This window comes from Pithys albifrons, chromosome Z, assembly GCF_047495875.1.
Source record: "Pithys albifrons albifrons isolate INPA30051 chromosome Z, PitAlb_v1, whole genome shotgun sequence".
Taxonomy (NCBI): domain Eukaryota; kingdom Metazoa; phylum Chordata; class Aves; order Passeriformes; family Thamnophilidae; genus Pithys; species Pithys albifrons.
Genome location: NC_092497.1, coordinates 56348180 through 56419700, shown reverse-complemented (window position 1 = coordinate 56419700; position 71521 = coordinate 56348180). Strand labels below are relative to the sequence as shown.

Genomic DNA, 71521 nt, shown 5'->3' with positions numbered 1-71521 from the left:
ACAATCAGGCAATGCTTGGGGGAGAGTGTGGGGGAGAGAAGGGGCTTAAGGTAGATCGTGGGGAAGGAAAGTGTCAGTAAAGGCACAGAGTTTTACAGATGCCAGGAATATCTCCTGTGTGTTCAAAGAAAAGAAAAAATTAGGACTGCAGTGATTGAGGTGAGGTAAAAAGGGGAAATCAAAAGGAGCAGTGCACTCTAGCAGGAGAATCTAGAGCAGAAAAAATGATGTTACCATTTCCTTTCAGAGTTGCACTCTCCAATCTGAGTGGGAGCACCATTGCTGGGGGACTTCCAAACCCTGGGTGCTCTGTGCATCCATCCACGCTGTGGGAAACAGTTGTACATTGCCAGGGCATTAAATTAGACTCTCTAATGAGCTCTGAGCTGCTAGGGAGATCCAGTAGCCCCAGCAAACTCCATTTTTTAGGATCTGCAGTGAAATGAACATGGCCGGTTTGGTTTCCTGCTCATCCATAGGGCAAAGCACAGGCCTATGGGTGCCTCAGAGGAATAAATACGAATGAGTTGAACTGAAGGGAATTATCTATGGAGGATACTACAGAGCTGAGGATGCTACTTGACAGCCACAGCACCTCTCTCAGATGAGGTCCCTGAGGGGAGCTAAACCCTTTGCAGATGGCATTTGTAACCATGGCCCTACTGACTGTGCTTGGGAAGGATGTCACACAGAAAATTTGCTCATCAGTGCAGGTCTGAGCACAGCATCCTCCAGAGAAATTCCTCCTGGTGAAAGTCCACAGTGAAAATCACTAGTTGGATTTTTTTTAACACAGCTTAAATGAGCACTCAGTGAGTTTCATGGAATAAATCCATTTCCTGTCATGCTGTTTTCATGCCAAACTTACTCTATCAGCAGGCAGCCTATTTAAAATGGGGTTATGACAAAGCCCTAATTTTATTAGTTGAAAGTGCTTGCCAGTCAGTGGTTGTGCTTTTCACAGTCACATTACAGTGTGTGGCTGATGGATCTGCAATCAGGATACTTTTAATTCCCCCTGGATTACACAATTGTGACTGCAAAGGAAGGAACAGAATCGCAGATGAAGCTGTTGCTGTTCAGGCTCCTGGTGCTGGCTCTGCCTTGTGCTGAGCTGTGAACTTCTAGGAGGTTCAGACCTGCACACTCAGGGTTCATGCTGGGTTTTTTGGGGGGAGAAAACTCTATTTTGATAGAGTTCTGTCATTGTTTAATGCAACTGACTTTTAATGTAACTAAAGAGCAGTCTCTCACTCAATCCTTCCCTTTCCTCCCAAGTTTGCCTAATGTTTGATGAGTTTCATGTTCCCCAAGTTGTGGTTTCTCGAAAATTCCCCAGTTCCTCATGGCCCCGAACCCTGTCCCATGGTTGGTTAGTTTTTGCTGCATTGCAGTAGTTTTTTCTCTATATGGTTAAACTAACCCCCTGTTTTGCATGTTCTGCCCTATGTCTGCCCAAGTTCCATCCCTTTTTCCAGCAAGTTCTCCCCTACCCTATATAAGGAGGAGCCAGCTGAGGGAAGTGTCGTTTAATTCCAAACCATGCACTGTGCTGAACTGTTCTTTTCTGATGTTAGAGCTGCATCACACCTTGTAATTAAGTGAGCATTCCTACACAGAATCAAATATCCTTAAGGCACATACTGGGTTTCCCTATTCTCTCCCACATGAACTCCCCAAGTGAACACACCCAGGCCCTTTAGTAAAAGTAGTCTCATGGGTGAGCTTGTCTTTGCTTTGAGGCAGGAATGAAAAACCCAGGCTGCGTTTTTCAGTGAGCTTTATTGCTCTCTACACTACATAAGGTCTACAAGCAAGCAGGGTTATCAGGGTCACCGTTTCTTGGGCTAATGTAGATCATCTTAGTGGCATTCAGGAGGCAGAGACACTCGGGCTGCAGTGTGATCAGAAGGCTCACCGAAGACAAAGGACCTTATTTTTAGTAACAGCTTCATTTGTATCTATTCATACGTATATAACATGCTAGTACGCTATTGGTCAGTAGTTCACCTAACTAACATACATGGCAAGATGCTACTGGCTACAAGGCATCTCACATTCTACAGGTGCCTCTCCGGTCCATAAGGATGCATTCATCAATCACCTCAGAACTTATGAGATACACACACACACTGTCATCCCCACACAGGGTCAGCTTGATTGGCGATCCTCCAGTACTGATCGACCAGGTGGCTTTTGCTAAATGTGCATCCTCAATGTTGTTTGAGGGTTCCACCACCCTTAACAGTCCTTTATTTTCCAGTTCTCCTGGATGCTGGTGCATGTGACACACCCATTACAACCACGTTCTTTGGTCCAAGTGTCTCTGAGATTGTTTTGGAAATAGTCCACTGTGTGACTCAGTTCTTTTGAAACACCTTGTTGCCAGGCCCAGGGTAGTGTATTTCCAGCCTTTCAGTGGTTGCTTCCATATTGTAAATAAATGGAACTTGCTTTGGTGGGTTAGTGGGACTGTGAGAGAATGTCAGTCTGCCGGGGCTCTCCATATTTGTATTTCAGTCATCCTTCTCCAGACCAGAGAAGCTTTAAACAGCTGACATTCCTAACTGTAGTCCATGCTCAATGCTGACTTTGAAGGAGATGTTAAGTTTTTTGGTCATTTTCATTAAATTTCAGCATAAGAGAAGTAATTTGGGGGGTTTGGTTATTTGTAGTGGTTGCAGCTGTTTAAGTATAAATATAGTTTGTTAAGTGATAACTTAAGTCTTAAGAGATGATAAGCTGGCATCTCCTTTTAAAAGCTGGAACAATGGTGAGAGTCAATCGGTTGACAAGCCAAGATAATTTCAGACCCAATTTATATTCCCCAGGAGAGTCTGTAATTGATTTAAAGTTTTTACCCTTGCTGATATTGTCACATTCTGTGGCGTAAAGGTCTTGTCATATAACAACAAACCTAAATATTTCCAAGGACTGGTGGTCTGTGTCTTCTCGGGAGCCACTTCCAATCTTTGGACCCCAAGGGCTTCCTTTACTGAAATATGAGCTTGAGTTAATTTGTGCAAAATGCTGGCCGAAATAAGGATGTCATCCATATAGTGGTAAATTATAGCATCTGGATGACGCTGGCTCACAGGCCCCATTATTCCCGACACCACAGACTGACAGATCATTGGGCTATTCTTCATTGCTTGTGGGAGGACAGTCCAGTGGTAATGTTTGGAGGGCTCTGAAACATTCAAGGATGGTACTGTGAATGCAAATCTGGGGCATCGCTAGGATGCAGATAGATATTTAAAAAGCAGTCCTTGATGTCAATTACAACTATTGGCCAGTCCTCTGGGAGCATTGGAGGGGGACGGTAGGCCCGTCTGCAATGCCCCCATAGGCTCTATCAAATTATGAAGGAGCCTCCACTTTCCCAAAGCCTTTTGAATAGTCAAAATGGGAAAGTTCCACAGTCTGGCTGTGGGGACCAATCGCTTTCTCTTCAATTGTTTACAAATTAAGATACTTAGTTGCCGCAGTTTCTCTCCCATCAGGGGCCACTGGTTCACCTAGACTGCGGTGTTAGTGGTCCAGGTGAGGGGAGGGGCTTGTGGCACCCCAGTGGCCCCCATTACAAATTTGAAATCTGGAGCGAAAGTCCCCACTGAGAGACAATGTCTCTCCTCCACAAGGTTACTGGGATGTCCAGAATAAAAGGGCGAGATGAGGCAGACCTGCCCTCTGGTCCCTGGATTAGAAGCGCAAAGACACTGGCATGGGATTTGAACTCCTCCAACACCCAGGATATCAATGGACAGAGTGCTGGTGGGCCATGCCCGCGGCCAGTCTTTGGTTGCAACGATAGCAACGTCCACACCAGTGTCGAGAAGTCCATTGAGCTGAATGTCCTGTCCTGTGTTTGGAAAAGAAACCTTACAAAGTAGCATTGGTCTTTCAGTAGTTAAAGTATGAGCCCAGGCCACCTGCACCATGTCATTATTAGACTGATTCCTCATCAAAGGGATCAACTGTGTGACAGCGCCCTCCGTAAGAAGCTGGACTGGTTGAAAAGATGGCTTGATAAAAATGGAGAAATTGTTAGCATTTGAAACAGAAAGCACCATGGGCACCACAACCAATCCCATTTCAGAGGCTTGGGGTGTACCAGTAACAAGAAAAGTTCCCGCGAGGTTATTTTTGCCCTCAGTCGTGACTATTAAAACCATATGATATTCTCCTGTATTTAATGTCTCAGACTGGGCAACTGCCAGCCTCAGCTCACTCCTACTTGAGAGGGTTCCCCCTCCGGTATCATCGGGAGAAGGCGCGCCCCACCAGTCTCCAGAGGAAAGGTGTTTTGTGTCATAGCGCCACCCGCAGCACTCAGACTGGAGTTTCCCGACAGTGACGCCTTCCTAGCCAGGGCGGGTGTCAAAGGCCAACCCTCCCCACTGAATTGGGATCGGCACTCTAACGCCCAATGTTGACCCTTCCGGCACTTAGGGCACCAGCCAGGTGGAATTGGCTTTGGTGTTTGTGCCTTAGGGCAGTTACTCCTAAAATGTCCTGACTCCCCGCAATTTAAGCATTTTATATTCATGGGATTATTAGCCACTGCCAGAAGGGCTTGGGTGACTTCTCTCGCAGCCTCCTTCACAAGCTGTTTATTGGACTTAGCAAGGTGTGACCCGATGTTATTCCCCATTGATTTCTGTGCATCTGCTAATGTGCTCACCAGCTTATCTGCATGAGTAACGTCCTTGCACGCTGTAGCCATCTCCAAGGATGTCAGATCCTTTAGTGCCCTCAGTATCGGCTGGCACTGGGCACTGGCATTGGAGATGGCAAGCTGTCTAAACAAAATACCTTGAATGGCTTTTTCTTTTGTCTTCCGGGCAATCGCTCCTGACCAGTGCTAATCTTCCGAAGGAAGACAGCCACACAGCTCAGGAGTACATGAAGAGAAGCAAGTTTTATTAGAATGCCCGACCTTATATAGGGGTCAACAGAATTTTCCAGACCAAGAGAGGAGAAAGGGAGGAGCAAGGCCATATGCAAATTGAGGGGAAGGCCAAGGAAGGGAACTGGTGTCCGAACACAACCTTGTATGGAAAATGGTGCACTGCATAAAACTGGGGCCAGTTGGGGAAAGAGTGGTGGGAAAATGCCCTAGAGGGCTGTGGGAAGAAGAAGCTTGGGCAGGATGACTAAGGGAAAAATACATAGGGTAGCCATTTTAACATGTATGGGTTCAAACAGGGGAAACATCAATGTAGTTCCTAAGACCATTAAGGTCCTTGTCGAGTTGCTGCAGGGGCTTTTGTTTCAGAGTGTTGGGGTCTCGGATGTCTGCATCCTCATCAACCCACCTTTTGTAATACCTTTGCCACGTAATAAATTCCTGATCGCCTTGGTCTCCTCCAACAATAATGCCTTTGAGACGGCAGTAATCTTCCTTTTCTCTGTTGGAGAGAATCCCTCCCATTTCGATTGAAATGATTAACAGTGGTGGGTACAGGGTAAGGACTGCCCGGTGAGCTACCTACCACACTCCTGCTGGTAGGGTGATGACGAGGCTCCTGGTCCCGAGAAGCGAGGGATGCACGGCGCTAGGCCAGAGATGCCAGGAACCACTGCCAGATCCGCTTCCACCAGGGTCCACCGACGACCGCACAGCTCACGCCGCCAATGGCTGTGAATGTCCATTGATGGGTGATACACCCACATTGCAGCGCCAGTTATCGGTGGATGGTTGAAGCACTCGATATTGGAGCACAGGTCTTTGGCTCCAAGAGGCACTGCGGCTGTAGGCTTACAGTGATATGAGCTCTTTCGGCCACCTCTCAAAGCCAGGGTCTGCTCCTCCCGCACTCAGCCCGGGGCAGCTCCCAAGAAGAACCACACTCGAGGCCAGGTGTCCACAGGAGAAACCGAGTTTATTGGCAAACATGGGACTTATATAAGGTGTGAGGAGAACTTTCCGGAAAAATGGGAGGGAGGATGCAGCTTATTGCTTCAGGGGTATGCAAATGAGGGATCAAAGAATGCACCAATGGGAGAACAAGATATAAACAGAACTATATACAGAAAAGTGGTGCATTGCACCAAATATGAACCAATAGGGACAGGGTTGGTGGGAAAAAGGCCCTGAGGGTTTGTGGGATGAAGAACTTGGATAGGAATACTATAAGGGAAACATAATGGGTAGACATGATGGCTTAAACCATTAAACAGGGGAAGCATCAATATATGGGGTAAACTGGGCAGAATTCTTGTAGATTCTTCTCAATTTGCTATGGTCTGCAACTTCAGGCCCCCTGATTTCAATATTCTCATCAATCCATCGCTTGTAGAATCTTTGCCACTGGATGAAATCTGGGTCTATCCCGACACATACTCTTTTATCTTGTATTTTTTCTCTACGCTGCCTGAGACTTTGCCTGTGTCCATGTCAAAAGTGTCTTGGTTTAGCCTAGTCCACCCTGCCAAGCCCAAACTGCCATCTCTCCTCTTTCCCCCACTCTTCCCAGCAAAGGGAAAAAAACTGAAAAGAAACTGAGAACCCAAAACTCTCTCCCTCTTCCCCCCCCCCCCTTCCCCCCCCCCCCCCTCTCTCTCTCTCAGTGTGGGGCTCCGATGAGGGACTGGCACCTGCATTCCCTCTGCTCCCAAGCCTCGCTTGAAGAAGAAAAAAACCTAACTTCCTATCTCTCTCTTAGTCATCCTCCTTTCTTATGATGGAAAACATGTGTGGAATACTTAACGCAATGCCCACTTCCCTGGTTACAACTGGTTACTAAGGGGGATGGATCAAACCTATCACAAAGTATGCAGCTTTGAAGGGAAGGGAGAGGGGTCTCTGCTTTCCCCTTTGTCCGAGGGGGGCAGAGATAGGATACAGAGACAAGGAGTCCCAGGCAGGAAAGGCAAGAGAGTGTTTATTCAAACAATGCACAGGTATTATAAGATCTCAGGGGGAAGGAGCCAGGTCTGGGCTGGATTGGGTCAAAGCTTAGGAAGGGGCAGGGTCTAGGGTTCATTAACCAATGGATTTGGGACAGGGACAGGGCCAGTTGCACTCCCAGCCCTGTCCCCGCCCCAGCCACGAGGCAGGAGTCCCACCCATGGGGTCTCCCGCTTTGGAGTCACAGGGCCAAGAGGGGAGGGATGCTTGGAAGCCCTCCGACCCAAAGGGCTCCTGAGAGGGGACACTGCTTGACCCAGTTTTTCTTTTTTTTAGATTGCACTTTTAAGTCTCTGAGTTGTTCAAGGTGTTTGTCCAGCACTGTCTTCTATGGGATTCCCTTCAGCATATTCCTATAACAAAGACTTTCAGCACTCTTGGTATTTCATTTTATCCAGTTTTACCACTTGCCCAGCCAAGCACTCCCAACTGTTGGGCTTTTTGATGGAATCATCCTCCTCTTCTCTATCCCCCCCACCTAAAAGAATTATTTTACCACTTGTTCAGTCTAGCACTCACAACTGTTGGGCTGTCTAATGGAATCCTCCTCCTCCTCTTTGCTATTCCCTCCCCCCCAAAAAAAATAATTAGTTTTGCATCACAAAATGCTACCACTTTTGGCATCTCTGTTCTGAGTCTTGCCTTTCTTGGGGTGTGCTGATAGAGCCTTGGCACTTGCTTAAGTGGGAATAAGCTCTATTACACAAAGACCTGACACCTTCCTTTACTTTCCATCTGCATCAGGAGTTGGTTACTTGCTCCCCTCCCATCTTTACTGCACTTTTTCCCTAACTAACTTATCGATCAAAAAATCCTTTTCTTGCAATCTGAGGTGGGGGGGTTGCCAAAGTGGCAGTTGTTATTTCAACATTCCACAACTTGCTCTTTACCTTCACATGAATCCATACACAGATACAAAGATTACTTGCTTGGCATACAAAGCTGTTTCTATCCCTGTTTTTTCCTCACAATCTCTTCTAATTCCCTTGATCATCTTACTAGTTCTGTCCCAGTTGTGCGTGAAATAGCACCTCCTGCAGTCCTCTCCCTTAGGAAAAGCAACCCTGCATCAAACTTAACAGTGTCAGGTGAATAGCAAAAAGAAAAAAAAATGTATTTTCCCCACATTTCTCCAAACACCTTGTGTGTTTCTTCACTGTAATTATTTTCCCTCATGTTTCAGCAGTGAAAATGTCCTCTGATGCTTTTCTCACTGACAACTGCAACCTAGCATTTGCTATCCCCATCTCAAATACTTTCCTTGAAGAAGGATAAATACCCTGTCATTACATTTCCAAGTTATGTCTCTGTTGAATTTTCAATATTGAAATATACAGTGCTTAAGAGAAGGCAGTATCCACTGCAAATATATCCCAGCTTTGGAATTCTGACCTTCCAGATCCTTCTCATTCCAGGGCAGTGTTCCTGGATGCTGTGTCCATTACTTTCACAATTCTGCACTTTGCAGAGTGTTACAAACATACATAGACAGTCTGTGAATGGTTTGGAAGTGCCAGTAGCACTCCTCACCCCCAGTTTGGGGCAGTGGGAGACGCTGCATGGGAGGGACACTGAAGCCAATGCACTCCTACAACAGCACAGCAGTTCTAGAATACATCAGCCAGCTAACAAAAACATGGGACAGAAGTCAGGATGTGTCAGACTATCCCTTAAGATGTAATTGCTACAGTGTTCCAATGTCACTTTCCCAAATTCAGTGTAAAGACATCTCAAACCTTGCAGGAGAATTCAGAAGTAACTTTCTTCTGATCTTAGAGCAGGTAACTGATTAAAAGGGTTGGATTTGTTTCTCTCATTGATGCCAAAGGGGTTTTTGATTTTCGCATTTTGTAGATTTTAGGAACACAGTAACTGTAGCAAATGTAGATATAATGTGCTAATATTCTGGCAGCCTAAGTTCATTGTTTATACATCCTAACCCTTAGCATTTATCAGTAGCTCAAATTCTCTTAGTTGTTTAGTTTCTTTTTCAAGGTACAAGATTGGATGGCTATCAGAAAGGCCTACAGAATGAAACATAAACACAGGTCAGAGTGACCCAGAAGTCAGAACTGGAAGAGCTCCAAGAGACCTTTGTGTGCCCGAGGAAGAGGAGATGGGTGAAGACAGAGGGTCCCGGTGACCCCAGACCTAGTTCCAGGGGGTGGAACAGGGGTCGGACTGGGGCTGGACTGAGAAATGTGTAAGGCAGTGATTGGAAGGATCTTATAAAAGCCTTGAAAACTAGAACTGAGGAGCACATGCATGTCATCATGTATTCCTGTGGGCCATAGGCCTGTGTTATTAAAGGACCTTTACTTTTTATCTTATCCTACACTAATGTGGCTCAGAGTCCTGCTTTGGGGGGGGTCACTCATGGCATCACCATCAAAGAAAGGAAAGGTTGTAAACACTTGTCTCAAAGCCAAAAGAAAAAAACATATTGTCATAGGATCATAAGCCAAAGCACGTTGTCAGGTGTCAAGGACTAAAGCTGCTTCTGGAAGCAGAAGGCACCCAGTCAACACCTGCTGCCATCATGAAGATTGCTTCATCTGTGCAGACCACAGCATCTCACCAAACTATCTCATGTGGAAGCATTTCTTGAATTTTTTGTAGCTGAAAAAGCAAACTCATTCTGGCTCTGTCACACCCCAGTCTGTGTCAGCAGCCAAGCACAGCTCCTCTCTGACCTTCTGGTTTATGGGGGGTGGCACCTCCACAATGCCATGCACTGAGCAGGCAAAACCACTTGCAATCTGTGAACTGTAACCAAGAGACACTATTGTTGTTGTTCTCCAAGTCCACAGAAAACAGCCAAACATTTCTGGATCAGAACAACCAAAGGCACTGTTAGTACCCATGTAGGAATTAGATCTCACACCTTGTTCCTAATCTCATCTCCATCCCCAAATATCCATTGTCTTGCAGCAAAATGCTCATCAGAAACACAAGCACAACAGCTGAAGCAACAGACAACAGTATCAGTACCATATCTAGTTTTCCCCCTGCTGTTCTTACAGTGTTCTTGTGGTGGATTGTTGGACAAAGACTTCAAATGGCTTTACATGGATCATACAGCAGATTTAGAGCTATGGACACAGTCAAACTGCATGATGTGGAAAACAGCACTAAAACCAACGAAGTGGTTTACAAATGACAGTAGGCACCACAGAAAACCTTGCCACACAAAGCAATAAAGAGCCAACATGCCATAACAGTCACTAGGCTTGCCAGTTGGAGAAACATCCAATGAAAATTGCATGGAAAAGAAAAAGCCCATTTTAGAGCTTAGTCCAGTTGTTCATGTTCCATCACAGAAGACAGCATCATGAACTAGTCCCATATTAGCTGAGAATCAAAACTTCCAGGCAGGAAAGCTGGCTATCAAGAGATGTCAGTAGGTGGAGGAAGTTGTAGTACAGAGACCTGGGGCACAACACAAATAATCCATCAAAAGCACAGTGACACAGAACACAGAAATACAAAAGGAAGGACTTAGCCCATTTGCATGCTAAGAATGGAAGAGAGGGAGGGAGCTGAGGCAAACATGTTTATGAAGTAGGCTGAAAAGCAGCACATTTTACCAATCTGAACAGCATCAGGTGGTAGCATGCACAGAACTGAGAGTCAGAGTAGGAAAAGTACTGTCTAGTAAACAATATATGCCTGTGGTTAAGGATCAAAACTGTGAAACCCATTGCTGGTTTTGCTAGTCCTCCTGTCCTGTGTGTGAAATCGTGAGAAAGCTCCAGTTCTCCATCATGAAAGTGGGGATCATAACATTTTCTAGGTACTTGAAGGGCTGCTAAAACTTAATTAAGAACTTCAATTCTGCCTAGAGGGTACTGCAGAAGGATTGCTTAGTTTTAGTTAACTCTTAAATTGTAACCACTGTGGAAATGAGTGAAAATAAAGTTAAGTCAAACTGTGGTGCTTATTTGCCACTCAAAATCCTATGAAAACCACCAGCAGCAGGGAAACTCAAATGCATTCCTAAGTAGAAATGAGAGCTATGTAAAGTAAAGAAACTCATGTTTGAGACATAGCAATGGGAATGGGGAGGAAAGTCACAACACAATGTGTGAAAATTCTTGCCAGGCACAGGAAGAGCAGCACAGCTATGACAGCCCCACGCTACTGTGGAACCATCTTAGTCAGCTACAGGTTTTAAAATGAGAAATAAAAGAGAGAAGCAACACTTGCCAGCAAGTTGCTACCACCAACCAGCTCAGGAATTTGTCCTTCCATTGCCATGCTGGTGTTGTTGAAAGCCAGCAGTACTGACCACGCCACTGGAAGACTTGGTCTTCATCTCTAACTTGACCATTCCAAATCATGAAAACAACACCACACGGGGCCTGTTTCACCACAATATACCAGCAAGTCTTGTTCCCAACATACGCAAAGTACCACGGGTAGGGTACACTGATATAACCCAGCCTGTTTTCAGGTTTCAACAGTTGTTGATCGTACCAAGGAATGACTGAAAGAATTTTGACAATTCAAAGTGAGTGGCCTCATAATTTATAGTCATAACAGACACCAATCATGAAGTATTTTCATCTCCTGTAGCTGCATGCAGTCTGGGACCCAATACACTTACCATTTCTTCTCATTTACAGGAGTTGCACCTGTGGGATGTAGAGTGTCCAAAAAGGTGTCCAAGGCACTGCACAGTAGAGGTATCTCCATGCTCCTCCCCATGGCAGAGGTGTCACCAAGATGTGTTTCAGTGTAATTCATATTCCTGGATTTAGGAGTTAGTATCAATAGAAAGGGATAAACTGCATTGTGGGGTACACAAGCTCCCCTGCTTTGAGAGAGAGTAATATCTGTTGCTAAACTAATCCTTCATGCTGGCATCTGCCCAGCTGCCAAGAGAGAGAGGAGATGACAGCAACTACAGCAGCATTTCTCTGTGCCATGTGCTGTGGGAAACCTGTTTCCCTCAGAGCCTTATTTCTCTGCACAGCTGTAGCTCTGTGAGGTCCCCTTGCACCTTGTCAATGCTGAATCTAGACCCTTGTCTCCTGCCCAGAGAAACAACCAAAATGAAAAGAGGCAAAGTAGATGTGAAAGAAACTTACTTGTACATGTTGGTGGATAAAAGTCAGGCCCCTTCTTCACTTGTCACTTCAGTGCAGGCCTGGTTTCTATTTTGCAATTGAAGGGTTAGGAGCTGGTGCAGATCATCTGGCATCTCATGATGTCCCAGGAAAGGTGAACATTTCCACAGATCTCAGGCACAGAGACAACAGCAGCATCTGTTGCTTCATTGACTGTTCCCAGAGTTGGACTTTTATCCATATTCCCCAGAGCTCAGCAGCCAGAACAAAAACATTTCCTCACAGCTGCTATTACCTTTTTTCCATGCTTCTGTCCCCAGAAAAAGCAGCAGAGCTATTTAGCTGCCATCTCTTCCCCAGGCACACCAACTTGACCCACATGAGGTACATAAAATACATATACAGCATGAACAGAATGAAGAAAAACCTCCTGAGCACATTTCTCACCATAAATCTTCAACACACAAATATCAGCAGCTTCTCCCCAGCAGAGAGCAGGCAAAGCTATGGAGAAAAATCACACCAAGGAAACACATTCCGATGTCAGAGGCCAGGTTTGCTGACACTGTTTAGAGGGAGGGATGCATCTGTGTGTGTGAGGAGATGGTGCTGCTCCAGCATTAGATGTCAGCTTAAACATGCACTGTTCTTCTCAGAAAGGTGCAACAAACCAGGGGATCTTTCCTTTTTACCTTTTCCAGCCCTGCCCCCAAGCCCCTCACGGGCTGACTCTGTCTCTCTGCTGACTCCGTCTCTCTCCGAAGCTGAACTATTGGGGTCACCCTTTATTGGGGTAATGTAGATGAGCTTAGCGGCAGTCAGAGGAGGCAGAGACAACTCAGGCTGCAGTGTGATCAGAAGGCTCACTGAAGAGAAAGGACTTTATTTTTAGTAACAGCTTCACTTTTATCTACTCTCTATGTAACATACCCTTCTCTGGGGACACCCCTTATTGCGGGGGAGAAGCTTCAGTGCCCTCATGAGGTTGAGAGCTATGCTGGAGGTGGTTTGTGCCACCGGTAGGGTCTCCCATGCCAGACAGGTCTCAACTGATGGGTCAGACAAAGTGTGTCCATGGGCAGGATGAGCTCGCTAGCTGTCTGGCAACCACCCTAGGAGAAGGACAACTCCAACCCCAAACCCGGGCAGATGGAGCTCGTTTAGCCCTGTAAGGCCATCCATCTAAGAGAAGGATACTCTAACCAAACCTACGTCCTGAGGTATTCACTGTCACCATCCAAGCTCGCTAGGCCGTGGCAGATGAACCTTAGGAGTAAAGGGTGGGGCCAGTTCTGTGCACGCTGTGCCTCACCTAAAAAATCCATTGCACAGGCTTGAAGGGGGTTCACCCACATTGCAAAGCCCAGTAGCAACAGGCGAGGGTTGAAAACGGCAGGTGACAGGAAGCAGCTGGAAGCCGCAGACCCAGCCCTGCATGCAGGCGGTTCAGGATATGGGTCATTAGAGACTTGACCCCGGAGATGACAGTCTCTTGCGGCAGCATCCTGAATGACCAAGCAGCCTTTTCTAGGGACAGCACTGCTTGCTCCACACAGAGAGGGGCCTAGTAAAGGCGGCCTAAACAAAGCTCATCTCCACACCCGGTTGGATAACTGCGGCCAACCGGCATCTTCCATGCGGTCAAACAAAACCAAAGAGATTTCAAAGGCATACACCTGCCTGCAAAGGTGTGCTCAAACTAACACTCGCATGTTGGAACATCAGAACCATGCTTGATACTGGGGATAGTGGATGTCCTGAGCGTTGTTCTGCTCTAATTGCCCACAAACTGTCACGGCTCAACATTGACATTGCTGCTGTCAGTGAAGTTCGTCTTCATGAGGAAGGCAGCCTTAAAGAACATGGTTCTGGCTACACACTCTACTGGTCAGGCAAACCCAAAACCAAAAGACACCTTTCAGGAGTTGGCTTCATGATTAAAACTCCATTGCCTCCAAACTTGAAAATCTGCCAACAGGTCACTCCGATCGCATTATGTCCTTACGCCTCCCTCTACACAACAAGCAACATGTTGTTCTTTTTAGCGTATATGCCCCAACTCTCCAAGCTGACCCAGCAGAAAAAGACAAATTCTACACAGACCTGCACCACCTCACCCAAACTGCAGATGATAAGATCATAATCCTTGATGACTTCAACGTCAGAGTAGGTAAGAATTCTGAAGCATGGAAAGGAGTCCTGGGCAAGCATGGCGTTGGAAACTGCAACGACAACGGACGCCTCCTGCTAGAGTTTTGCACAGAACGGCAGCTCACCATCACCAACACTATCTTTCAACAGAAAGACAGCCTGAAGACAACCTGGATGCATCCTCGATCCAAGCACTGGCACCTCATTGACTATATCTTAGTACAACAGAGAAATGTCAGTGATGGCCGTCATACTCCAGTGATGCCGAGTGCAGAATGTCAAACAGACCACCGCCTTGTGCGCTGCAAACTTAACCTCCACTTCAAGCCCAAACATAAGAGAGGGGGCATTCCAAGGAGGAGGCTCCAAGTCAGCAATCTTCAAACAGGCACAGTGAGAGACAGCTTCCAGGGAAACCTTCAAACTAGACTTAAAGATAATCCCATAGATCCCTCTCCTGAAGCTGTTTGGCAACATATTAAAAGTTGCATCCTGCAGTCCTCTGAAGAGTCCCTCGGGTTCTCCTCCAAGAAAAACAAAGACTGGTTTGATGAGAGCAATCAAGAGATCCAAGAATTGCTGAAGAAGAAGAGAACTGCTCACCAAGCACACCTTGCTCAGCCATCTTGCCATACAAAAAAAGCCGCCTTTCGTCTTGCATGCAGCAAGCTCCAACAGAAACTTCAAGACATCCAGAACAAATGGTGACTCGACCTAGCAGAAAAGACACAACTATGTGCAGATTTGGGTGACCAAAGAGGATTCTATGAGGCCCTGAAAGCAGTGTACAGACCCACACACCAGGTTCAAAGCCCCCTACTCAGTGCAGATGGTCAACTGCTTCTCACAGATAAAACCTCCATCCTGAACCGATGGTCTGAGCACTTTCAGACTCTCTTCAGTGCCAACCGTCTAGTCCAAGGCTCAGCAATTCAGCACATCACACAACAACCAGTGAAACACAAATTGGATGCAGTCCCTACTATGGGAGAGATACTCAAGGCCATAAAACAGGTGAAAACTGGCAAGGCAGCTGGGGTTGATGGAATTCCACCTGAAATCTGGAAGCATGGAGGTCAAGCACTCCATGCCAAATTCCACGAGCTTGTTGTGCGTTGTTGGGAACAAGGGGAACTACCACCAGATCTCCGTGACGCAGTCATCATCACCCTGTACAAGAAGAAAGGAGAAAAATCAGACTGCTCAAATTACCGAGGTATTACTTTGCTCTCCATTGCTGGTAAAATCCTTGCAAGAATACTTCTGAACAGATTAGTACCCACTATTGCAGAAGATCTTCTACCTGAAAGCCAGTGTGGTTTCAGAGCCAATAGGAGCACCACAGACATGGTGTTTGTTCTCAGACAACTGCAAGAGAAGTGTAGGGAACAGAACAAAGGTCTCTATGTAACCTTCGTTGACCTCACCAAAGTTTTCGACACTGTGAGCAGAAAAGGCCTGTGACAGATCTTGGAACGTTTAGGATGTCCCCCCAAGTTCCTCAAAATGATCATCCTGCTACATGAGGATCAGCGTGGACAAGTCAGACATGGCGATGCACTCTCTGAGCCCTTTCCAATAACCAATGGTGTGAAACAAGGTTGTGTTCTTGCACCAACTCTATTCACAATCTTCTTCAGCATGATGCTCCAAAGAGCCACAGCAGACCTCGATGAAGAAGACGACATCTACATCCGATATCGTACCGATGGAAGCCTATTCAACCTAAGGCGACTGAAGGCCCACATGAAGACCCTGAATCACCTTGTCCGTGAGCTGCTTTTTGCTGATGATGCCGCCCTCGTTGCTCACACAGCAGCAGCTCTGCAGCGCTTCACATCCTGCTTTGCAGAGGCTGCTGAGCTTTTTGGGCTGGAAGTCAGCCTGAAGAAGATGGAAGTTCTTTACCAACCTGCACCTCAAGAAGTCTTCCATCATCCTCACATCACCATAGGCAATTCAGAGCTTAAGTCAGTCCAGCAGTTCACCTATCTGGGAAGTATCATTTCCTCAGACAGTAAGATTGACAAAGAGATAGACAACAGGCTAGCAAAGGCATACAAAGCCTTCGGAAAACTCCATAAAAGAGTCTGGTCCAATAAACACCTGAAGAAAAGTACAAAGATCAGTGTCTACAGAGCCATTGTACTGTCCACTCTTTTATATGGGTCTGAATCCTGGGTCATCTACCGCCACCACCTGCAGCTCCTGAACACTTCCATCAGCGCTGCCTCCGTTCAATCCTAAACATCCACTGGTCTGATTACGTGACCAATGTGTCCATTCTTGAACAGGCAGGGGTCAGCAGTATCGAGGCCATGCTGATGAGAACGCAGCTGCGTTGGGCAGGGCACGTCTCCAGGATGGAGGATCACCGCCTCCCAAAGATTGTGCTCTATGGTGAACTCGCCACCGGCTGTCACAAGAGAGGAGCACCAAAGAAGAGATACAAGGACTCCCTGAAACAACACCTCAGCCTTGGCCATATTGACTGCCACCAATAGTCCACTCTGGCCTCCAGTCGGGATTCATGGAGACACACCATTCACAATGCTGCTGCTTCCTTTGAGAAGGCACAGAGAATCAGTCTTGAGGAGAAAAGACAATGCAGAAAGAACCGTTCCTTGCCAATGTCACCTAGGGAGACGTTCCGCTGTGCCTTTTGTGACCGGACCTGCCTATCCCGTATCGGCCTTTTTAGCCACCAGCACACTTGCAGCAAGCGTGGGTAGTGCCCTTCCCAAATCTTCGTTTGCGAAGCCTAGCCATGATGATGATGATGTAACATGCCAGTACACTATTGGTCAGTAGTTCACCTGACATACGTGGAACGATTCTACTGGTTACAAAGCATCTCACATTCTACAGGTGCCTCTCTGGTCCATAAGGATGCATTCATCAATCACGTCAGACCTTAAGAGATCCACACACCCACTGTCACCCCCACACTGAACAACTGTTTGGAGACACAGGACAGTTCAGGTCTGAGGCCCTGCGTTATTTATGAGTTTGGAAATCGGAGCCCTTGGGTTCACTGCCAGTAAATGGCAATGATTGGAGGGAGGGGGGGTAGACTGGTGTGCAGCTCTTCATTCTCTATTCCCTGTGAAAAGGGAATCACTCCAGCTAACTGGCCCATGGAGATAAGGATTTCAGACAATCTGCATTAGCCTGATAAGCCAGGTTTGCACTTCATAAAGATTGTTTGTTAAGAGCCTCCGTAAAATAAAATACAGTCGGAAGCCTTATCAGCACAACTTGTTTCCACTCACACCCCTCTGCCCAACACCACTGACATTTTTTTTCCCTATAAATTAAGGTCCCTGCTCGTATCCCGGCTCTCTGGGACGGAACACCGACCAGGGACACGAAGCAGTGGGGGAGGGCTGGGGAGAACAAGGAAGAATGGCTTGAAACCTCCCAGCTGCAACTGGTCACTGCTGGAGCCTGGTCCTGAGACACACACAGCATGGGGGCGGGAAGGGGGGGGGGCCGGGCAGCAATGCCCACCTGGTGGGTGGCTTGGGTTTGACCCTTCTGGTGTAAACCAGCAGCTGGGCTGGTACCAGCTCCTGCTACTAACTAAGAATCAGATCAGAAAGGAGGAGTTTTTACTTGTGTCCCTCTACTTCATGTGTTCTTCTCTCCTCACATCAAAAACAAAAGCAAGGTCCCCTAACAGGAGTGACTCCCCAAACCCTGGCAGTCCTCTCTCTTTCCTCTTCTAACTGACCTTAGTCAGGTATTTTGCCATAAAACAGCCTTGGTGAATAATGGAAATCTATTAGAACATCCTCCAGTGCTCACCCTTTCCCTGCCATTTTTCTCTCAGCACCTGGGCTGGTCTGTTTGGGTACTGCTGCCTTTCCAGGTGGGAGATGCCCCTTTCTGCACTGACCCTGGGCATTATTCAGGTATCACACAGTCATTTAGTTCCTCTCCAGCCCACCCTGCATGATGGGTCCCAGGGAAAAACAGCCATACAAAAGTAAACTAACAAGACAAGGTCTTCCATGTTTTGAGAGCCAGCAAAATTACAAAGTCATTTAATGTGTATAACCTGTTGTTTCCTGCTGCCATTGCTGCACACACCTGTAGGTTTGTTGGCAGAAAGACCTTAGCAGGGCAGAAAGCACTTTGGGAGGGTTTGCATTTCTACCTTACTACTCGATAATGTCGTGGAGTAGTGCAACAATTAGTACTACAAGTAAGGGCAACTCTGTCTCACTCACACCTTTTAAGGACCCCAACCCTCTGCACGAGCACCAGTGGCCACGCACAGAAGTTGCATTAGCCCCATTTCAAACAGGTTCCTCCTTTTGAGGCCCACTTGTAGCTGAAATCTGGGCTCGTGTGGCCCCAGTGGCAAAGCCTTTTACCACTTCAGTGCAAGATCCTCTGAAACACCTTGTTTCAAGAAGTGAAATGGAAAATGTGGCAGTCCAGTCACCTCTCTGGCCAAAATCCAAAGTATCCCTCTCCCAGTTCCAGCCAGCTTCATGTCAGCATGCCAGGAGAGATACCAGGAAGGACTGGACAACACTCCGAGACGTTCAGAAATGATAACTGAGAGGGTTTGGAAGATTTGGTGGTCAGAGCAAGAACAGGTAACAATATTTGCTGAGCCCTCCCTTGGCTTGCTCACAGCAGATATTGTGGACCTTCCTTACAGGTCAGAACAACTCCACAGTACTGAGGGAGAGGCGGGTCCGAGGAGGGCTGAGGGGCAGCAGATTAATTGGCTGACTTCATTAGCTGCCTGCAATAAAGTTGCTGTAAAAGACAGGCAATGAAGAGACTATGATGGTCTCAGCACACTGACCTCGAAACACTTTGATCTCTGCAAGAAGGAACAGGTCCTTTTTCTGATCAGGCAATGAATGCATTACAGAGGGAGGCATCATTAACCCAGCGAAGTCGCAGCAGGCAGCCAAGTGCTAAAGGCATCGGCAGTGCAGGGAAGTCATCACAGATGGGGATGGGAAGCCTTTGATGGAGGCGGAACCCAAACTCCTTCATTGGTGGTGTTCCTGTGTTTCCAGGTGTGTTACATGTATTTACTGGGTTCACAGAGCAAAAGAGCACCCAACACCACTGGCATCCTTTGCCCTGTCTGTGCCAGGACTACAGGTCACAGAAATGCTTTTCTTTTAAAGCACAGGGTGGGAGGCCTTATCCTTTCCCTGTAGACGAGTGGAGGAGGATCCTGGGGCTGAGAAGGTGTACGCAAAGAAAAAAATTCCTCCTGAGGTTCAATAAGGTCACTGGCAAGCTCCTGCACCTGGGTCGAACAATCCCAAACTTTACCAAACCCCAGTTCTTTCAACAACCCCAGTTCTTTCAACATTTCCTTAGGTGGTTTCATACACTCCCCAGCCTGTCCACCACCCAAGGTGAGGCCAGGGCTGATCCTACTCTGAAATGCACAGAATGGTTTGGGTTGGAAGAGACCTTTAGAGGGCATTCTAGTTCAGCCCCCAGCAAAGAGCAGGGGCATCTCCAACCAGGCCAGGCTGCTCATAGCCCGTAACACAGTTGCAGGAGTTCCATTTCACTCTTCTGCAGGTGCCAGCAACAATTCCTACGTCCCCCTGGATTTCCCTTGCTCCCAACATCATTCTGTGCACTCAGCATGTTACCAACCACAGCTTTAATTACTTTCTGTGTCATAACCCAGTACAGGTGCACATAACTGCAGTGTCAGACATGCCCTTGCAGCCCAAAACCCAGGTATGCTGTACCCACTAACATGTCAGCTAATTACTCCAATGACAAAAGGAGGCATTCAGAGGTTTTAGAGCCAGAAGAGGAGTGTTATGAACACACAGTCCTTTCTGCAAAGCACCAGGTAGGGCATTTCATCCAGTATTTCCAGGTAGAATATGTGACTACTCTTTCAAGCTGTAGGAAAGATTTATGTGAGGAAAACTGGCCAGACCACAACAGTGTTAGTTTCTCTATTTTAAGGACAAAATTTTCATAGTCCCTTCCTTTTTTTCAAGGGCAAAGCTCTCTTCCATCCCCCTGAATTAGAGCAGTGACCTGGGTTTGGTGTCATCCAGCTCAGAACTCATGTGCTCTGCAGCAGCCTAAATCAGTGCAACACTAATGCATCAAACTGGCCTCAGCAGAGAACTCACCATCCAGTGCTATTAAGCAAGATTATCTGCTGATGGAAATGGGCTGCTGGTGCCACTTTACCAAGCCAGCTGATGTAGATCACTGAACACAAGTGCCAGACAGGCTTTGATGTGCTTGCACGTGGTTTCTCAAGTTCCTGGGTTCTGTTCTGCAACACACAGTATGACAGAAACACATGAAGAGAGAGAAAACAAGCCTAAGATCCTTGTGGGTCCCTTCCAACTCAGAATATTCTGTGAAATGTGTAAACTATGAGGGAGCTGCCCCTGAAATTCTTGAACTGCTGTGTGAACTCAAGAGAATTCCAACAGTGAGTAATAAAGGACAGAACCAACTTCCTGAAAGTCACTGTGACAAGCCAGTCCTTGGAAGGGAGGTATCTGTATTTTTACACAGATGTTACTCATTTAACATCTCATTCATCTGGGGAAAACACACAATTCCAACTGACAGTGCAAAGCAGAGACTGGTTTTCTCTTCAGCTGACAGACTTTAGACTTATGATGAGGGTAGAGAAAAAGCAAAAAGTTATGAAAAACCACTACGGACTCATGGGAAATAGGAACTCCCCCCAGCTGGAGATCAGATTAGCCACAGACAGTCCTTAACTACAGACAGAATTGTCTGATGTGTTCTCAGAGATGCCCAGAGTCAAACATTTTACACATTTCCACAAGTAAAATATTCCAGTTTCTACACAGGTGGATCCATTTGCATTCTTCCCATTTATTTCCTACCAACCACAGAGAGGGAGCACATACACCCCTTCCTTTTTGCAACCATCCTTTATGACTTTGGAAAATGGCCTTCTACAGTCCCTTTCTTCAGGCAGTGCTATTTCTTCAGTCTTTGTTGGCTCTTATTCTGGAGCTTTGAACTGCAAACACCTCACGTGCCTTCTTTTCTGCAGGAAAGTCAAGGAACTCCACCTGTTGTTTAAGGCCACAAGGGGAATTTAGGAAGTGCCCTGCTCTGCAGAGCACTTTGAACATGAAAGTACTTAGTAAGTTAAGAAGGTAACAGAATCAAGAATCCGTTTCAGATGAAGAAATTCAGGACAACCCATCAGGAAACATGCCTAGATCTGGCTGTTCCCATGGGAAGGGTGAGGCTTCAGCCTCCAACTTTAAAACAGCAGCAGTTCCATGATGTTTCCACCACCCCTTGGGACTCAATCTGTGTCCAAGCAGGAGATCTCTGGTCAGGGTACTGCACAATGCGTGACAGGAGACATGCAGAAGGGCACTCTGTGCAACTGAAGGATCCCTTCTCCTGTAGATGGGGATCTGCGTTGTTTCAAGTACCGTGTTGTGTCCAAGTATCTTTATTAAAACATAAAAGCTCAACACAGTCAATAAGCAGCGTAAGAAACAGTTCAGAATTTGTCTCTGTGCATTATGTCACAGTAACTGCAATGAAGTGTGTTAAATCCTGCACAAGATGACAAAACAAAGGATGAAACAGCACCTCGAGTTGCAAATTAGACTCTTCTTCTTTTAATCAGTGTTAAATACACACTTGTATCTTCTGAAGAGGAAATATTTTAACCTCAAGAAACCTTACAGGTATAACGAACCACTCAAGACATCCTCCCTTTTCAGGGACATGCATTTTTTTCCCATTAGTCTTTTAATCTACGAAGTCAAAAATTAGACAGGATTATAATTTTCTGACAGCATCTCTTCTTTCATTGTAAACACATGTTACATCTGAAAACCTTACAGGCTTTTTGCATGTTATCAAACAAGTTCATGACAACAGAGTTATGAACATGAAAACCAAGAGAACACTTGCTTTTTTCACTTGAAGGAAGAAAATACAGACCATTCTACCTGAGAAATCATCCCTTATATGATGTAATGTTTACTTGACCGAGTTAGAAGGATTTTACAGCTCTCTCCTCTTAATTAGGCAGAGTTAGCAAAGTTCCCCTACCATCTGAACAGCGAGCATGACAAATTGCTGAATGATTCACTCTGGGCCCTCCAGTGGCAGAAGAAACTGAAACTGAGGGGATTGGCAGCAAAAAGCAGGCAGCACAGTCCAGGACAATAGGAGGGAAGCCCCAGACTGCAGGTGGAACGATGCAGCACTAAAACTGTACCATGGCTGTGCCACCTCTCCACAACAGGACACGCTCAGAACTCGGCTGGAAACTGGAGATGCACAGAGACAGGTTTGTTGCAAGTCAATGTGAGCTACATCCAGTCCCTTGGCCCTGGTTCACCAGCACTCCTGGCTCGGCACCAAGCACTGTAACTGGAACTCACAAGCAGCTCCAGTGCCCTTGTTGTCTCCTGCACAGCAGGACTGGAACCTGGACACAAACTCCTTGGAAAGGGAGTATCCCCATCCAAATTACTGAAGAGAGCCCACTTCACTGACCAAAAGCACAACTAGAAGCTGGAGAGAGCTGTCAGGCTTCCACTTTCTTCCCATCCAAAGCCTCATGTCACACTGACACTTCCCTTCCAGTTCTCCTGCTGCAAATGTGATGAAGCAGTTGGTATTTGTACACATTTCTGCTGCCCTGAGAGGGAAGAGCTGCAGTTCTCAGAGGCCTCTGTTCTGTGAGCCCAAGCAAAACAGAAAACTATGAACAACCTCCACATCTATCTACTTACAAGAAAGCAGGGACAGCTGCAATTTCCTGAAGCCCAGTCAAAACTTTTGCAGGGGGAACACCGGAACTGGGATGGCAAAACCAGAATTTTACTATTTTATGGGAAACACATCCAAGCAGCACGAACCTTCACATTCTTAAAAAAAAACAGATTGGAAGATGTCCAGTGTGGATAGTTTCCTCTTCCATTCCTTCAGTATTGCACCATTACCTGCTACATGGAAAGCAGCTTGGCCACATGGGTTCTGTGTAACAGAAACATTCCACTCTCAACCTGTTGCCTATTGTAGGGATGGATCAGTCTCAAATGAAGCTCATTTGAGGGACTTGTAATTCCAGTGTTTAGCACTAGAATATTCACAGAATCTCCTTTGAAAAAAGAGGAACTTATCTGAGATTTTTCCATCTTAACCCTCTCTGAAGCTTGAGAAGTGAACAGTCCGAAGGTTTGGATGATCCCAGGAAAGTCCAAGCCACCTGGCCACTGTTTACACATAAACAGACAACTGCCCATGAGGTTACTGCAACATTTCTTCTCTGTTCCCTTTGTGCAGCTTTTCTTTCAGCTTCCCTTCTCTTCAGCTGCCTTTCATCTTCTCCTGTAACCACCTGGAAAACACGCGGTGAAGGTGAAAAAATCCCTGTTTAGCAAAAAGCAGGTAAACATCTCCTTAGGAAACACAGGAGAAGTTCCAAAGGGAGCGGATGTTGCTGCCTTTGGGCACCAGGGAGTCACAACTGGACAGCCCTGAGGGCAGCAGGCACGCTCTGTGGGCAGCCAGGGGTCAGTAGATCTGGATGACATCGTCCCACTCGCTGACAGGCCAGACACCGTTGTCCTGCACGTTGGATGGGGAACTCTTCCAGTCCCACGTCTGCACAGGAACCTTCCACTCTGGGCCGTAGTTGGCTTCAACATACTGGAGGGTTTCACAGGGCACGTGCACCTTGAGCTCTACAAACTCAGTCCAGCACAGGGTGAACTTGGGAAAGAGATACCTGTGTCAAACAAAGGAACATGGTCACTGGCAGGAGACTGACACAAACCTCTCAGCAAGGAAGTCCAAGGAGAGAGCAAGCAGCTGCAGCAAGGAGCCAGGTTACATTTATGCTGTTTAACTTATTTCATAACTTCTTATCTATGAAATATTATTTACATACTGGACAAGGGTGTAACCAACAGTAAGTGATGAAGATTTGCCTCATGTGCTTAGGAAGGACCATTCCTAATTCTTTGGCTGCTCATTCCCAGATCATTCTGCCACCTACAGGAAACCACTTGGTCCTTGTCTCTGCTTTGCCTCTTTCAAATGGGATTGAACAGTTCCCTCTTTAGAGGGTGTGAGGATGAGACGTGCCCACAGCAGGGGAAGTTCACAGGTAAACTGCAGGGTTCAATCAGGATGACATCCTATAGAAGCACAATGTCAGAGCTGATGTGTTAACCAAGTAACTGCCAAAGTCTGTGCACTGTTCCTGCAGAGAGAACTCCCACTTTGGAAGCACTGAAATTCCAAAGGAAAAAATTCCTTTCCACAGGTTAAAATGAAACCATAAGTACTCAGTCCTTTTGAAAAAAGTTAAAATATTTGTGCATTTGCATGAACTAGAACCTCCCCCCTTCATGTTCTCGTAAGCATAATTTTATTTCTCAGCTCTGAGCAAACAGTATCAGAAAACAAGACACCTTTGTTTTATGCCTTAAATGGAAGGAAAGAACAAAGTGATCAAACATGTTCTGGATATATATCCATAGACTACTGATTAAACAAAAAAAGCAGAATAACACCAGCTACAAAGGGAAAAACAAGGTAAACTTCATTTCTGCAATTGTGACCATCACACAGCTATTTAATAGGAAGCCCTTTCACAGCCACTTCACATGAACACGGGCTCAGTCAGCTGGGGTTGCTCAGCTGGAGAAGAGAAGGTTATGGGCAGACCTTACAGCAGCTCCACAGCACCCACAGGGGCTTAAGAGAGAGCCAGAGAGGGACTTGTGACAGGGCCGTGCAGGAGGAGCAGCTTTCAACTGAGAGAAACGGGTTTGGATCAGATCTCAGGATGTAATTGCTGGCTGTGAGGGTGGGCAGGCCCTGGCACAGGTTGCCCAGAGAAGCTGAGGCTGCCCCAGCCCTGGGAGGCTGGGCTGGACAGGGCTTGGAGCAACCTGGGCTGGTGGAGGGGACTCTGCCCATGGCAGGGGATGGGAATGGGATGATCTTTAAGGTCCCTGCCAAGCCAAACTGTTCTGTGATGCTGTTCAGCTGTTCCTAACCCAGGAAATCATTTCTCAGAATTCAGGGGACAGGTACACAAAAAAAAGAAAAAAAAGGCTACCAGCAAACCACTGAAATAATATATCCTCCAGAGAGAGAACTCTGAATAACTCTTCTAAGAACATCATACAGGTAATTTAAATAAACTAATCTGCAAATTAAAAAGTCATTTGGAAATTTCACCTGAACAATTTTTTAACTATTACTAAAAATCTAATGTTTACACTGAGTGGCAAAAAATAAAAATGTGGCTTGCAGTGATGCCTCACACTCCTGGAATCCTTGCTCATCATTTGCTCATTCCAAGTTGCTGGAATAAAGTTCTTACACACAGACACTTCTCACCACTTTTTCTATTTCAGATTTATCAGTCTTTGGACATGGAAGCACTAAAAGGATTATACACTTACACAAAGTCCTCTGGGTTAAAAACCTACAGAATTAACTCATTATAAGGACTAAAGCATAAAGTACAGATCTGATTCCCAGTCTGAGCTTTTGCAGGTCCTTATTCTCTGCTGGAGAATGCAAGTGCCCAGTATGAATTCTGCAAAAAAACAGAAGGTCTCAACTGCTGCAGCTCCAAGGAAAGATCAGGAAGATGCACATCCCAGCTTGTGTCTGCAATGCTGGGTGAGTGTTTGTGCACACAGGAATGCAAACCACACAGACTGGGAGGTTTGGAAACCAGCTCTCCAAGGAAACAGAGACTAAAATTGACTGTGAAAAAATAGTTTAGGGACTAAATGAGAAAACCTTCAGCTCTCCATGCTGTCATATGGCTGGATGTATAGAGAGTATGGCTGTGCAAATATTTAGCTCTCTGAAGAAAACATAATTTACACTTCAGCTTTAGAAACATAAATATCTTAGAAGAAAAACTCCACCCTTCCCTGTGATGATCCAGTAGCAACTAATCTCTCTTCACATCATCAGCTGGTGAGATTCCTTTAAATTGTGACAGTGGATTTCAGATTCATCAGAACCAACAACCACTTTCTGACTGACCTCCTCAATTCACCTTCCTCCAAAATTCTGACAGTGCTGAAGACAAAGCAAAATTGAGGGTCACTCAGATCAAACAGGCCAAATGATCACATCTCACAGGTACAAAAGCTGGATCTTTTTTGTTTTCTCTTTCTGAGAATGCATTTGAAATAATACCTATCTGGAATTACCTGGCTAAGGATTATGAACAGCTCTGTTCTGTCAAGGCTCAGGGCCTTTACAACGATAAACAAGCAGCTTTCTTGCTCCTTTTCTGCCTGCATTAAACTAAGATTAAGAAACACTCAGAATTAGTGTTGGCTTCCTTACAATACTGTGCCTAAGCAAAGTTATTGTCTAATTTTCATTGAACTAGAAAGCCACGTTGGTAACTTTTAAAAAATGACCACCAAAAAAAGGACTAGGATGCAAGAAGAGGAAAGAGTTTTGTGAAAGCTGGAGCTCCCAAAGAGCTGTAATATCCAAGGATACAGGAGCTGGAGTACAGCACAGGTTCCCATTGCCCTCCTGTTCTTGAGCACTGGACCAGCCATATCCACAGGAATGGGGAAAAAACAGCTCTCAGGTGCCCAAGGTCTGATGCCACAGTGGAATTGTGACAAAGCCTGTCAGCTCCACGGTCATGGGAACAGCTGCTGCCATTGAGATCCAACAGAAGCACAAAGAAGTGGAAAGGAGCTTCTTGGTCAGCTCCTCCTCAGAATGCACCCACAAGAAAACTGTAAGATTAATGCTGCATTCTGAGAAAAATCCTTTGCAACAGTGGCCATTTCCTGTGGGGATATTCCAAGAGCTCTTCCTTTAGTCTGTTGTAAGCTGCCTTTGGGAACTGGTCATCCAAATACCTTTCCCAATCTGTATCATTTCAGAACAAAGATGACTAAGACAAGGACTCAGGCACCACCACAGCTGGGTGACAGAATTCACTGAGTTCCTGTTAGATAAATAGAAGCAAATACAGTTCAGGCAAAATAGAAAGATCATGAAATCCTACATAAGCCAACAAGGTTTTCAATTAGTCTGTGACTGTCTCCTGAATGCAGGTGGGAGATGGAAAGAAACAAACTGAATTAACAAACCTACAGTCAGGTTGCTGAGCAGATTAGAATCATAGAATCGTTTGGGTTGGAAAAGACCTCCAAGATCATTGAGTCCAACCCTTGGTCCAACTCTAGTCCATTTACTAGATCATGGCACCCAGCACCACATCCAATCTGTGTTTAAAAATCTCTAGGGATGGTGAATCCACCACCTCTCTGGGCAGCCCATTCCAATGCCTGAGCACTCTCTCTGTAAAGAATTTTTTTCTGATATCCAACTTAAATTTCCCCTGGCAGAGCTTGATCCCGTGCCCCCTTGTCCTATTGCTGAGTGCCTGGGAGAAGAGACCAACCCCCACCTGGCTATAACTTCCCTTCAGGTAGTTATAGACAGTGATGAGGTCACCTCTGAGCCTCCTCTTCTCCAGGCTAAACAACCCCAGCTCCCTCAGCCTCTCCCCATAGGATTTGTGCTCCAGTCCCTTCACCAGCCTTGTTGCTCTTCTCTGGACCCGCTCCAGCACCTCAATATCCTTTCTGAACTCAGGGGCCCAGAACTGAACACAGTACTCAAGGTGTGGCCTCACCAATGCAGAGTACAGGGGATGGATCACTTCCCTGGTCCTGCTGGTCACGCTATTTTTGATACAGTACAGGATCCCACTGGCCTTCTTGGCCACCTGGGCACACTGTTGACTCATGTTGAGCTTCCTGTCAATTAGTACTCCAAGGTCCCTTTCTGCCTGGCTGCTCTCCAGCCACTCTGTGCCCAGCCTGGAGCACTGCAGGGGGTTGTTGTGGCCAAAGTGCAGGACCCGGCACTTGGCCTTGTTGAACTTCATCCCATTGGAATCAGCCCATCTCTCAAGTCTATCCAAATCCCTCTGCAGAGCCCTCCTGCCTTCCAGCAGGTCGACACTCCCTCCCAACTTGGTGTCATCAGCAAATTTGCTGATGATGGACTCAATCCCCTCATCTAAATCATCAATAAAGATGTTAAACAGGACTGGACCCAACACAGACCCCTGGGGAACACCACTGGTGACTTGCCACCAGCTGGATGCAGCTGCGTTCACCAGCACTCTCTGGGCCCGACGCTCCAGCCAGCTCTTAATCCAGGAGAGGGTACACTTGTCCAGGCCATGGGCTACCAGCTTTTTCAGGAGTATATTATGGGAGACAGTATCAAAGGCCTTGCTGAAGTCCAGATAGACCACATCCACAGCCTTCCCCTCATCCACCAGGTGGGTCACATGATCGTAGAAAGAGATCAGGTTGGTCAGACAGGACCTGCCCCTCCTAAACCCATGCTGGCTGGGTCTAATCCCTTGTCCACCCTGAAGGTGCTGTGTGATTGCACTCAGGATGAACTGCTCCATAACTCTGCCAGGCACGGAGGTCAGGCTGACAGGCCTGTAGTTGCCAGGGTCCTGCTTGCAGCCCTTTTTGTGGATTGGGGTGACATTCGCCAACCTCCAATCATCTGGGACCTCCCCAGAGAGCCAGGACTGTTGGAAGATGATGGAGAGTGGTTTGGCAAGCTCTTCTGCCAGCTCCTTCATCACCCTGGGATGGATTCCATCTGGTCCCATAGACTTGTTAGGATCCAGCTGGCTCAGTAGATCGGTCACTATTTCCTCCTGGAATACAGGAGGGGTATTCAGCTCCCTCTCCCTGTCCACCAGCTCCAGAGGCCAGTTGTCTTGAGGGCCACCTGTCTTACTGGTGAAAACTGAGGCAAAGTAGGTGTTAAGTACCTCAGCCTTCTCCTCATCTTCCTTAACTATATTTCCCTCCAAGTTCAACAGAGAATGGAGGTTTTCCTTGCCCCTCCTTTTGTTATTAATCTATTTATAAAAGGACTTTTTGTTATCCCTAACTGAAATAGCCAAATTTACTTCAAATTCCACTTTTCTTTTCCTAATTTTTTTCCTGCATGACCTAGCTCTATCTGTAAATTCTTCGTAAGTAGCCAGCCCTTTTTCCCATAGTCTGTAAACTTTCTTTTTATCCCTCATTTCTTTCAGAATCTCCCTATTTAACCAAGCTGCCCTTCTTCCCCTCCGGCTGGCCTTTCGGCACACTGGGACAGCCTGTTGCTGTGCACTCAAAACTTCCTGCTTGAAACATGTCCATCCCTCCTGGACCCCCTTGCCTTTAAGGGTTGTTTCCCAGGGTATGCTCTGAATCAGTTCTTTGAATAGGCCAAAATCTGCTCTCTGGAAGTCCAAGGTAGAGGTTTTAATGGTAGCTTTCCTTACATCCCTGAGGACTGAAAATTCTATCATTTCATGGTCACTATGCCCCAGGCGGCCTCTAACCACTACATCATCTACCAGCCCCTCTCTGTTTGTTATCAGTAGGTCTAGTAGGGCCTTCCCCCTGGTAGGCTCATTTACCAGTTGATGAAGGAAATTGTCCTCTATACACTCCAAGAACCTCCTTGACTGCCTCTTCTCTGCAGTATGAAGCTCCCAGCAGATATCTGGCAGGTTAAAGTCACTCACAAGAACAAGGGCTGGAGATTTTGAGACATCTGCCAGCTGCTTATAGAATAATTCATCCCCTTCATCATCCTGGTTGGGCGGTCTGTAACAGACACCCACAAGGGTGTCAGCCTTGTTGGCCTTGCCCCTGCAAAATTAGTTGTGTTTTAGAGACTTCTTTCTCATCCTGGAGTTCATGGAACTCAGAGCTTGCCACAGTCAGGTAAGATCTGCCTCACACAGGACATGCCAGCACTGCTTTGGATTTCATAAGCCTGGCACCTCTCCAGGAAAGCACAGCACTGTTCTCTTTCTACTTTGCACACAAAATGCCAACATTAAACACTAACTTGTTCAGTTTCTTTCCTATTAGTGGTACAAATCCAGTTCTTACTTGAATTTCTTCCCCGACTTGGCTTGAGTTCCTCCATTCCACATGTGGTCATCCTCTTCATAGAAGAAAAAAATATCAAGTTTCACATCACCTTCTCCCTGGAAAGAGAGTTCCAAACTGTCTTCCACCTGCAAGACAAAGGGACACACTGCACATACACATGAAAACAGAAGGCAACTTACAGGTCAGAGAACAGAACCATTTTCATCAGACACACGGGGGACTTGTATCCTGACTGAAGAAAACACCAATTCTGCAATCTTTTTGTTTTAATGCATTAGAAGCTGAAGAAATTTTTTGCTCCTCAGTGGAACCACCTTCTCTTTCCTCCCTTTAGCCCCAAAAGCTTCAACACCATCTCTCTGCCTTCTGCCACAAGGAAAATAATCTCAGTGAATAACTGTGTGATTTGTAGGTGTCTTCATCTCAGACACTCCCTCTGTGATAAAACACCCACAGGCAGTGTTGGGATCTCTCTCTTGAACTGGGGCTGAGCCTTCATGTTCCTCTCCTGTTAATTAATCCTTAATTTCCTTCTCTCCCAGCCTGCAGTTTGCACTCTGCAAAGAGCTCAGCAGAGACCCACAGAAGTTGATAATGAACAAGCCCAGAGCCCTCCTCAAGCCACCCTTCCCTCTCTGCTGGTTTTACATCCAGGCCTACAGAGAATCTCAGAATTCCTGCCAATCCTCCCAGAGGAGATGAGGCCCTCACAGTCCCAAGGACTCAATTCTACCTCAACACCACTGACACAGATCAGACACCTTTAAAGCTTATTAAACACTCCTGAGGTGAAATTCAGACTCCCCAGACAAGACCAAAGCCATCAAGAAGGGTATTTGCCCACACACAGTTCAAGAAAACACTCAAAAATCAACAACTCTGTGATCAGGTGAAATCCAACTGAGTAAATGTCTGATGAGGAGACTTCAGATACTCACTTCTGTATAACTGATCTGCAACAGGACTCAAACTCACAAACCCACAGAAAGGGACATGAAGTAAAGCATTCACTGTCTGTACCTTGCCAAATTTGTGCTTCAGTGGCAACCCTGCTTTCTGAAAGGCTGGAATGATTTCTGCTTTGTAGTCCCTTATAAAGATTCCCAAATCCACATCTTTGCTGTAAGGAATGACACTGCACTGTCTATACCAGCCTGAGGGGGGAGGGAAATAAAACAGAAAAAAATAAGAAGTTAATTCAGGAACATAAATTCAGGAGGAAAAAAGCAACACAAAAATGAACTGCCATGAGGTCATCAGGCAGAAGTCTTTGATTGAGGCCATAAACAAACTTCTGCCTTTCTCTAGTTTGAAATGAACCACAAAGCAAACAAGTATTACCGCAATTACATCAGCCCTTTCCCCCCAGAAAGCCAAGAGTGAGGGAGAAAGCACTAACTCTTTCAAAGACAAAATATCTTCAGTTTTCTAATGTAAATGTCTTTATAGAAAAAAAGAAATTCTCTCTTTGGGCCCAAATCTAAACAGCAATGAAGAGCTACAGGGCCACAGCTGTGCCTGATTTTCAACTCTTGTTTTATATCAGCATCCAAGATGTTAATCATCTTTCAATCACCACTGCAAAACAGAAAGACAAGAACTGGGACACCCTTTGGCTGTTTCACCAAGGGAGCTTTTAGTAACTCTCCATTCACAAAATTATATTTCCCAGGATTAAACAAATACAAGTCCAATGTGCACACCCAAGTTTTCACAAACTCTTTCAATAACAAAAGAATCCTCACCAGGAATAAGATTCTCAGCAGAAGTGAAAACTTGCATTACCTACTCCAATAGGCTGGATTTGTATTAAAAGATTGGGGTTTAAAAATAAATAACATGAACTATGGTTTAAAAGTCAGTGATAAGCATTAAATGTCATGGTAAGAACAATCAGGGGAGTCTACAAGGATGTGTGTCCAGCACCGTGTTTTCCAAGCAGCATTTCAGGAAATACCAAGCCACACCAATTAGGGACCTGTTGATTACTTTCTAGCAGTGATGAACACAACACAGGTAATTGCTGACATTAAATGCTCCATGGAAGTTTTCCCAGCATCTCCAGGGCTTGGGTTTCCAAACCAAGCATTCTGACAGGAGCAAAAAGGTGGATTCCAACAGAGCCAATGTCACTTATTCCCTTCCAACCCAGCACATTTGGCCTCTGCTGACATCACAAGTAATGGAGGGTGAAATGTTTAACATTTCAGATTAAAAATGCAACACAGCACAACTGTTTTACCAAGGCAGGTTCCACTGCTCAGCCAGAACTTCACTCCTAAGCTATTCAGTGTCAGGGCAGCCAGGTGCAGCAAGGACTTTGCTTTTTTCCTGAATTCCACTGCGCCAAGAGAGGCATCATCAGGATACAGCTGGAAGGCAAAGGCAGAGTTATTGTCAGAGAGCAAACTTGGCCCTTCATTTTTTTCAAATTTAAAGCATTTCCTTAACTAGAATCTGCACTAATATCTGTTTTTATACACCCAGCCCATGCACTGGAATGGCAAGTTAAAATTTAACCTCTGGAACATCCATCCTCAGCATTCCCAAACCACCAGAATGCAAACTCACAACAGGGCAGGATAAGAAAATATGCACCAGACACTGATTGTCAGCACTTCGCAGCAATAGGGACTGTTAAAGTCGATGTCCTGAGCCCAGGGGGAACTCGGGGACAGAATACGTCCCTTTCAGCCCATCAAGGCTTTTCCAGCCTCCAGCGCTTCATGATTAGTTTATCTGGCGCCACCAAGAGTTACAACTGGATATTGAGTGTTGGAGAAAAACCTGCCACGGAACAGAAACAGCCTGAACACAAAGCCCTGCACACCTTCCAGCCACAGCTGGGGGAAGATCTGCTGTCAAGGCAAAGCCCAAACCAGCAGGGCAGGCTGGGCAAACGTCACCGAGTCTAACAAAGGAACAACACACCACTCAGCTTCATGACTGGTGTCTCTAAGAGCTGAAATGAACACTTTTCCAAACTGCTCATCTCAGTATTAAAGCGCCAGCAAAGTTCAATAAACATTCAGAGGCACATTTGCTCTGCCTGGGGGTGATTTCTGCCTGGAGGCTTTAGAGCTGAGGGGAACAGACTGGACTGTCTTTCACATGTGAAGGGACAACACAGAGTTGGGTAAAGTGACCCTCCTGTACACACATGGGCAGCTACAGCCTCTGAGGCTGAACAAGAACAGCATTCCCTTTCCTGAGGACACACATGACTGAAGGAAGGAGCCTCTGGTGTCCTTTTTCCCCCCTTTCATGAACTCAGAGATGGCTCAGATTCGGTGCCCTGATTCTGACTCCACAGTCTTAACTGAGGTAACTCTTGATCACTTTGTAACTCACATCCCTTTCAAGTTACAAGGACAAAATGCCACCCAGACTGAAGCAGAAACTTTTCTACTGCCTGCAGCACATGGTTCAAAAATATACAATGAAACTCCTCAAAACTGTGAGCGTTGCCATGAGGGAAGTTTTCAGCCACAAAGATACAGGAGATCTCAGACTGACTTACATGAGATCTATTTAACAGTAACGATGTGTGAGAACTATGGACATGTTGGTTCCCTCAGGATCTTCAGGTAAAGTTTTGGTTTTGTTACCACTTAAACTCTGTGGAATGAGAATCAGGGTCTGTATTTCAGCTTCATGTCTGCAAACAGTCCCATTTAGGGAAACAGTGAGCTGTTCCTGGGTTTGGGTCAGTCAGTGAGAACACACATCACATCTCAGAGACACAACCTGCTTCCCACTAACCTGAAAGAAAGCCCGAGCTTCTCTGTACCTGCACTCAAGGAATCTGGAGTGTGACATCTCCTCTAGAAAACTGGATGGATCTTTGGGAATTTGAACTTGTAAGTCATCAATGGAAACATGCAGAAGTTCTGGCCTGCAGGAAAGAAAAATAACATATTACCCCATTCAATTCCTTTACAAACCACAAGGCAATTCTTCCTGTAACTCAGGTTAAAATCTTAATGCACAGACAGGCAGTGATTCCTTTGTCCAAACACAGCCAGACCCAACTATGGTAAAAAAAGAAAATATCAAGAGCTTCAAAAAATCCCACATACATTTCAAAATTTTGTTTCAAAACCATTTCTATGCTTACAAGCCCATAGTTAGTCAGATCACTCACTGATTCCTTTACTGACTCACACCTTGCACTGAATTTGTTCAGAGATGTTGTTCAGTACATGTGAAAATTCAGGCTATTTGGTTATTGTCCAAATGTGCCATGCACTTAGGAATGATTTTTCCCTGTCCTTAGAGGCTTTTTGCTTTTAAATATCAGAAGAGAATTCCCTCAGCACATTAAGAGCCTGCAGTAGTTGGCACATGTCTTCATAGTGGGCTCAGAACTGGATTGATGTCCACACCTTATCTTACCTCCTCTTTTTGGATCTGAAGCACACCTGGGCTAACTTTCACCACCTGGCCTTAGGAAAGAGTAGGTTTATATACACAGGAGAAAGAAGGTTTTTGGAGGGGCCATTGTGGCTCTTTCCCTCCTCTGTTCTGCACTCACTTTTCATACGCTCCAGGGTAGCGCCCAAAGTGGAGCCTCCGGAAAGGCACAAACTTCCTGTCCATGTGTGGCTGGAGCCTCAGGGGGCCATGCCAGAGGAAATTCCCACTCCTCTCATAGAAGACCACCAGGTGAATGGCATGGGATGCCAGCTTGAAGATGTAGTGCAAGGGAATCTCCATCCCAGACAGGTCATCCATCCCAGCCAAGCGGGGGTCCTTGTTTAAAATCTTCAGCCACTGGAACCCCATTTTCTCAGCAGTTCTGAAAAGGCCCACCTGAAAAATGAGAGAGGCAGGAGGTGGGGCAGGATAAAGATTAGAGAAACCAGCATTGAATGATAAATTATTAACTGACTGTATCCCTCATTGTAATTTTTTTAATCAGACTTAAACACAAATGAATCAAGAACTTCTAAGACCTTGAAGACCAATCACAGAATCATAGAATGGATTGGGTTGGAAAGACCTCCGAGATCATCAAGTCCAACCCTTGGTCCAACTCCAGTCCCTTTACCAGATCATGGCACTCAGTGCCACGGCCAAGCTCAGGTAAAACCTCCAGGGATGGGGAATCCACCCCCTCTCTGGGCAGCCCATTCCAATGCCTGAGCACTCTCTCTGGAAAGAATTTTTTTCTGATATCCAAGAGCCACAAGCAATTCCAACCACCTCATTTCCTTAAGTTTTGTCCTGCAAACTATTCAGTAAAAGAACAAATAAAGGTTGTGAGCTGTGCTTGGACTACGTTTGCTCCTTGCCATAGCACTTTTCTCTGCATTCTCAAACTGTTCTCTAAAATTATTCTTCTGCCAAACGTGCTGTTCTTACATCCTTGAGTAACATCACCCTTTTACAGCTGTGGGTAAAACAATTGCCTGATCAAGTCCAGAGTGACATCACCCTTAAGTTCTTCAGCAAAATAGTCACAGACCATTTCAATGTCTCCTGCTTAATTTAAAAAAAAAGAAAAAAGCTGTTTGTGACTGATCTCTTGTGTCTGTGCAAATGAATTGGGTAAATATTTCCAATTACACTTAATTGATGAGGTAATCCAGCATTCAGCTTTGTCCTTCATCACATGCTACACCTCTATTTTTAACATATTCATTAAAAACCCCTAACACCAAAGAGAAACAGAGGCACCAATGTATTGAGTGAAAGGGTATCAGGTACAAGGATGTACTAAAAGAAACATAAACCAGCAGAGTATGATAATCTTTCCACTCTTGTCCCATCAATACCTGCAAATCCTCCTTGATAAATCCCCAAACTCCAGATTTAGAACAGCTGCACCCACATTACAGGCTTAATGTTCTCCTTCTTCCTGTCTAACAGACCCTCCTTCCTTCTCCTTTGGCAGGGACTCTTATTGCAGGTATTTGGGAATATCCTAAAACCCTCCAGCCCTCTCTAAATGACTCCTAAAGTATCCAGGCTGGCACCTGGGGAACTCCTGCTGGAAAACAAGGTTTCCTCTGCCTGAAATATGACAACAAAATGAATCCAGAGGCCTCACTAGAAAGAGGAAAGCATCATGAAACGGCATCACAGCACAGCTGAACACTGCAATACACAAATGGGTGCTGAAGGCAGACACTCACTTCATGTTTCCATGTTTTGTCCAGCAGTGCAAACGTGGTGAAGTCTCTTGGAGCACAGAAGTACCTGCACTGTGGGCTGGGGCCACCAGGAGAGCTCCTGATCTGCTCCATGTCCTTGTCAACCAGCCCCAGAATCAAAGGGTCGATCAAATACACTGGAATGTTGTGGCTGGATATCAAGCCCAGGAACTTCCTGACCACGTGCTGTTTGCCAGAGGAGAGAAACACCATTGTTAAACACACAAAGGTAAATATTATATATATATAACACTAAACCCCTTTGACAGAAAGAAAAAAGCCCAGCTCACTGCAAGTAGGAAATGTTATCTCCCAGAGCATCTGAGTGCACACTCCACTGCCACACCTGTGGAAATGAAAGCTTTCTCTTCCAGAAGAGCTGGCTGCTCTCGGGCTTTTCAGGTCTCTAAAAACCCTCCAGCCTCAGCTGGCACTTTCTACAACTCTGAGTGCTGGAGTTGAGAAAGGACTCCAGGCTGAACTCCACATTCTTTCCCACTCTTGATCTAGAGAGGGAAAGCACTTGAATAAACCAGGGATACAGAAGGAGATGTGATGTGTGTGTGGGTGCTGAGGGACCTGGCTGGTGTCATTTCAATGTTTCTCTGCAACACCTTTAATGGCTTTGGGGGTCAGAAGCTGTTCTGAGAAAAGGTGGATCTTGGCCATCTGCAAAAAGGAGGAACTGGGGAACTCTTTGCCACAAACTCAGCCCTCAGGAAGCTCCTGAAGCAAAAGCCCCTGCCCAAGTCCCATCCCAGCACAGGCAGGACAAGGATGGGAGCGGGAAAGCCAGACAAAGGCAAACTGCAGCACCCACAGAGCCAGACCCCCAACACTGTTCACACCTTGACTTTACCAAGGCCTTGGACTCACTCCCAGACAGGGCCTCAGGCACAGGGACTGCCTGACATGGAGAGGACTGAGGGAGGGGGCAGGATGCAAGTGCTGAGAGGCTGGAAGCTGCAGCAAGAAGGCTGTGCCTGACCAGAGGGTTTATTAGCTTGATGCAGTGGAGAGTTTTAGTCAAGCACATTGAAATGTCCCTGGCACACAGAAGCCAAGGGCAGCAGCCACAGTCATCCTGCTGTCTGAAATGCAGCTGGGTATTCAACTGTAGCATTTAAATTTAAGGGCTTCAAACCTCTGGCTTGGGAGAGATGTGAGGACAGGACAGGACGTGGGTCAGCAGCACAGTTTGGGCAGCAGCACTGCCCATGTGGTACAGGCAGGAGTGAGGCCACTCTGAGTGATTTCAGCTGCACAGAGAGAAAAGGGCCAGTGCTGTGCCCACAGGACTTCTCTAACTAGAGCTGGCAGATCTGACCAAGGAACAGGAAGCAAATCTGTGCCAAAGTGCCACTGTCCCTCCCTCACCCCATCACTTCTCTGAGAAAACACACAGGCTGTCAGGTTAAACTGAATCATGGCACAAAGGGATGGCCTTGATGTCAAGCCCTCAAGAGAAAACACTGAAACAGTATTTTGGACACATCACTGCAGGGGCTCTGGAGAAGGCCTACAGTGCAGTGGGGCCCTGGCAGAGCCTGGAACATTCTGCTTTTATCACTGATGACCTGGAAAGGGCACGTTAAACCTTGAATCATAGAATGGATTGGGTTGGAAAAGACCTTCAAGATCATCAAGTCCAACCCTTGGTCCAACTCCAGTCCCTTTACCAGATCATGGCACTCAGTGCCATGGCCCATCTCAGTTGAAAAACCTCTCTGGGCAGCCCATTCCAATGCCTGAGCACTCTCTCTGCAAAGAAGTTTTTTCTGATATCCAGCTTCAATTTCCCCTGGCAGAGCTTGATCCCGTGCCCCCTTGTCCTATTGCTGAGTGCCTGGGAGAAGAGACCAACCCCCACCTGGCCAGAACTTCCCTTCAGGCAGTTCCAGACAGTGCTGAGGTCACCTCTCAGCCTCCTCTTCTTCAGGCTAAACATCCCCCGCTCCCTCAGCCTCTCCCCACAGCACTTATGCTCCAGTCCCTTCACCAGCCTCGTTGCTCTTCTCTGCCCCTGCTCCAGCCCCTCAGTCTCTCTCCTGAGGACAACTCTGCCCACTCCCTGGACCTGCCCGTGGCACCCACACCTGGCAGGCAGTGCCAAGGGGTGTCACCTCCCAGAAAAGGGTGACATTCCTGGCACAAGCAGGAGCATCCCCCAGAGCAGCTGGGCTGGAGAACTGCCAGGAACAGCTCAGAACCAGAGCCCCTTCCTTCTGGCTCAGCACAAACAGGGCCTTTAAAGGGCTACTTTGCCAACCAGCACCGTGATCCTGTTGCACTGGGCAGGGGCAGCTCCCGGCACATCCCTCCCTTGAACCAGCTGGGCTGTTTCTCCCCTGGGAGATCAGTTACCAAAAGCCTCTCCAGAAGTGTTTCCAAACAAATCCCAACCACAAACACGGTCACTGAGCTTCCCACTCCCCCAGGGCAGGGGATGTTTGGGGGGCACTCAATCCTGCAAACCTCGGGCAGGACACAACAAAAAAAAATCCATTTCACACATCTAATGGTACTCCTGGTGCTGGTCGTGAGGACTGGAATGATTTACATTATTGGGAAATTGGGCCCTGAGTTTGCAGTTCTGTGTGAGTTCCTGACGAGACCTGGGGCAGAACTGTATGAACCAGTGACTGTACATACCCAGTTGGTGCTGCCTCGGCCTGATTGGCTCCCTCTGACTCTGGAAAAAGCTGCTCCATTCTAAAAAAAAAATCCAAAAAACAAACAACAAAACCTCAAACAAACAAAAAAAAACCACCAGAAAAGAAGAAACAAACAAAAAAAAAACAAAAACCCCCCAAAACCCCAAACAAAAAAATGAACCAAAAAACAACCAACCAACCAAAAAAAACCCAAAAAAATCACCCAAAAAAACCAACAAAGAAAGAGAGAAAGAAGAGAAAAAAAAGTTTCAGTTGAATCCTTGCTTAGAATTTCTTACCAGGACATTCAGTGACATTTATCCAGCCAGCACTTGGTAGTTATGGCTGTGGTTTTGCCTCTGGTCACTCAACTACAGCACTGAGTGTGGAATCATAACAAACTGCCTCGGCTCAGTGTATTCAGAAGGACAACACGAGCCTCAGGGACCTCCAGACATGCCAGGACTGTGTGATGAGGCCTCAGGTTGCCAAGTCAATGTGCCAAGGAAGATGACAAACACTGCCAGGCAAATACCACGGGAGGAAAGACAGCAGGACTTTGCCTCATCTTTCCAGGTGTCATCCCAGACAATTCAGGTTTAAAGATAAAAGCCAAGGCAGCTCACGGCTCAGCTTTTACTCTTTCCCAAAGTATGAAGAATTTTCCATTCACAGCCTTGACATTTAACCATCAGAAAGGGCAAGAAAAAAGTCAGAGGCTGCAGCACCACCTGGCACTGAAACTGCATTTATTAAAGAAGAGAAAAACAAACAAACAAAGTCAGGCAATTTGATACCTACACAATTCTGGGGCAATAAAAGGAGTTCCTTCGTCGCAGCTGCAAACTATGAAGCCATCAGAGTATTTAATCTGCAGTGCCATTTCCCTCTGTTACAGAAACTCCCTCGCCTGAGCATTTCAGGGGTAAAGAGCAGGGACAGAAAGGGCTCCAGGGATAAAAGCAGGATTTAATCTGTGACATGAGGAGAGTTCCGAACACTGAGCCACGAAGCACTGAGACAAGGGCAATTAAAGTTGTGTTTGCTCTGCAGGACAGCAGCGCTGGCAAAGCTGCAGCCGCAGGTGCCGCGTCCCTTCGGCAGGGCCCGCTCCGGGTTCAGCTTCAGTAAAAGCCCCTGAATTAGAGCTGAGAGTTCAAAGCCGCCTGTCCCCCCTGGAGCATCATCCCGGCTGGAGCCGCTGGGATGCCTCTGGATGGCACAGGGACTTGGATACTGAAAACCGACCCCTGACCGCCCCCGTGCCACGGGCTCCACATCCACCCGCAGGAACCTCCAGGGAATTCCTGGGCGGGATCAACGCCCGGGGAGGAGCGCAGGGAAGAACAGACACACCCACCCGCCGGGGCAGCGCTGCCCTCACCTTCTGCGACAGGTAGAACTTGTAGTAGCAGAGCTGGAAGAGCAGGAACACCAGGCTGGCCAGCGACAGCAGCGCCAGCACCGCGTTCCTGTTGATTTTCTGCATCAGCGCCCTGCCCGGGACGCGCCCGCCCGGCCGCCCGCACCGCGCCGCGGCTTCAGCCGAAAAGCGCGCCCGCTCCTGCCCCCGCAAAGCGCCGCGGCACGTCGTAAAGCCTCCCTCGCCCCCGTCGTAAAGCGGCCCCCCCGACACCCCCCCCTCCAAAATCCCCCCAAACACGCCACGGGCGAAACAAACCAGAAAGAAGAGACAGCGGAGGCCCGTGGGGTCCAGGCTTTGTGTATTATTAGTACAAACCATCGCGTGACACGCGCACGGCCCCCCTGGCTGCGAACGGCGCCCTCCGCCCACCCAGGGATGGAACGGGACGGGACGGGGGAACAGCGGGATGGGGGGCGGGGGGGGGGTAACGAACACCGGGATTGGGGGGTGAGGGAAAACCGGGATTTGGAGGGAGGGGGAAGGAACACCGGGAACGGGGGGGGAAGGAACACCGGGAACGGGGGGGGAAGGAACACCGGGAACGGGGGGGGAAGGAACACCGGGAACGGGGGGGGGGGGAAAGGAACACCGGGATCTGGGGAGCCCCCCGGGCTCTGCCCCCTGGGAACACCCGCCCGGCTGCCCCTGCCACGGGACACCCACAAAGCGATGCTGGGGCAGCACAACCCCAGCACAGCTCCCAGCGCTGCCTCCAACCACAGCACTGACACATCCCCGTGTTCCTCCAGGTTATCCCCCCGTTCTGAACGCCAAAGCCACGGAGGAGGCAGCATTTGTACACCGGCCTCTGCTTTTTTTGTTGGTTTTTCCACGGAGAGTGGCTGAGAAATGAGCCTGCCACCCCTGGCATTTGTTGAATATTTGGTATTTGCAGAAGCACCTACTATATCCCCTGGATGGTTTTTTTGTTGTTTTAAGTCATCCTGACACTGACATCCCTTGTTGCAGTTCATGCAGCTTTTCCCTTAAAGTTTTCCACGGGAAGAAACAGGAGCTCGAGGGGAAACCTTTTAGTTCCTCACAGGTCTTTGTGAGGTTATTTTAGCTTTGAAGGGTTACCAGCAATTAGTATTAAAACAAACTAAAACCTGAACATCTCCTTTTGGTCACAGAGCAGAAAATTCCTGTTCAGCCCCCACAGTGGCAGCTCCAGAGCAGAGACTGGGGAGTGTTCAGTACAACGAGGTGGCTTCACCTACAGACCTTCCAAAGGTCTAATCCACTGCCAAAGAACAACCCCTGGAATCTCTGAAGGGACTCACACAGGAAAAGGGAACCCCACGGGCTCCAGGCATCCCTTCCCCAGCTGCAGGCACAGAACTTGTGCCAACTGCAACAAAAACATCCCTGGGAGCAGCAGCATTGGCATCATCGCTCCTCTTTCCATGCTGATGGTGCTGGAGAGACACCAGTTCAGGGAAAAAAACAAATAGTCTAAAAAAAATCTAAAGTGCTTAAGGCAATTCTTCATATCCCCATTGACTAAAAAAACCAAAACAAAACTGGACTAGATGTTAGCAGCAAAAATTTGACATCTGTGCAAACTATTATAGAACAAATCCATCCTTTGAAAGGGTAAAAAGTCACAGGTTAAGTTCATCTAGGACATCAGTTAAACCAAACTTGCAGGTCACAAGTCACAGTATAAAACACTCCAAGCTTTTCTCTAACTAAATGTTAAAGAAAAAAATACATTTTTACATTTGTGCAGATCAAATCTGCTTTGCAGGTTGCACCACATCTTGCAAAAAGAAACGTTCATGATTTGAATGCTCTTACAGAGGGCTGGAGATTAGTCCTGGTTTGTTCTTACTACACATTAACTTTTTGCAAACATCCCATTTCTTTCCAGAAAGGGCAATTTCAAGAGGAGCTGCAGCTGAACCCCCAAGATGAAGCCATGGCTGGGCAGGGGGAGGAGGTGCCTGTTCTGTGTCTGTGTGTCCCAGTCCTGGACCAGAACAGGCCCCAAACTGAACTCACAGCAGCTGAGCCCCTAAAACTCCAAGCCAGGTGCCACTGCAGCAAAAAGGAAAGAAAAAGATTACACAGAGACTCTTGGGATAGCAACATCTGCAGGGAATGTGTGAGACAGAGTCAGACAGTGTGAACTCAGAACCACGTCACTTTGGAGTGTCTTTGTCCCAAACCCCAAACCACTGAACTGGCAGAAGAAGGTACAGTTAAACTGGGAATTAGTTTGTACTTTCCTCTGCAAAAAGAGATTATTTGTTCACAATGCAAAAGAATTAGAGATGCTCAAGTTCCAGAGGCAAAATCAATAATTAAGGGCTCAGCCATTCCATCAACTTTGTGATTTCTGAAGAAAGAGAAAACTTGCCAGAGCTGGTACTCACATTTCCTTGTTAATTTTAACTTCCCACTGAACATCACAGCCGGTTTATTAGAAGTTGTCTCAAGGAATTTCTCCTCCTCTTGAGAAATTGTGATGGATAGAATGGAACCATTGCTGAGAACAGGATTTAACATGATTAGGTGCTCATGTTTTTATGGGCTAAAGGATAAACTGAAGAAAAAAGGACACTGGCCCAGCAGCAAAGGAGCCAATTCATTATGGGCTGTATTAGCATGAATTTACAACAGTTTTCAGGTGACAGCAGGAAACAATCTGCAGTTGGGACACAGCTGGTTCAAGTTGCACCTGAAAACTATTTCTGGCTCCTGAACTTGATTAGAGGGAAGAAAACAGATTTAAAGAGTCTGGAACACACCAGGAATTCTCACTGAGAAGCTGGAATTTTCCATGAAGAATATAATGTGATTTTTAATTTATTATTTTTTTAGCTGTCCAGTTCCTGTGAATGCTTTGACTTCTTACTAAGCTTCCAACCAGGGTGATGGACACCCTGGCTCAACCCTGGCTTTCAAACGCCAGGAGAGGACCCAAAATTGAGGCTTTTGAGAGAACAGGACCACCCTGTACCTTTAAAAAAGCAGTTCTGGATCATCTGGGTCTGAACCTCTCCCCAAAACCCTTCCTGTGTCACTTACTGGGTATCGTAAGTTGTGTTACTGAGGACATAAGAATGCTTTTAAATACCTACACATTGTTACATCTGCTGTAATTTGGGATAAACAGGAGCCAGTCTCAATATACATGATTTGAAATGAGCTACTCATGAAAAATAGGAAAGTTATGTATCAGGAAAAACAATAATCACAGCCTGCTCCTGCTGTTTCTTCAGATCAGGTCTGCAGGTTCTTTTAACATTCTTCTGAAGTTCTGCTGCTGTGATATTTTGCCAGGCTAGGCCAGCAAATCAACATTATTTCAAAGTGTGTGTCTGACATCACAAGTTCTAATGGGAAGCTTAGCAATAATAAAATATATAGCTTAGTAATTTGTATTAGGAGAGCTAATAAAATGGTATTTGCTATATTCTTCATAGCAAAGTAACATTTGTAACAAAACTAATATTTGAGTCCATAATAAAACACTTAAATACAGCATTAGAAAAGTGCCCAGTTACAGCTCTTGGTTTCTTTTGCTTTAAACAGGGAGCAGTTCAGTTCCCTGACATTTCTCTGGATTCCCAGGAGGTTCCAAACACTTTAGCCCCAAACCTTTGCACTGTCAGGCCCCAAACAGCAGCAAACCCAGCTCAATCCAAAGCTCACGAGCTCCTGTGAGCAGGAGCTGCACAGAACAAAAATCACATTCAGCGACAGAGTGTTTGACAGACATTACTGGGCAACATTGTTTAGGCTGCTCGTTGAGCCACTCAATCCATTCTCACTTCTCTGAAGGGTTTTCACTGCACTTGGCACCTGCAATCCAGTGCTCACTGTGAGCCCTCCACACCAGATCTGAGGGGAAAGAGAAAAATCTGCATTATGAGACACACACATCTTTCCCCTCCCATCCCACAAGTCCCACAGTGGCCCCAACACAAAAGTCATCCTGCAGCTCCACATCTCTCTGGCTGCTGGCACAGCACTCTGTAACACATTCTAATCACTGACAAGCTCATTTTTGAGTCCACAAAGTCTAAGATGCTTCACATTCTATGCTTTATGACTGTAAGTTTATAACCAAGGCTAAAATCTTATATTTAAGATGCTCCTAATAGGAAACTTCTTTGAAGGCCACTGTGCCAGCAGGAAGTACTTCCCATGACAGGGAAGAGCAACACCTTCACTGTGCTCCAGGGCCTCAAAGCAGTGCTTATTTCTGCCCTGGCAGTGTAAACACAGTGCCAAAAGCATGTTTTGTTTCTAAAATAGGTTTTATTTATGATACCTATATATTTTATAATCTATTATTTATTATATTACTAATATGTCATTTCTATGATACACCTCTATGTATTTATAACATTTCATATTATGGTATTTATTAACTAATATAGTTATTAAACCAATGTTTTATTTATTTTATATCTATTATTTTGTGTTCCTCAGGAACTGACTTCATGAGTCAGCCTTAGAGGGAAGGCTGAGACAGTTGAACAGCTCTGGAGCCATCCCTGACCCCGTGGGTGTGCAAAGTTCTGCTGGAGTGTCACTGCAAGCACCACGGGAATTCAAAAAAGTTTAACATTTAAAAAAAAATTACTGGTCAGCAAAACCAATGCTTCCAGTTTCCTCCTTCAACAGACAACTAAGTCTTCAGTAAACTAAATTCCATGCTAGAAGCTGAACAGAATTGAATAGATACTGACCATGAAGCCTGGTAGTAATGGCTGGGTAAACTTTGTTCTGAAGGTGTGTAACAGCGCCTTGGAGTTTGCATTGTAAAAGGAGAGCTGGCCTGAGAGAGAGAGAAAACAAGCTGACATACAGTTTAAACATGAGCACTTACACAAGTTTAGATGCTACTGCTGTCTAACATTTACAAAAAACGATTCTTTCCCAGGGAAAGGTCTCCAGAACACACCATGGACAGTCCACAAGCCTGAGAAATTCACAACCAGTAGCTCTGCCACACAGATGAACTCAGGGCGTTTGGCATTACAAGAACTAGTACACAAACAGCTCTGGGTCTGTTTTCATAAAAGACTCTCATGCTGGGAGTAATGTACTACTTCAGCCTTTCACTGCCCCAATTCCACACAGGTAGTCACTTAAGTTTTCACCTAAATCCTTCCAGATTGTGATTTACCTCCATCAAAGTCGCAGTATACTCCTATCCTGTCTGGAACAGGGATATCAAGAGTCTTTGCTTTATTATTATGTTTGGCTGAAAATGTGGTTTGCAGCCAGTTGTTGACATGGATGCACCAGCTTGAATTAGTCTTTCCCAGTTGGTCAAATTTCCCTGGGTTTCTGTAGGTGACTCCCACGCTGTAGGATTTGCAGTCCTTCTGGGCTCTCACTTCCCAGTAATGCTGTCCACTTTCAACAGCAGTGTCTCCTACCAAAAGAAACACATTTAGTTGCTATAACTGAGTGTACCTTACACTGCTGCCTTCCCTAGAGGACCAAGTGATGCCTCCTCTGTTTTACTTTAAGGGATAAAAAAAAGGAACTCAAAGAGTAAAAAAATTAATTGTGCAGTAGAATATATATCTATATAAAACAGATTCTATTTCCATTGAACAGCAGTGAATGTCACTAAGAGCTTTGTAATAAAGAGCTTCAACAGACTCGAAGATGCTGCAGCACAGAATTCTGATGTTGTACAGGCAAACCCCGCAGGACAGTGTTAATTACATAGCCTCCAATAGTCACAAAATTTCCCTCCAATTCTTGCCTCACCTGCCCTTTCCACAGCATCACCCCCCCAGCAGAGCAAACAAGGTCCCCTTACCCAGCACTGTGTAGGACTCCCCAGCAAAGCGGTCCCTGCTGCCCCTGGCTGAGGCTCGGGGGCTGTTGGTGCCTCTCTTCGGAGATGCTGCATTGCTTCTGAAAGGAGATGAACCGCTCAAGGTTTGGACACAGTGACAGAAAGCTGCATTTAAGCGTTCCCAAGTCAGTCAGACTTTGAGAAGACAGCTATTGAGAAGACACATTAGTTCAGCCACTTAGTAGCTCTTAACAGCTCGCATGCACAAGGACCGAGGGAAGAGGTGACAGACACAAAAACAAACCACAAGATGTTGTAAGGAACAAGTTCAAAGGCAGCTGAGAACAGAAACAGGAGCAGGGGTAGGGGGAAAAGCAGATGTGTGGCACATGGTTTGAATGAAAGGCACTTCACACTGAAAAATACACTAATGAGCAATCAGTTGTATAAAAGAGTAATTTTAACCTAATGAGGCTTTCAAACTTTTCTTTTTAACCTGGTTAGGCCCTCAAAAATAATTCCCAGCAATTTAATAATTAAACCAAGTGAAGGCTACGGGCAGTATTCCCCAGGAGCCAGAGAATCACATCTGATTACTATTTTAAAGGCAGTCAGTAGCAAAGAATTTTAACTTCTCAGAAACAGCTATGCAGTTTAATGGCATTGATGAAAATCCCCGAAATAAGTACAAAATTGGTCTCTGAAATACACTTGAGAAGTCATTTGCATTTCTCATCCTCTGCAGTCTATCAGACATTCACCTTAGAAGAGTTACCACACACCAAATAGTTTTCTGTCCAACTTCTCCTTCCGCTACAATTCGGTAAAGCTCTTTTCTACTCTAATGTCCACTAATGCAGTGGAGTTCAGCTTGGTTCCTTTTTACTTCATTCAACACGAAGTTCTCTGGATTTATTCTCAAATACCACTTCAGAAAGGGTTAGAAAATGCCCCTTTTCCCTGATACCATCATTAAAATAAGGTCACATGGGAATCAAAACATGAGTGATCCTGAGGTGCCATACATAAGAATGCTAAACTCTAGTTCATCACTGATTTTCATTCCAGTTACAGAATTCTACAAGAAGTCACTGATGAAGATTGTTCATCACCATATAGCACATAAATTTGACAACACTGATAACAAGACAGCTCTGCTTCCAAACTGCACACAAAAGAATTACATGAAGGGGGTAAGTGTCTGTAGTGCAGGGGCACCACATCAAGTGCTTTTCAATGTTGTAGACATGGAGGATGCTGCAGTTTACTTACCAAATAAAAAGTTAACAAGTGATAGCATGAAAAAAAAGCAAAAAGCAAAGGCAAGAATTAAAGCATCATTTCAGGGGGAACCATCCCTCTTTGCAGATTGCATCCTGCTCCATGTGCATCAGACATCATCCACTCACACGTCCAACAAATGCTGCTGAAAGTTTTTTATTAGATCCAGTATAAATGAGTTATGCAGAAAGCAATGTGGCCATTTAGAGAATCACCATGAGAAAAAAATGCAGGTGCTTTGCTGGTAATTTCTCAAGGTTAGGAAAGCATTAAAAGGTTCTCAACATCACTTCTTTTTCACAAGTCTGTAAATGGCCATTGCGTGTGCTTTGTCCTCTCAAAATCTAATAGCCTTTAAGAGTTGAGAAAATTACATTAAATATTTGACATAAAAGCTTCAAAAAAACCAGTTTTTCAGGCTTTTTTTTTTTAATTTTTCCTCACAGTGCTTAATTTCCCTTCCAGCAGGAAAAGGCAGGAAATTTTACAGCAGAAAGTCAGTTTGGTGCCCTTTTTCCAGTACAGCAGAGTCTTCATCACCCAGTCACTGACACATTTCTCCCACTATTCAGTGGCCTGATACTCTGTCTCGTGGTTAGGATTGCTGCCTACAGGACTGCAGTCAGTCCCTGTCTCCTCATCCACTTCAGCACAGAAGGTGTATTCCAAGCAACGTGTATTCTCTTCTGGAGAAGAAAGGTCAAGGGAGGGACATCTGAAATCATCCAGAGCCTTTTTTCTAGTCTAGTAAGTCACAGGTAATTAAGCACTTGGTTGCCATTGTGTTTTCCCACTCCCTACAAACTGCAAATTTTTTGTTTAGAACAATTACAGTACAATTTTTTCCCCATCTACTATGGAGCCAGCTCCAAATTTCCCCTGCAGATGGTCTCAACAGGCAACAGAAGCCTCCTACAAGAATAGAGCTCATCTAAATCTCCTGCTAGAAAAGGGTGGTTGAGATTTAAAGTTCAACATGGGACCTTCTACCAAAGCAGCAGCAAGAATTAGGGAAGCTCTTTACTCTCAACTAGAGAGAGGCCAAGGTACAAGATTCCCAGACTTGGGCAAGTAGGAACATCTCCAAGACATTTTTAGAACTTAGTTTAGCAGAAGTTGATGGATTTGTGGAGTGGAACTACTGACACTGCACAACTTCAAGAGATTGTTTTGCCTGCACAAACTTTTCCCTCCTGCTGATCTCAAGCCAAAGAGAGATCAATACAAGGGAGTAAAACCTACAAGAAATTGGGATCCTGGGCATGTCTTTGGTCCCCACAACTCTTAAACCAGCAAAAAAGAAAAAGAGAGCAAACATGGGAGAGTAATTTCTCAAAAAGGACTATTAGAAAACTAATGAAAAAGAGTTTGCACTTAAAACCACAACTCCAGGAATAGGAGAAAATTTTACCTAAAATCTTTCACATCTCAAAAAAGACACTCTCTCATTTGAACAACTGATTCTGCAATTAGAATTGCCATGAAGCCTTTGACACATCAGGTTAAATTTCACCCTTTTTCAGGATGTAAAAGCACTTACTTCTTACTCTGCTGTCCAGTGACAGCTACAGAACAAGTTCAGATGCAAAGAGGTTTTCAGAGTCAAAAATAGGAACCAAAATACTTTAAAGTTCTCAGAAAGAAGATCTGTACCACATTTTAAAAATGTAATGAGACATCCTGTGCCAGCAGGTTAAGTAAGCATCAGTATGTCTGTCAATAACAGTGATCTTTGTATCAACATTAAAATACAAAATGCTCTTCCAACCATTGCAAATCAGGTTTCCTACACACAAGGATGCATCCTGCCAGAAAGACTCTCTTCCAGTCACTGAAAAATGTTTAATAATCTCTATGAATCCAAATTAAACTTCAAAATAATTTCTAAAAGCATATGTGCACTGTTACTGATAAAGGCTATTAGATTTGTTTCTCATGGCATCAAGCAAAGGAAAGTAGCAGAAATTCCCAACAAAACTAGGTGCTACGTCCTAGGAATAAGAGGGATATTATCACCTTCTATTGCTCTTCAGCAGAGGGTTCTGGCCACTGTCGACAGAAACAAATAGGCATTAAGGAACTGTTCTATTACTACAGTGAACTATCCCCATTTTTTAAAAGCCAATTAAGGGACTGGGGCCCAGAAAGACAACTGGGTTTGCTCAACCTGAGGAAGACAAGAGCAAATTGCTGTCATTAGTGATGTAACAGGAACAGAGAGATCAAGCCAGGCCTTCCTCAGAGGGGTGCACACTGAGAGGCACCCCTGGAAATTCCAGTCAGGGATCAGGATATTCCTTCCCTCCCATGACCGTGGCCTGGAATGGAGGGCCAGCAAGTTAACACATTCTTCATCCACACCTCCTTCATCCTTGGATATATTCAAGGCTCAGCCAGAGCAGACTGACCTAATAATGTCCTTCCAACAGTATTTATTCAGTGATCCAGAACAGCACACAACTAACAACCTACCAAGAACTCTGCTGAAGTTACTTAACTTTTCTTAGGTGAAAACAGTATGTTTAGGGCTGCCACTTCCACAGGAGTTATGTTTCATTCTCCAGTATCTTTTCCTATCTGTTTTGATTCCTGGTACCTTTCCCTCACCAATGAGGGTTTGAGTTAACATCAAATACTTCAGGGTGGACATGACCTGGAGGAATCTGCAATCCACAAACTTGTCATCCTATTTGCTGTCCAGCTGAGGAGGAGAAGCAACAGAGCAGGTGGGTGGGCACCTGGTAGCTGGCCAAGGTCAATCGACCACACCTACAAGTTATTTTAGAACCTTGAATGATATACTAGCAAGTGTGTTTTTAAAATAAATAAATATTATTGAACTATTATGACAATTCTAGCCTCCACATCTGTGTGACAGGAGAAGGAAAATAAAATTAACATTTCTTCTGGTGACCAATTTCTGAATGAAAATTTCTCTCATGTCCCACTCTCCTCAAGTGCTTTAATTGCCAGATGAAGTATCCCAGACATTTGCAAAAGAGAGTTCTCACCTGTTCTTGTTTTCCTTCCCTTTTATTTTCTCTTGGCCTTTGCCTCCAGTAGGATCCCATTCAACATAGGTGTCTTCAACTTTCAAGTTCAGATGAGATGAAGTGCTGTCCAAACTGAACACAAATGCTGGTCCAGACAAAACAGAAAACAGTGAAATGGTGTAATTCTCCCTCCCAACTGTGGCTATTCACAGAAAATGACAGAAACATTAGCAAAACTGCAGCAGAGCTTTATTAGATGGAATAGAAAAATCAGCTTTTCAGTCTGACACTTGTAATCAAGGCAAGGAGCCCTTTAAAGCCCATCAACCTACTCTCAGTACCTGGGCTACAAAGGAAGTATTCCCATGTTTGAAATGGTTCAGAGTCAGCAAGTAAATTCAGCTAGTGCTTGCTGCTGCTTACAGCCCACTCTAGATTCTTACTACCATGAATTACTTGGAAAGGAAGGCTTATTTTCCACACTCTGCAGCACTGATTCTCCAACAGGGTGCTTACGATTCCTATGGATTTCAAAGTTGGGGAATACTCAGCACATCCAGGCAGCCAGTGCTGAACTGTGAAGTCAGCTCCAGACACAAGAACAGCAGAGGATTCATGGAGCAGGAAGAGACTCAGGATTTGTTGAAGCCAAGCCCCTTATGCAAGAAAACAAACCTAATTCAACAGGCTAAATTACCTAAAGATATTTACAGACTGTTCTGTAAGTCTCCTAATACCATGGGATATTACAGTCTGATTCTGAAAGAAAGGATACTTGGGATTTTTAAGAGTTTAGAGTTCAACAGTACACAGATATAAAGAACAGTCAGGTAATATGGATGAGGCAATTGATTTTCTGTGGGTGGATTAATAAATAAAGTGAATTACATGTTCACTGAGAAATAATGAAAATAATATGGGAAGTGTGGTAACTGCCCAAACAATCAAAATCAGAATTATTTTTCTGGTACTGGAGTGAGGAATGTAAGTGACCATTAAATACATACTATGTCTCACAATGATTGTTGCTTAAGAGCATTAAAATAATTTTAGGAGAGTTCCCAGAATGGCCATCAGCTCATATTGCATAGAGCTTTGTTCATTGTTCTTCCATATGCAAAAGAATTTAAATACAAATTTTTATAGTTGATACCACTCATTATGGCCTTTACACCACAGACCTGGCTACAACTCAAGCTTTGGGATCATCACTGTCTCCACCTTCATAGTAAGCACTTGTGTTCTGTCACAAAACATCCATTCTAAGAATTTTTTCTGCTAGTTTCTTTAGGAAGCCATCCTTAGCAGTCCTCAGATCAACAGATTTCTGACACAATGACTACAAACCTTTAGCAATATCAAGTTGCTTATTTTTTAAATATTGACAGTGATTAGAATCTACAGCTAAGAAAATAATTAAAAAATCCCAAACCAAAATACTTTCCAGCACCTTCTAGTTGCAGGAAGCTGCATCTGTCACTAATAACCAGATAACTACACCTCCTGCTTAGATGCCCCAAGAGTCCTTCAGCCACAACATCCATCTTTCCCTTGCTGTGTGCTGGCATGATGTAGCAGCACATGGTCCTGTCCATCCACAGTTCAAAGCAACCCATGCCAAGCTGTGCTGGAGAAAATCATTATCCCATTTTCCAGAGTCTGAATGCTCTAAGGACAGCTTTGTGCCAACAAGTTTCTTAATCCTCCACAGAAATGGTTGTTTTCCTTTCCACTTAGGATGTGTTTCAGCAGTGCTTGTGCAGAAGCAGATTCAACATGCAGGTTCATAAAGAAGGCAGAAGAGTTTAAGTACAGGGTTTTCACTCCAGATAATGTTAACTTTTCAATTTTACCTTTGGTTTCCAGAGTCACAGGATCGGAGTATTCCCCTGCCACAGCTTTGTTGCAAGCTTGTACTCTAAGGTTCACAAATTTTGTATCAAACTTCAGACCTAAAAAGTGAACATTTAGAAACATTAAATTATATTGATTACTGACAATTTTGACAGGATTAAGACCTATTACATGCAGCTGACTTGCATTTACCCCAATCTGCAAAAACCTCCACACTTAAATATCAGCTTGAACTTTAATTAACACATGATTTTTTACAGAGCCTCAAAGTCAAAATAAAGGATGGAGCTATTACTGTACAAAGATAATGGAAACTTCAATACATGTAGAAAAAGGGGCATTTTGCAGAACTTCCAAGCATAAAGAGTTCTACTGATATTCTTGGGTTGGAAGTTTGAAACACCTTTACCTGATAACGTGTATTGAGTAGCTTTAATGTAGTCGATCAGTTCCCAATGCTGTTCCCCTTTTAGTCGAGGGAGCCCACCAAAGTTGGTTTTCCGGTACTCCAGCACAAAATGATCAATTCTGCTGTCTTCTTCAGGCATCCTCCACGACACTGTTATGCAGTTATCAGCAACCAGACACGCTGCTACATCTATCTCTGGAGCTTTAGGGACTGCAGAAACACAAACACACAGACCAGCTGAAAGAGGAGAATGGACTGAAAGTGACTTTATTCTCCTTGGATTTACAGAATTCAGAAGTTATCCCTGGCCTAGTAACACTCCTTTTTTTAGAGGATCTTTTTCATTAGCAAAGCATGATCAAAGACAAGGCTTATTACCCACTTTTTCCACCTAACATGCTTTTTACAAAATGAGAAGTACCCATTAGCTCGAGAGGGAGTATTTGCATCAAGTCTTCCAGATGTTTGCTTTATTTTTAAGTTGGGCTCATTCCCTTATGGAAGCAGCAAGAAGGAATTCCTGTGTAGAGTGGGCATACAGCTGTGAACCTACATTTAAAATAAACACCACGGAGGGAGAACATTAAGAAACAAACTTCTGTTTCTGAGTCTTTGGAAGGTAAGCACAGCTGCAGCCCCCACACAGCATCACTTATATTTGCTATAAATCACTGCTTAGCACTACAGACAGGGTAGTATTTCCCACTAACCACTCCACAGTTACAGAGTTTTCCTTCCTTTTCACCCTTTGTCTTGAAAGAAGAGGAAACAATTCCAAAGATCTACTAAAGACTGAAATTTTGTTTATATACAACACAAGTCTATTTCCAGGGAATCAAGGGGGACTCAAGTCTGTGGACAACCATTTGCAAGAGAAGGTATTTATATACTATTTCTAGTGTCTAAAGCACATTCAAGGGAGACTTTTGCTGGAGGAGTGCCAAAGAGTTTCTGTTTGCATTTTTGGAGAAAAAATCTGCCAAAATCTTTTCCTTTGTTTCAGCACTGACAAAAGCCTGAAATAGACATAAAAGTGGCCTGCAAGTCAATGTATCAAGCAGGAACATCCAAAAAGTGTAATACTGATGCAGCTGTGGAACTGACAGACCTGCAGATTTCTCTTTTTTATCAAAAATCATCTCCTTTCAATCCACTGGAGCCCTTAATTGTGCTGTTCTGCAGAGGTCCCAGTGACCAAGACCTAATTCCATGTTTGCCTTTATGCAGTTTTCTGCATAACTCTTTCTTGAATAGATTGGCAGCCATGGTTCCCCTTCACAATGACTGATGACAATCAGCTTTACATTATTTACGGCTGAGACATTTAGAGATGTAATTTTACCACCTAGATACAAAAAACACCTCCTAGAGCTATAGCAGGTCCACTAGAAGCAGAAAGCCTAATTTGCTTTGGGAACACTCCCTTCACACCTTCTCTTCATGATCTATTCGGTATTTTAACCCAGCACTACCAAAGACACCCTTTTACCCTCACATCCCTGCAGCTCAAGCCAAGCAGCAATTGCACTGAGACTGCTGTGACAGCTTTACAAATGCTTCAGAACTAAGCAGCACAGAGGAGACTTAAAGCAAAAAATACTCAAGGCTGCACTGGTTCTGGCTGGGACAGTCACATTTCTTCCCAGAGGCTTGTGCAGGGCTATGCTTTGGCTTTGTGATGAAAACAGTTTTGATAACACAGGGTTTTAGTTATTTAGAGCTGCATCAAGTTCTCTTCTGCTTCTCACATCGCCCTGTCAGTGAGGGAGCTGAGGGAACACAGCCAGGAGAGCTGACCCCAGCTGACCCAAGGGATATTCCTGACCAAATGATCCATACCCAGCACATAAAATAGGGGGGAGAAGGGGGGAAGGTGGGAGGGATGTTCAGAGGGATGGCATCTTGTCCTCCTGAGTCCCCATGACTGGGATAAATTCACCAGCACAGAGAACTTTTGCTTTACCTTTTCATCTGTGTTTATCTCAACCCACAACTTTTCTGCCTTTCACCCTTCTCATTCTCTTCCCCAGCCCACCACAGGGAGAGTGAGCAGCAGCTGTGGGGTGCTGGGCCTGTCTGCTGGGGTTAAACTACAACACAGGCTCAGGTGTTAATGACATGCACTTGACATCAAATTTCAAAGTCATCCAGCAATAATTTCAAATTCATTCAAGAAATTCCCTTAACAGGAAAAAGCAAAATTTAGGACAAGTAATTCAGTGGCTTCAAGTTCAGCCACTTACCCCAATTATTTTTGTCTTAAGATATCAGATAAAGAGTCTAACAGGTGACCAAGCCTTCAGCACAATTGTGGTACACAGTGTTCAAATTACCACACCACCAAACCCATTTTCACCCTCCTGCACTAGGACATTATTATCTCCTGATGTGTGAGGGCCTGGCAATGCTCAGTGCAAATTTGTCTGCAACATTTTGATGTCTGAGTAATTTGAAAAGCTTGGCACTACAGCAGAAAAAACAAGATTAATACTGAGACAGTCAATTTTCCTGTTTAAAAAAAAATGAAAAGTCCAAACAATTTTAATTCCTATGTATTTGACAAGGAAAATGCATGTCTAAGAAGGGTCATACCTCTACGTAGACACAGCCTTTGTTCACACTTGCTGCTAGACAGGTGCACTGCCATCAGCTTACCTGCCCTGCTCCCTTAGCTGTGAAATGCACGGCAATGACTGACATCCAGAGTCTAAGGCTAGGAGGGGAATTTCTGCCTGGAAACTGGGAACTGTCTAAGGCTAGGAGGGGAATTTCTGCCTGGAAACTGGGAACTGTCTAAGGCTAGGAGGGGAATTTCTGCCTGGAAACTGGGAACTGTCTAAGGCTAGGAGGGGAATTTCTGCCTGGAAACTGGGAACTGACCTCCAGGAATAACACTGGGCAGTTCCCACACCTGCTGCCACACACTGCATCTGCAACATGCCAGGCAGAAATGCAAACTGATGCTGCCAAGGCCTTAACAGCTTTGGATTAGTAACCTAGAGATGGAACAATCTGCATCCCTGCCAGCAGGATTCCTGTCAATATATTCTTGGGAACAGTCAAGGGCAAAGTGTTCTAAATAGCAAAGCAATATGAAGAAAAAGAAATTCAAGATATATACTGGCCTAATGCACCTAAGGCAAACAGGAATAGATGTATCAATATAAATTCTGTATTACAGTAACACCACTGCATTACTAGACTCTCTCTCTCCTACATGTCAGACCATTTCACCACTCTTTTAAGTGACATATTAGTCTGCATTTCCATCCCTAACAGTACTGCAGAGGAGCAGCACTTTGGAGTGCCACTCAGCATCAAAAGAAACTTCAGGTAAATGCACAAAGTACAGAGAACTGACAACACAGAAAAAACATGGTCTGGAAGACTCATTCTCCCTTCTGAAACGCTGTCTTATCTAAAAATTAACACAATAAAACCAGAAAACTCTCTTATCCTCAAGCCATTCCATTTAACATTCAATGAGTAAGAACGAGTTGAGGTGCTGTGACAATGAGGCTGCAAGAGGGGTGGGTTTCTTCTGTCTGGTTGTTTTTAACATAGCAAGTTGCTCATGGAATAACAAATTAAACCCACTGCACGCAGTTTTTACCTGGCAAAAACTTCACAGCCTGGAGCATGCGCTTTTCCAGAGCAAAGTCCACCATCAAATGAGCCATACTGTCACTGACTTTGGGTTTCAGGGAGAGGCGGAACGCTGAAGCCACTGTGACACTGAAGTCAAGAAAGCAGCATTAGCAAAATGCATTTCACGTTGTTTAAGCCATTTTCCAAAACAGCAATCAGATAAATCTATTATCATTAACCTCAAACTACTGATCAAAGAGCAGAACATTCCTCTAACAGAAAACTTTACCATTTAGCACACTCAAAAATAAAAGTTTTGATAATGTGACTGTCTCACAATAATAGTGCAAGCTATCAGTTGTTCCATATTATTTGGCAAATAAATACTGGAGATAACTAGAGAAGAGGTTAAAACTGTTTGCTACTGAAAAAACTTGGATAAGAGGCAAAACAAAATTCGTAGCACTTGACATAAAATCAGTAAGTCTGAAAAATGGAAAGCATTTCAGACCCAGGATCATGTTTTAGGCATTTCTAAACAGCAGTGAACAAGCTGACTACGCTGACTGCATATCTATGCCTGATTTTATCAGGAGATGGAAGAAATGTTTAAGCTGCAGACTGGAACATTCAAGTGTAAAACCTGTTTTACAAGACACAACCTTCTGAACCTCAAAAGAGGCAAGTTGAGGGTCCTGCACCCAGGAAGAAATAACCCCAGCCACTAACACAGACTGGGGATTTGCTGCTGGAAAGCAGCTCTGAGGAGAAGGGCACGAGGGTCCTGGCAGACAACAAGTTGTCCCTGAGCCAGCAGTGAGCCCTGGGGACCAAGCAGGTCAGTGGCATCTTGGGATGAATTAGGTAAAGCATTGCCAGCAGGTCAGGGAGGTGATCCTGCCCCTCTGCTCAGTCCTGGTGAGGCACATCTGGAGTGCTGTGGCCAGTTCTGGGTTCCTCAAGGCAGATGTGGAGCTCTACCAGGTCCAGAGGAGCAGGTCCAGAGGAGACTGTGGAGATGCTGAAGGGACTGGAGCATCTCTGACCAGGAAAGGCTGAGGGAGCTGGGACTGTTCAGCCTCAAGAAGAGACAGAGGGGACCCCATCTATGTCTGTCAGTGTCTGCAGGGAGAGGGCAGAGGATGGACCAGGCTTTGCTCCAGGAGGCCCAGCAATGGGACAAGAGGAATGGGCAGGAACTGATGCCCAGGAACTTCACCTGGACATGAGGAAGAACTTTTCCTGCACAGGTGAAGCAGCACCGAACAGGTTGCCCAGAAAGGCTGTGGATTCTTCCTCACTGGAGATACTCAAGGACCATCTGGACACAATCCTGTGCCACGTCCTCTGGGATGACCCTGCCAGAGCAGGGAGTGGGACCACATGACCACTGTGGGCCCTTCCAACCAGACCCATCCTGTAATTCTGTGAAGCACAGCTCCCATTTCCACGTCTGAAATCTGAGCTCGGTACTTGTTCTGAATGCTCCCAAGACATTCCTGTCCTCCAACGACACTACCAGAAATAAGGACAAGTCTCTAGAATAGTTCTCTGACTCTGAAGACATGAGGCCACACAGGAGAATTTGAGTAACACTGATTCAGACAGCACACAGGTCCCAACTGCTTTAAAAAACCCCAAGATACTTAACTACAAAGTATTATACATAGCACAAAAGTCAGCTGTAAACACCTGAATCTATTTGACACCCACAGATGCATGGCACCTTTGGAGTACCTAGTGCATATCAGTTCCTGTGAGGCACCACATACTTCACTGGCATGTAAGACAGATTGTGTGCTAATCACAGATACACCCAATAATGGTGAAAACCAAAACAATCTGGTAGTGAGGAACAGGGAGGAAATACCAAGTTTAATATGAAAGACATATTCATGTCAGGAGTGACAAGTATTACAATTTTGGGATACAAGACTGAACTATGTACCACAAAAGACAAGCCAATTGATTTCCCATGGCAGGGTTCACGTTCTGAGATTCTGCATGGGCTGCACAGCAAATTCCACTGTTCAGCCAGATGGGTAGAGTAAATCTCTCCTTAAGGAGGAGTAATCCTCTGATTAGCAGTAGGAGAACACCAGGGAGCAGTCAGCTCCAGACAGCCCTTTAACTTCTGTTCACACACGAGCCTTAGAGAACCACAAAGGATTAGGTGATACAGCATTTCAAGAAAGCAGAAGAGGATGTTTATTACAGATAAAAAGTATCAAGATTCCCATCACTGCCACTATCCACTATCTCTCTCATTTGTTAAGGACCATAAGTCATTACCCTTGGAAAAGTAAAGATTAATTTCTCTAGCAATTACTCATTATCCACAGAACCTCAGAGAATTTAGTCCATAAGACCAAGACCCTTCCTGGAAAAACCTGTAAATTGAAAGCCAACCCATTTGGTCCATAAGAGCAATATATGCTGAAAACACCCTGTAAGGTGCCTTCCAAAATATTATGCACATCACAGTAAGTTTTCTGAACCAGAAGGTCAGACTTTTGCAATATAGTGAACATTTTTCCAAGTGAAGGAAAAATGGCCCTAACATTTATTTGGAAACAGTCAAGTTTTGCTTTTGAAACAATTGTTTGAAGACACAATTCAAAGAAAAGCTACCAGAAACAATAATTTCACTATCTGACATTAGATAGAGTGATGCCACCAGAAACATTTTAACAGCTACAGGACTTTTTGCATTCAGAAGGAAAATGAGAGAACAAAAGTCTTTAAGCACTTTAAAATACATAGAAATAACAAGATATTCTCACAACTTAAAGGGGCAGAGTCAGCTTGAAACATCATTAAATTTCAGCCAACCAGTATTAAGAATAATCTTATTAATAATTGATATATATATTTAAAGATATAGTAATAATAGCAGCAGCTGATGCAGAGCTCTACTTCCCTGCATTAAAAGCATCTCTTTATTTAGAGATATGAAAAGCCAGGAAAAACCCTACATGAACATGTTGCAGCCCTGATTCAGGTGGGTCTGGAGGACCACCTCACAAGTTTCATTTTCACCTTAAAAGGACATGTTTCCAGCCTCAACCAATTGGAGTCAGACCACCGCACCTAGGGCAGGGTCACATGAGGTCACATATATACCTGTGTTTTTGAATAAACTTGGGATTTGCTTGAACATCATATTGGTGTGCGCAGTCCACTAGGCCCTGGTTTGCAACATGAACACCACAGAAGTTTTGAGTTCTCTCTCAAAAGTTGTCAGAACTAACACTTAGGAAAGAGTCAATGAATTTGACTTAAGCTGACTATGACCCTTTCAAAATAAATGCATTTTCAAGGATAAAGATTAATTCAAAGACAGAAAAGTGATAGATTTGGTACTGTACCTATCTTTGATCTGTCTGGCAGCCTTGATGCATGTCAGGGAGAAGAGAGAGAAAGCAGTTAGTATTTCCATGCAAGTACCAATGGCAGTAACATGCAAGAAGGCTGAGAACCATCTCTGCTGCAGTGCCCAGGCTTTAAGATCAAAGTGAGTCCAACATTTCCATCGCAATAAATTGTCCCATTAAGCACGTTAATAGCATGGGTTAGCATGGCAACAGCACATCACCTGGGACAAAACACTGATTCCAAGAGCCACACCAAACCAACACCAAATTACTTGACTTCCTGGGTGTCACTTTGTCTTTTTTAACCAAACTGATGCAGAGAAACCATCACATTTTAAAAGAGCTACAGGACCAAGTCAGCAACATGGTATTTTCTGTGAAGCTGTGAAGTGCTTATCAGTGGCATGTGACCACACATGGCTTGTTTGGCTACATGTAGGATGCATGCTCTGGTAAACAAGAAAAAAAACAGGACTTGCTGTAACTTTTACTCTGAAAGTTATCTTACTTTTCCAACAACACTTCCTAAAACACTCTCTCCATATGTCACTACTCAAAAAATCACAGGACAAAGTTCCTCCCAGCACTTAAATGATACTCCTGAAGCAGATGCAGAAGTGGTGATGACATTGCAAAGATAAACACTAACTGGCATTGGGAAAGACCAAAATCCCTTTCCTTCACCAAGAAGAGCTACAAACCTAAAGCCAAGTGTTTGTTACTGCTGAAGTAGTGATGGCTTAGTTATGTCTGCTATCCATGCTTGGAGTTAATGTCGCTACTCGATCCAGTTGCCATTCAGCTGAACTACTTTCCCCTCCAAGGAGGAGACAAGAAACCTCAGGGAGCTTCCCAGTTTGAAGTCAAAAGTGGAGACCTTCCAAATTTTTCACTAATTACAAGTCATACTCAAAAAATTAATTAAAAAATCCTGTTGTCCCTGCAACAAAACCAATGGTATATGCCCAAAGTGCAAAGCAGAAAAAACCCCACAAATGTTTAAAATAATTTAGCTAAAGAGGTAGTTTTGTTTCACCTCAAAACAAATTTATTGTAGGAGATGTGGGCTATATGACAGCTGTGGATAAAACAGAGCTACCTCACAACACCATGAGAGTATCCAAAGACAATCTGTGCCAACAAAAAGGGTCAGGGCTGGAGCTCTTCCTTCAGGAACACTTGGTATTCCTACTAGCAGAGTAACAGAATTACCTGCCTAATAGACAAGACAACGTTACCTTCAATGCCATATCCAAATGCAAAAGTGCTAGTTAGTGCAATACCAGTAATCATATCCTAGACATTAAGAGTTTACTGAGTTGGATTTAAGACTCAGACTCCAAATCTGAAGACATTTCCCCCCCTGCAAACACTTAAATAGCTTTCCTTAGTCTATTTGACTGGAAAAGAGCATTAGAGATACCTGAAATGAAATAACCTACAATAAAGTCAAACCCACACTCTGCACAGAGCTAACTCCATTTTTTCACACATCAATATGATAAGACAGGACAACTCCAGCTGAAGTCCTGAGAAAAATGCCCAACTTGGGAACTGTTGCTCCTCAAGGGAAGTAAATCCAAGCTGACACCCAGCAAGCAGGACAGCACACACACATGCCAAAAGGTAAAACTGACACAGTAAGACAGCCTGCCTGCTCACTCTTTTAGAAAGATTTGTGTCCTTGTTCCCCTTACAATGCAGAAAGAAAAAAAGTAATTTGGCCTTGGATTGGTGTGGCTGATTCCACTGCTGCCAGTAGGATTATTGTAGCAAGCACTAGAGTATTAAGTATGTGCAATATATGTGGAACTGTTTCATTAACTTAAAAGCACATTCTTCCTGTTAGACACATCACCTGATTTACAAATCTGCTGTGGTAAAGAACAAATTATCTGTGTTGGTATCACAATGCAAGGCCCAAATCTGGGCTCTTCTCTACACACGCACTGGAAGGTTTTGGAGAATACGCAGGAATTCAGTTTCAAACTGAACTCAGTTCTGAACTGAATCCATTTTGTAAGACCTTTCAGGACAGTACAGAGATCAGGGCTACAAATTAAAGATCCACAGCTTGTAGCAGGTTCTGCAAAACACATCCTGTCACCCACAGACAGAATCCAGAGACTGTCTGCAAGTGCCGTGGAACAGCACTGGGAATGGACAGGTCACTTGCCATGGCTTTGAGTGCCCACCATCACACATTTTCCATGTCTTTACTCGGCTCTAGAGAGATTTATTTCAACTTCACTGTTGGGGCTCATCGGTGCAAGTTTGCTTAACAATGACAGGTGTCCTGGAGAAGGCATTGCTTTCCTTCCCCTCTCACTCTGAGTAAGAAAAAACTCCTTATTAGAAATTGCATAAAAATTCAAGACTATACTGCTTGACTTGGCCTCTTCAACAGAACAATAACTGTATTTTGTGCCTCTCTATCCTTACTGTCAGTACACCTGGTAAGTTTGCAGTGTCCTGGAGGGTAATGCAAAGGGTATTTCAGATGGAGACAGACACCAACATCTGCCTCACGCCCATCTGCTCAAGGTTTTCTACCTCCAGGAGTTTCGCTGGGTTCTTTATGTCCAGTGACTGCACAGCAAGTTCCAGAAGCTCTTCAGAACTCTCCAGGGCGTGACTACACTGGCTAAGCTGATCCTGAAGCAAAAGCAGAAAGAATAATTTCATGTATTCACATTAAAAAGGAAGTGGTTTATCAAGTACCAGTCCTAGAAACTACAAGGCTTTGTTATGAATTTGTAACAACTTATTACCTTATATAATACAGGTGATTACCTCTGGCACAGCAACTAGAATTTCACTGTGCTTGACAAGTGCACAGTGATACCTGCCACATCCTGCAACTCCAGTGGGGAAAAAGCTGGACAGGTGGTGAAGTCTCATTTAAAACCCAGATTTAACTTCAAGGCCTGTTTCTCCCAAAAATCAGGACTCCCGAAGCAAAGAAATTAACACTTTATTTTCTTGTGCACTGAAATGTCTATTTACAGAACTGCACTTCAGCTATGAATGGCAGTGTTTAATGTGGCAGGAGCCTTCAAAAAGGCAGTGACTTTATCCCCAGCCAGCTCCAGAACTGTCACAGGACAATCCTGGGAATCAGTGTTGCTGTCTGACAAATGAGAACAGCAGAGGAACAGGAAGAGAGGAAGTTTGAAAGCGCTTCTACTCAGCTGCAGAAGTTTGCAAATGTAGTTACACAGCTACCTGCAGAGCTTGAATTTTACGAGCCTCTTCTTGCTGGATAGTGTTGGCCATACTCCCCTTCATCTCATGCAACACAGAATACAGACCATCAAATTCTTCATCCAGCTCACTGATTGCATTAGAAGAGTTTACCTGAGAAGAGAATCAAAAATGCTGTTTACACCAGAAACAATGCAAACCAGCCTTTTAGACTGAAATTCACATTACCACTTCAGAACTTGGGACTGCTCCTCAACTTAGCCACGGGGAACAGCACTAGGAATGATGGACACATCCCAAGCATACTCTGCATGGGGACACTGGATGCTCAAATTCTATGATACTTCTGTGGCACTTCAATTCTAGGATACTTAAACTTGCAGAGAACCAGCATATCTGGCAGCTTTGTTCCACACCAAAAAAAGCCTTCAGTCCTTTCCCACAAGTGGATTCCTAGATTTCTGGAAGGAGGTAGTCATCCAGTTCCATGTAAAGTGATTTAATTTCATACTAAAAACTGCACTCAAGACACCAGTTTAAAGATCTGATGGACAATTTCCATTTCTGCAGTTAACTTGTCCCAGCTTTAGCATCAAACAACTTATGGCTGACTGACAGACTAAAAGAACCTACACCTCATCCTCGTGTAGATGCTTTACCAACTGGGCCTAACTTTCAGCTTAAGCCCAACAATTTGCAACTACTGACAAGATGAAGAGAAATAACTCTCTCACAAGTACCAGGATGGTCTAGACTTCCAACATGAAGGTGTGCTTGGAACTTGATTCTCACAGCCCATTCCTTAGACCCCACCCCGTTTGGGACTAACAGAACTGTCCTCACCTCTCAGCAACAAGCCATGACCCTTAATACAATATATACCTGAACATTTGATATTGTATGGTTCAGCATGTCAATGAAGTTGTGAATTTCATCATTTTTGTTCACCAGAGTACTGACAATCCTCTGCAGAGTCTCCTAGAAATACAAAAACAAGTGAGAGAAGTTGTAAAAGTGCCTTGTAATTTTTTAAATCATCATCATTCCAACAGACACAAAACCTCATCATAAACATCCCAGTTATGGCCAATTCAACTCACATTCTGATGGGATCAGGAAATGCATTTTGTTAGAAAAAAGAAAGTATTATCAAACGTCTAAGAAGCATTCCACAAAACAGAAGATCTCCAGGTGTTGAGGGGAAATCAAGAACCTGGTTTATGATACTCCACTGTGTCACATGTTTTGCTCTACACAAGAACACCTACTGGCCTCACCTTCTGGCACACACAGTTTCTCCAGATGACAAAGCCAGTGCTTGTGCAACACAAGAGAGAACCACCAAAGAAATTTAAAGGTGGCAAAAGGTAACCCAGAATTCAAACCTGCATGTCCTAGTGTCAAAAGAAGCTAAAGAAGTGTTAAATAAACAAGCTGACAGTTTATTGTATACACAGAATAAATCTGTAACAGCGATCTGTAAACTTGTTCTACAAGTGGCAAAATATTTGTGTGAATAGTTTCTCTATTCCAATTAAAAGTGATCTCAAAGAATAAAGCTTTCTGAGAGCTGAGAAAGGGAATCAAGGTCATTTCAGTGATGTACTAATCCAGATGTTCAAAAAGCAGCAGATTCAGTTCACAAAACACATACCAAGTGTGCAAAACATACACATCAAAATGTATTTTAAATTAACTAAGACTGCCAAGTCTAATTTTGTTGAGTAGCCAGTCACATATTCTAAGACTTTGACAAAAACACATCCTTGTGTGGTACTTAAATCAAGCTGCTCAATGAAAGCTCAAAGCATATCACTGTAGTTAAGGAAAAACAAAGGACAAGGTGAGGAAGTGACTAAGAATTTTCTGTAATTTTACTTCAGAATGGTTGGTAAGAAGTTTCAGAAGAAAATCTAACTCTAAAATGCCAGATTTGCCTCTTTAAAAACTAGTAACTCCTGTGTAAATTATAATTAATAATTATTACTCAGCTGGACTCAGAGGTTCAATTGCTCAGTTGACAACATTCAGGAAATCATGGCATGAAGAAATAATAAGCACACTTTAAAAACAGCCAGACCACCAGAGGGATGTTGCACAAGTCCCTTCCACAAGCAATTCCTTAATAACCATGTACTATTTAGGTCACATTTGTCTGCTGGAAAGCAAGAAAAATCTTATATCCATTTATAATATCCACAGTGAACCTCAATATCCAGTGTAAGGAACTTCTCCACTAGCCCTAAGCCATGCTCCTTCCTCTTTCTTCTGACCCCTTCCCAGCAGTTTCCAACAAACCTGCAATGAGGTATTTATTGGTTTGCTCACAGAGTTGAACAAGCAGAGCAAAAGTGAATTTTTTGTGCTTTTAGCACAGGTGTCAATGGTGTTATGTGCACAGGTAACAGACCCGCTGACACTGATGCAGTCAGGACTCTGAGAGCAGAAACAAGACCCTGGTTTCTCCCAGAAACAAGAGTACAGCAAGTCTTGATCACTTCATTACTGAGCCTTTTTGTTGTCTGGTGAAAACTGAGCACGTCTAAAGACAGTTCTGTGCACATTAGAACAGGAGATGAATTGCCATTGTCCAACCAGCTGCTTCTGCATTCCCCACTGACCAGAGACAATTGTTGTCACAGGCCAGAGAGCCTGGAGATAAGCCTTAGATCCCATGAGCAGAACTGCCCATTTGGATGAACACGGAAACTCACAATCCTCTTTCAGCAAGGCTCTTAGGGCTTACTCAGTTGCAACACATGGGGGAAGAAGTCTTCTTGTACATAGTGCTGACCATTGGCGTTGGGTTTCACAGCCACATCACGATTAAAGGAGAAGATCTGTGTGTGAAGATCACTGAAAAAGCCTTCAGACAGGCAAACACACAGCAACAGCTGGAAAATGGGTGTTAAAGTTTTCCACTATGCCTAAAGTTAAAGTCAACTGACCAAGCACAGTGATCAGAATGTTCTTTTTTAAGCAAGCCACCCATTTCTCTGGAAAGAAATTCAACCAGGTTTGGTCATATTTGACTGAGTTTAAATGCCTACTAAAAATACCCACGAGCAGCAGACCGGATTTTTCCAACACACCAATGCACAAACCACCAGAACAGAAAGGCAGCTTTTAGGCATCACTAGCTTACAGTATTTTCTAATCACTGATATGCAATACACAGACTTTCTTCCAAATGTACCAAGACACATGCCAAATTAAAAACACACTGCACTCTTGCCATTTCTTCCTTTAAGGGCCACTTCCGAAAATTCTCTACAATTTCATGCAACAAAAAGGGTTCTGGAAGAATTACCAATGGAAGTAGCAACTGAGGCCCACACTCTAAGTTACTTCATAGAAGTATTTCAACAACACCAAGCTCAGTAAAGCTTCTTGGTATTTCTGCACTGAAAGAAAGTTAACTCTATTGCATGCAGCATTTAACAGAATTGTATTACAAGTGATGTTCTTTTAGCTTCCCCTCTGACCTCTCTCTGAGTTCACTTTCAAATGAATTATCCAAACATTATGACATGTTTATTACACAAGTCATTTTTGCTGCTGTCAGTGAGCTTCATACTCTTCTTCCCTTCTATGTCCTAATCTTACTCTCTGAATCTAATACACTTTGCAGGAAAAAAAGAAAATGCATGATATTGGTAAACCAACAGTGTGATGCACAAAGGATGAAGAAGAAAGAAGGATGTGATAAAGAATGGAAAGCCCTAAAACATGTGGTAGTTTGCAGTCTTGCCAGATGGATAAAAACAAACTCTCCTTTGAATAGCGAGTAACTACCATGACACAGCACCTCCTAAAGCACAGGCACTTCATAAAAGAGTAAACTTTGATACATTAAACAATTGCAGCAGTTCTGTTTAAGAAGAAAGCTACCAACTTGCTCAAGCTCATACTGAAGGCTTATGACCTGACTGCACACTCAGCAGTGTCTGAAGCAGTCGGGACTCAGACAAAATTGTGAGGTATTTTAGCCTTCACGTCCAGATCATATTTCAAAGAGGACATGCTTACATAGCCCCCATTCATTTAATCTTCTGCTCTTGTCAACACCTTGAAGCTGCCAGAGTTTGAAGAACTTCATGCAGTACAGGTGACAGGAGCAAATTTAACCAGTGTTAGAGAAAGTGCTGTAGAACATGAGATTCACTGCATTTTACTACTGTATTCAGAACCTCCGAGCAGCACTGAAATTCAAACGTGACCCCATTCAGAAACATCCACCCAGAGCACCCACGGCAGCTGCAGCCCTCATTTATTCCTCCTCCAAAGAGACTGAGCTCACAAACATCAAGCAGGAGAAGACCCAAATTCACACAGTTCCTCCCCAAAACACACTTTATGGCCACTCCACATCTCACCTTCCAAAGCCCCTGTTCAGAGGTCACAGTTGCTAAGCATAAACAAGCACGTTTTAAGCAGAATGAGTTACACAGAGGTACAAGACTGTGGGATTCAGCAGGATGCTTGCTTAGTTTGACTTGCTTAGGATGAGCAGCTGGATTGGCTGAAGCCCTGGGCCACAAGCTGTGCACTCACACCAAGATCTGTTCTCAGCTGGAAAAGGGTTAATTTCCTCAGTAATTCCCCTTGATCAGCTGGTACAGGGCTGGGTTTTGGCTTCAGGATGTGAAGAATACTGGTGACACCCTGATGTTTTGGTTGTTGTTAAGTAACACTGACCCCAAGTCTGGGGCTCTTTTAGTTTCCCAAGCTCTGCCAGCGAGCAGGTGCACTGGAAACACAACCCAGAAGACAAGGAGGCTACAGCTGTCACCAGAAACTGCAACTCAGCAAGGTGAGAACAGTGAACAATGAACAGCTTGTGTGGACGCTGAGGAAGAACCCAAAGAGGTGTCAGAGCACCCCAGATGAAAAATCACCCCTGGACCAAGACCATGTGAGGGGCAGATGCAAAGTCAACAGGGTAGAACTGCTCGAGCTGACCTGCTGCTGTACCACTCCACTAAATTATTTATTTTGATGAATCTGACACTATTGAGGTTCACCTGGGGCTGAGCTTGAAGAAACTGCGACTCCTGGAACGGGGTGAGAATGCTCAGGCAGCAACTTCTTTAACACACACATGAGCACAAACACTTCACTGAAGTATCAAACACCCCCAACCTGTAAATTTCAAGCCATCCTGGCACCAAGTTACTCCCACTCATAAGCCATTTTCCAAGCTGAGGAAAGCACAGTCCTCTCAGAAGCAGCAACAGAAGCCCTTTTGCACCGACACACCGAGAGCCAAAAGGTTGAGTCACAACTTTTTGCAGGGAGTATCATTTTCAGAAAGCCCCAACCCTTGGCCAAGCACATCTCAGTGACCTCTCCGAGGAGTGGGGGCGATGGCAAGGCTGGCAAAGAGGGAATTGTAAGGCAGCAGCCACAGCGGAGAGAAACCCTACAAAACGCTTTTAGGCATTAATTCCCTCCAGATTACATCAGTGGCAAACAGATGGGCTTATGTACGCACCGTAATCCCTTAGGACAGGGACACACAGGGTGAAAGGGCGCCGCAGCGCTGCCGCACTTCGCTACAGGACCGCGGGAATTCTTGGGGTGGGAAAGGACCTCTGGGATCATCCAGTCCAACCCTCTGCCAAGGCAGGGTCACCTCGAGCGGGTGACACAGGAACGCGTTCAGGTGGGGTCGGGATGTCTCCAGAGTCAGGGAGACATTCCTTGCTTCCCGCAACACCGGCGGGGAGCGAGCGGAGCCGGGACGCGCCTCTGGATGCGCATCCCCCGAACTCCCCCAGCATCCCGGGCGGGGGCACCTCGTCCCCCGCGCCGCTGCCCTCCCGCACCGCCCCCTCCCCAGGCAGCCAGGCCGAACTCCGGGAAACACCCAACACTCCCTGGAAAAACCCCGCCCGGGCCGGCGCGGCCACTCACGCGTTCCTCGTCCATGGTGCCGGGAGCGGCGCGGCAGGGAAAGGGACGCGGGGTGCGGGATGCGGGGACGGGGGATGCGGGATGCGGAGATGGGGGATGCGGGAAGCGGGGATGCGCTCCCGGTCCCGCCGCTCCCCCCACTCCGGGATGAGCGGCCCCGCGGCCCCGCCCCGCCCGCACGGAGCGTGCGCGCGCCTGCGCGACCTCCGCCGCTCCCGGGGCCGCGGGTTCCAGTCCCCACTCGGACCGGACCCGGATGGGATGGCAGGAGAGGGGAGTGGGATTGGGAGGTGTTTCCCGTGCTGGTCCCTTCGCCCCTGGGCTGTGTCAGGCGTGCCAGGCGCCTGCTTAGTCTCATTAATGCACCTCCAAGGTGGGTGCCAAGAGGATGCTGCCAGACTCTCCAAGGACCAGTGGCCAGAAACTGAAACACAAAAGTTCCTCTCAACATGAGGAAAAACTCGTTTCCATAGAGCAGGGCAGAGCACTGGAACAGCTGCCCAAAGGAGTCGTGGAGTCTCCCTCTTCTGCAGACATTCCAAACCCATCTGGACATGTCCCTGTGTCACCTGCTCCAGGTGACTCTGGTTGCACTGGATGATCTCCAGAGGTCCCTTCCAACCCTAACAGTTCATGATTCTGTGCCACCATGCCCCAGGGCAACAGGAGAGAGCAGGGAGGGGACAGGGACACACACCCCAAAACCCCCTCCAGGGTGACTCCAGGGGAACACCCAGCTACACATTCCAGGGGATTGCCCTCGCCAGGGGCGATGCCACACAGCTGGGAGACTGTACCTCTGTCCTTGGAATAGTGCAACATCTGCAGTCTCAGATGTTACACCCCATCCCTCCTCAAGGTCCCTCCCAAGCCATTCCATGATTCACAGAATCAATCAGGTTGGAAAAGACATCTGAGATCGTCAAGTCCAACTGGTGACCCAACACCACTCCATCAACCAGACCATGGCACTGAGCCCAGTCTTTCCTTAAACATCTCCAGGAATGGTGACTCCACCACCTCCCTGGGCAGCCCATTCCACTGTCTAATCAGCCCATCTGTGAAAAAATTCCTCTTAATATCCAACCTGAACCTCCCCTGGCACAGCTTGAGGGCCATGTCCTCTCATCCAGCCACAGGTTGCCTGAGGGAAAAGCCCAATGCCCACCTGGCTTCATCCTTCTTTCAGGTAGTTGGAGAGAGAGATAAGGTCCCCCCTGAGCCTCCTTTCCTCCAGGCTGAACACCTCCAGCTCCCTCCAGACCCTTTGCCAGCTCCGGTGCCCTTCTCTGGACATCATTCCATCATGTGTGTATTAGGTCAGACATCCTCTGAGACAGCTTTGCTTTATCTCACAAGTCCCTAATCCAATCTTAAAGACCTTTTTTTTGAGCCCTGTGGTGCTGGAAAGGCATGGCAGTTTTGTGAGGATAGGGTTTGGCAGAGAGGCAGCCATAAAGCAGCTGCTGGGCTGGAATGCAGCATTGTGGTTTTCTGGCAGCTCTGAACACTGGTAGGAAAATGCAGTGCTTTTCACAGGGATGCTTTTCACAGGGATGCAGCGATGGTGAAGTGAAGGTGGCAAAAGATGCCTCTTCAAACCCATGTCTGCCTCTGTGAGTCCTGTCTCTCCATGGCTGTGTATTCTTCACTGGGAGCACGGCACAAATCCAGGGCAAGAGGAAGTGCAGAAGCGGCAAAGTGGTGTCGCCTGCCAAGAGATGTAGCTCCAGTCTTTGCAGCTCCATCCAGAGATCCCCTGGGGCTGCATTAACTGGCACAGCCTGGGCCTTGGCTGAAGTTTGGACGTTTATGTGGTCTCCCAGGTACCCAATATCCTATTTGTTCCCATCAACACCCACAGCCTGTGCTGGTAGTTTCCATTTGAAACCATTGGAAAGAAGAGGAAGAAAAACCATGTCTGGTCATGCCACCATTCAGGCTGAGGCAAAGAGACTTACCATGACCATAAGCCCATGAATCAAAACTTGGTGTTTTTCCCAAGCAGTTAAGCAAAAATCCCTCAAAAATCCAAGGGGACTTTTGGTGGTTTAGCCTGGGAAAGAAGTCGGCAGCTGAGTTAGAAATAGTGCCCGTGGTCACCCAGGGTTGCCAATAACATCAGCCTCAGGAAAGGGCACATTTGGCTCTGAAAGCACCTCTTAATTCCAGATCTGGACTATGTGGGAAGATTCAACCCCACACCTTCCCATATACCTTCTCTTTTCTAAACTGCAAATGCAGGGAAAGGGTCATCATCATGAAATTACTCCCAAATTTTATGGGTTTCTTGAGCACTCGTGGAGACACAAGTTCAGAGGAGGCCACCAAAATGATTAGAGGGATGGAGCATATCTCATACAAGGAAAGGCTGAGAGACTTGGGATTGTTCAGCCTGGAGAGGAGGACGTTTTGGGGTGACCTAATTGCGACTTTCCAATACCTGAAGGGAACCTACAGGAAAGCTGGAAAGGGAATTCTGACAAGGCCATATAGTGAAAGGACAAGGGAGAATGGATTCCAATTAAAGAGAGTAGGTTTAGATTAGATATTAGGAGGAAGCTCTTCACTATGACAGTGGCGAAGCCCTGGCACAGGTTGCCCAGAGCAGCTGTGCATGCCCTATCCCTGGAAGTGTCCAAGGACACGTTGGACGGGGCTTGAAGCAACCTGGGCTAGTGAAAGCTGCCCCTGGCTATGGCAAGAGGGTGGAACTATCTGATCTTTAAGTTCTGTTCCAATCCAAATGATTCTATCATTCGTTGGCATTGAGCAACAAAAGACCCATGA

General features: G+C 45.3%; 2 protein-coding genes across 7 annotated transcripts; both read right to left on the bottom strand.

Moving 5' to 3' along the window:
- Window positions 1-20671: 20671 nt before the first annotated feature.
- LOC139684368 (ribitol-5-phosphate transferase FKTN-like) lies at window positions 20672-40450 on the bottom strand. Its single transcript, XM_071580232.1, has 9 exons — window positions 40301-40450; window positions 38915-38974; window positions 36245-36448; window positions 34642-34919; window positions 33870-34002; window positions 32350-32479; window positions 31128-31261; window positions 30105-30232; window positions 20672-23896 (listed from the first exon to the last, which is right to left on the bottom strand). The coding sequence occupies exons 1-9, from the start codon at window positions 40403-40405 to the stop codon at window positions 23683-23685; spliced, it is 1386 nt and encodes a 461-aa protein (XP_071436333.1). The 5' UTR covers window positions 40406-40450; the 3' UTR covers window positions 20672-23682.
- Window positions 40451-40630: 180 nt separating this feature from the next.
- Window positions 40631-68877, bottom strand: LOC139684771 (FSD1-like protein). 6 transcript variants are annotated; one of them, XM_071581031.1, is made up of 16 exons: window positions 68732-68877; window positions 63698-63793; window positions 62837-62968; window positions 62165-62266; window positions 59606-59628; window positions 56263-56384; window positions 52650-52859; window positions 52240-52338; window positions 50405-50531; window positions 49410-49442; window positions 46134-46231; window positions 45486-45737; window positions 45046-45134; window positions 44073-44191; window positions 42721-42833; window positions 40631-42382 (listed from the first exon to the last, which is right to left on the bottom strand). In XM_071581031.1, the coding sequence occupies exons 1-16, from the start codon at window positions 68744-68746 to the stop codon at window positions 42360-42362; spliced, it is 1653 nt and encodes a 550-aa protein (XP_071437132.1). In that variant the 5' UTR covers window positions 68747-68877; the 3' UTR covers window positions 40631-42359. The 6 variants fall into 6 exon arrangements, with proteins under 6 accessions (XP_071437132.1, XP_071437128.1, XP_071437129.1 ...); XM_071581027.1 differs by having other exon boundaries at window positions 40631-42833; XM_071581028.1 differs by having other exon boundaries at window positions 40631-42833; window positions 46134-46228.
- Window positions 68878-71521: the final 2644 nt, after the last annotated feature.

Excerpts from the sequence above, each read along its gene's own strand:
- LOC139684771 (XM_071581027.1), bottom strand. Across the intron at positions 44,192-45,045 it reads CATTACTACCAGGCTTCATG|ATCTGGTGTGGAGGGCTCAC; the intron begins GTCAGTATCTAT and ends CTTTCCCCTCAG. Across the intron at positions 42,834-44,072 it reads AGCCTAAACAATGTTGCCCA|CAATGGTTCCATTCTATCCA; the intron begins GTAATGTCTGTC and ends TCCTGTTCTCAG.
- LOC139684368 (XM_071580232.1), bottom strand. The coding sequence starts at position 40,405 with ATGCAGAAAATCAACAGGAACGCGGTGCTGGCGCTGCTGTCGCTGGCC. Across the intron at positions 31,262-32,349 it reads GAGCAGTGGAACCTGCCTTG|GCTGGTATAGACAGTGCAGT; the intron begins GTAAAACAGTTG and ends CTCCCCCCTCAG. Across the intron at positions 30,233-31,127 it reads TGAAGCACAAATTTGGCAAG|GTGGAAGACAGTTTGGAACT; the intron begins GTACAGACAGTG and ends TTTGTCTTGCAG.